This window comes from Oncorhynchus gorbuscha, unplaced genomic scaffold (genome assembly GCF_021184085.1).
Source record: "Oncorhynchus gorbuscha isolate QuinsamMale2020 ecotype Even-year unplaced genomic scaffold, OgorEven_v1.0 Un_scaffold_2825, whole genome shotgun sequence".
NCBI lineage: Eukaryota > Metazoa > Chordata > Actinopteri > Salmoniformes > Salmonidae > Oncorhynchus > Oncorhynchus gorbuscha.
In genome coordinates, this window is record NW_025747228.1 from 1 (window position 1) to 64,428 (window position 64,428).

At 45.6% G+C, this 64,428-nt stretch overlaps 1 protein-coding gene across 1 annotated transcript; it reads left to right on the forward strand.

Moving 5' to 3' along the window:
* Nucleotides 1-11: 11 nt before the first annotated feature.
* On the forward strand, nucleotides 12-31,740 carry LOC124026774 (disks large homolog 4-like). The gene is made up of 9 exons (XM_046339517.1): nucleotides 12-21; nucleotides 15,426-15,528; nucleotides 15,615-15,791; nucleotides 16,753-16,838; nucleotides 27,388-27,489; nucleotides 29,147-29,319; nucleotides 29,499-29,611; nucleotides 31,191-31,282; nucleotides 31,436-31,740. Exons 2-9 carry the CDS (start codon nucleotides 15,470-15,472, stop codon nucleotides 31,540-31,542), a joined length of 909 nt encoding a protein of 302 aa, XP_046195473.1. The 5' UTR covers nucleotides 12-21; nucleotides 15,426-15,469; the 3' UTR covers nucleotides 31,543-31,740.
* Nucleotides 31,741-64,428: the final 32,688 nt, after the last annotated feature.

The window sequence follows — 64,428 nt, forward strand, 5'->3', positions numbered from 1 at the left end:
CAGACCACTACAGACCTGAGGGTAATAATATCCACTACAGACCACTACAGACCTGAGGGTAAGAATATCACAGACCACTACAGACCTGAGACAGACCTGAGGGTAATAATATCACAGACCACTACAGACCACTACAGACCACTACAGACCTGAGGGTAATAATATCACAGACCACTACAGACCACTACAGACCTGAGGGTAATAATATCACAGACCACTACAGACCTGAGGGTAATAATATCACAGACCACTACAGACCTGAGGGTAATAATATCACAGACCACTACAGACCACTACAGACCACTACAGACCTGAGGGTAATAATATCACAGACCACTACAGACCTGAGGGTAATAATATTACAGACCACTGCAGACCACTACAGACCTGAGGGTAATAATATCACAGACCACTACAGACCACTACAGACCACTACAGACCTGAGGGTAATAATATCACAGACCACTACAGACCACTACAGACCTGAGGGTAAGAATATAATAATAAATAATAATAATAATATAGACTACTATAGACTAATAAGGACTAACTACATACTAGGATAGACTACTACATTCTACTATAAACTACTATAGACTACTATAGACTACTACAGACTACTATAGACTACTGTAGACTACTGTAGACTACTATAGACTAATAAGGACTAACTGCATACTAGGATAGACTACTACATTATACTGTAAACTACTAACTCCAGACTAACTACAGACTACCATAGACTATTATAGACGACTTTATATTACTACAGATTCACGGCAAACTACTATAGACTACTATAGACTACTATAGACTACTACAGACTACTATAGACTACTACAGACTACTATAGACAACTACAGATTACTATAGGCTAACCCCAGACTAACTACAGACTACTATAGACAACTACAGATTACTATAGACTAACCCCAGACTAACTACAGACTACTACAGACAACTACAGATTACTATAGACTAACCCCAGACTAACTACAGACTACTACAGACTACTATAGACTACTATAGACTACTACAGACTAACTACAGATTACTATAGACTAACCACAGACTAACTACAGACTACTATAGACTACTACAGATTCACGGCAGGCTACTATATAGACTACTATAGACTACTATAGACTACTATAGACTACTACAGACTACTATTGACAACTACAGATTACTATAGACTAACCACAGACTAACTACAGACTACTATAGACTACTACAGATTACTATAGACAACTACAGACTAACTACAGACTAGGATAGACTACTACATTCTACTATACACTACTATAGACTACTACAGACTACTATAGACTACTGTAGACTACTGTAGACTACTATAGACTAATAAGGACTAACTACGTACTAGGATAGACTACTACATTTTACTATAAACTACTATAGACTACTAGACTACTATAGACTAATGAGGACTAACTGCATACTAGGTTAGACTACTACATTCTACTATAAACTACTATAGACTACTATAGACTAATAATGACCAACTGCATACTAGGATAGACTACTACATACTACTATAAACTACTATAGACTACTATAGACTAATAATGACCAACTGCATACTAGGATAGACTACTACATACTACTATAGACTACTATAGACTAATAATGACTAACTGCATACTAGGATAGACTACTACATTCTACTATAAACTACTAACTCCAGACTAACTACAGACTACCATAGACTATTATAGACGACTTTATATTACTACAGATTCACGGCAAACTACTATAGACTACTATAGACTACTATAGACTACTACAGACTACTATAGACAACTACAGATTACTATAGGCTAACCCCAGACTAACTACAGACTACAATAGACTACTACAGATTACTATAGACAACTACAGACTAACTACAGACTACTATAGACTACTACAGATTACTATAGACTAACCACAGATTACTATAGACTACGACTACTACAGATTACTATAGACTAACCACAGATTACTATAGACTACTACAGATTATTATAGACTAACCACAGACTAACTACAGACTACTATAGACTACTACAGATTCACGGCAGACTACTATAGACTACTACAGACTACTATAGACAACTACAGATTACTGTAGACTACTACAGACTACTATAGACTACTACAGACTACTATAGACAACTACAGACTACTATAGACAACTACAGATTACTGTAGACTACTACAGACTACTATAGACTACTACAGACTACTATAGACAACTACAGACTACTATAGACAACTACAGATTACTGTAGACTACTACAGACTACTATAGACTACTACAGACTACTATAGACAACTACAGACTACTATAGACTACTACAGATTCACGGCAGGCTACTATAGACTACTACAGACTACTATAGACAACTACAGATTACTGTAGACTACTACAGACTACTATAGACTACTACAGACTACTATAGACTACTACAGACTACTATAGACTACTACAGATTCACGGCAGGCTACTATAGACTACTACAGACTACTATAGACAACTACAGATTACTGTAGACTACTACAGACTACTATAGACTACTACAGACTACTATAGACAACTACAGACTACTATAGACTACTACAGATTCACGGCAGGCTACTACAGACTACTATAGACTACTACAGACTACTATAGACAACTATAGACTACTATAGACTACTATAGACTACTACAGACTACTATAGACAACTACAGACTACTATAGACAACTACAGACTACTATAGACAACTACAGACTACTACAGACTACTATAGACTACTACAGACTACTATAGACAACTACAGATTACTGTAGACTACTACAGACTACTATAGACTACTACAGACTACTATAGACAACTACAGACTACTATAGACTACTACAGATTCACGGCAGGCTACTACAGACTACTATAGACTACTACAGACTACTATAGACAACTACAGACTACTACAGACTACTATAGACAACTACAGACTACTATAGACTACTACAGACTACTATAGACAACTACAGACTACTACAGACTACTATAGACAACTACAGACTACTATAGACTACTACAGACTACTATAGACAACTACAGACTACTATAGACTACTACAGACTACTATAGACTACTACAGACTACTATAGACAACTACAGACTACTATAGACAACTACAGACTACTACAGACTACTATAGACAACTACAGACTACTATAGACAACTACAGACTACTATAGACAACTACAGACTACTACAGACTACTATAGACTACTACAGACTACTATAGACAACTACAGATTACTGTAGACTACTACAGACTACTATAGACTACTACAGACTACTATAGACAACTACAGACTACTATAGACTACTACAGATTCACGGCAGGCTACTACAGACTACTATAGACTACTACAGACTACTATAGACAACTACAGACTACTACAGACTACTATAGACAACTACAGACTACTATAGACTACTACAGACTACTATAGACAACTACAGACTACTATAGACTACTACAGACTACTATAGACTACTACAGACTACTATAGACAACTACAGACTACTATAGACAACTACAGACTACTACAGACTACTATAGACAACTACAGACTACTATAGACTACTACAGACTACTATAGACTACTACAGACTACTATAGACTACTACAGACTACTATAGACAACTACAGACTACTACAGACTACTATAGACAACTACAGACTACTATAGACTACTACAGACTACTATAGACAACTACAGACTACTATAGACAACTACAGACTACTATAGACTACTACAGACTACTATAGACTACTACAGACTACTATAGACAACTACAGACTACTACAGACTACTATAGACAACTACAGACTACTATAGACTACTACAGACTACTATAGACTACTACAGACTACTATAGACAACTACAGACTACTATAGACTACTACAGACTACTATAGACTACTACAGACTACTATAGACTACTACAGACTACTATAGACTACTACAGACTACTATAGACTACTATAGACAACTACAGACTACTATAGACTACTATAGACTACTATAGACTACTATAGACTACTATAGACTACTACAGACTACTATAGACTACTACAGACTACTATAGACTACTATAGACTACTACAGACTACTATAGACTACTACAGACTACTATAGACTACTATAGACTACTACAGACTACTATAGACTACTACAGACTACTATAGTGTCATGTTTGTCATTTATTGTCATGTCTTGTCCCTGTGCTCCCCATGCTATTCGTTTCCCTCTGCTGGTCTTGTTTGGTTCTATCCTTCTCTCTCCCCCTCCCTCTCTCACTCTCTCGCTCTCTCTTCTCTCTGTCGTTCCGTTCCTGCTCCCAGCTGTTCCTATTCCCCTAATCATCATTTAGTCTTCCCACACCTGTTCCCGATCCTTTCCCCTGATTAGACTCCCTATTTATTCCTTTGTGATCCGTTCCTGTTCCGTCGGTTCCTCGTATTGTATTCACCATGTTGTGATTGCGTTTCGCCCTGTCCTGTCGTGTTTTTGCCGTGATTGTGTATCACCCTGTCCTGTCGTGTTTTGTGCCTTCATCAGACGCTGCGTGTGAGCAGGTGTCTCAGTCGACTACGGCCTGCGCCTACCCGAAGCGACCTGCAGTCTGTGGCCGCTTCTCCAGTTGTTTTCCCCTCTACAAATCTAGAGGATGTCAGTTATTCCGTTTTGAACATTATTAAACTCTGTTTCTGTTAAGTCGCTTTTGGGTCCTCTTTTACCTGCATGACAGAAGGAACCGACCAAGGAATGGACCCAGCGACTTCAGACGCTCGTTACACTGCCGTCGAGTTCCAAGGAGCCATGCTCGGCAGACACGAGCAGGAATTGTCTGCTGCTCGCCATGCCGTGGAGAACCTGGCCGCTCAGGTTTCCGACCTCTCTGGACAGTTCCAGAGTCTACGTCTCGTGCCACCTGTTACTCCCTGGCCTGCCGAGCCTCCAGAACCCAGGGTTAATAACCCACCTTGCTACTCCGGGCAGCCCACTGAGTGCCGCTCCTTTCTCACGCAGTGTGAGATTGTGTTCTCTCTCCAACCCCACACATACTCTAGAGAGAGCTCGGGTTGCTTACGTCATTTCACTCCTTACTGGCCGGGCTCGAGAATGGGGCACAGCTATCTGGGAGGCAAGGGCTGATTGCTCTAACAGATTCCAGAACTTTAAAGAGGAGATGATTCGGGTTTTTGACCGTTCAGTTTTTGGTGAGGAGGCTTCTAGGGCCCTGGCTTCCTTATGCCAAGGTGAACGGTCCATAACGGATTATTCCATTGAGTTTCGCACTCTTGCTGCCTCTAGTGAGTGGAACGAGCCGGCGCTGCTCGCTCGTTTTCTGGAGGGACTCCACGCAGCGGTTAAGGATGAGATTCTCTCCCGGGAGGTTCCTTCAGATGTGGACTCTTTGATTGCTCTCGCCATCCGCATAGAACGACGGGTAGATCTTCGTCACCGGGCTCGTGGAAGAGAGCTCGCATCAACGGTGTTTCCCTGCTCCGCATCGCAACCATCTCCCTCCTCTGGCTTTGAGACTGAGCCCATGCAGCTGGGAGGGATTCGCATCTCGAATAAGGAGAGGGAACAGAGGATCACCAACCGCCTGTGCCTCTATTGCGGAGTTGCTGGACATTTTGTTATTTCATGTCCAGTAAGAGGCCAGAGCCCATCAGTAAGCGGAGGGCTACTGGTGAGCGCTACTACTCAGGTCCCTTCATCTAGATCTTGTACTACTATGTCGGTCCATCTACGCTGGACCGGTTCGGGTGCTACATGCAGTGCTTTGATTGACTCTGGGGCTGAGGGTTGTTTCATGGACGAAGCATGGGCTCGGAAACATAACATTCCTTTCAGACCGTTAGACAGGCCTACGCCCATGTTTGCCTTAGATGGTAGTCATCTTCCCAGTATCAAATTTGAGACACTACCTTTAACTCTCACAGTATCTGGTAACCACAGTGAGACTATGTCTTTTTTGATTTTCCGTTCACCGTTTACACCTGTTGTTTTGGGTCACCCCTGGCTTGTATGTCATAATCCTTCTATTAATTGGTCTAGTAATTCTATCCTATCCTGGAACGTTTCTTGTCATGTGAAGTGTTTAATGTCTGCCATCCCTCCCATTTCTTCTGTCCCTACTTCTCAGGAGGAACCTGGCGATTTGACAGGAGTGCCGGAGGAATATCATGATCTGCGCACGGTCTTCAGTCGGTCCCGAGCCAACTCCCTTCCTCCTCACCGGTCGTATGATTGTAGTATTGATCTCCTTCCGGGGACCACTCCTCCTCGAGGTAGACTATACTCTCTGTCGGCTCCCGAACGTAAGGCTCTCGAGGATTATTTGTCTGTGTCTCTTGGCGCCGGTACCATAGTGCCTTCTTCCTCTCCGGCCGGGCGGGGTTCTTTTGTTAAGAAGAAGGACGGTACTCTGCGCCCCTGCGTGGATTATCGAGGGCTGAATGACATAACGGTTAAGAATCGTTATCCGCTTCCCCTTATGTCATCAGCCTTCGAGATTCTGCAGGGAGCCAGGTGCTTTACTAAGTTGGACCTTCGTAACGCTTACCATCTCGTGCGCATCAGAGAGGGGGACGAGTGGAAAACGGCGTTTAATACTCCGTTAGGGCATTTTGAGTACCGGGTTCTGCCGTTCGGTCTCGCCAATGCGCCAGCTGTTTTTCAGGCATTAGTTAATGATGTTCTGAGAGACATGCTGAACATTTTTGTTTTTGTCTATCTTGACGATATCCTGATTTTTTCTCCGTCACTCGAGATTCATGTTCAGCACGTTCGACGTGTTCTACAGCGCCTTTTAGAGAATTGTCTCTACGTAAAGGCTGAGAAGTGCTCTTTTCATGTCTCCTCCGTTACTTTTCTCGGTTCCGTTATTTCCGCTGAAGGCATTCAGATGGATTCCGCTAAGGTCCAAGCTGTCAGTGATTGGCCCGTTCCAAGGTCACGTGTCGAGTTGCAGCGCTTTTTAGGTTTCGCTAATTTCTATCGGCGTTTCATTCGTAATTTCGGTCAAGTTGCTGCCCCTCTCACAGCTCTTACTTCTGTCAAGACGTGTTTTAAGTGGTCCGGTTCCGCCCAGGGAGCTTTTGATCTTCTAAAGGAACGTTTTACGTCCGCTCCTATCCTCGTTACTCCTGACGTCACTAGACAATTCATTGTCGAGGTTGGCGCTTCAGAGGTAGGCGTGGGAGCCATTCTATCCCAGCGCTTCCAGTCTGACGATAAGGTTCATCCTTGCGCTTATTTTTCTCATCGCCTGTCGCCATCTGAGCGCAACTATGATGTGGGTAACCGTGAACTGCTCGCCATCCGCTTAGCCCTAGGCGAATGGCGACAGTGGTTGGAGGGGGCGACCGTTCCTTTTGTCGTTTGGACAGACCATAAGAACCTTGAGTACATCCGTTCTGCCAAACGACTTAATGCCCGTCAAGCTCGTTGGGCGTTGTTTTTCGCTCGTTTCGAGTTTGTGATTTCTTACCGTCCGGGTAGCAAGAACACCAAGCCTGATGCCTTATCCCGTCTGTTTAGTTCTTCTGTGGCTTCTACTGATCCCGAGGGGATTCTTCCTTATGGGCGTGTTGTCGGGTTAACAGTCTGGGGAATTGAAAGACAGGTTAAGCAAGCACTCACGCACACTGCGTCGCCGCGCTTGTCCTAGTAACCTCCTTTTCGTTCCTGTTTCCACTCGTCTGGCTGTTCTTCAGTGGGCTCACTCTGCCAAGTTAGCGGGTCATCCCGGTGTTCGAGGCACTCTTGCGTCTATTCGCCAGCGCTTTTGGTGGCCGACTCAGGAGCGTGACACGCGCCGTTTCGTGGCTGCCTGTTCGGACTGCGCGCAGACTAAGTCGGGTAACTCCCCTCCTGCCGGTCGTCTCAGACCGCTCCCCATTCCTTCTCGACCATGGTCTCACATTGCCTTAGACTTCATTACCGGTCTGCCTTTGTCTGCGGGGAAGACTGTGATTCTGACGGTTGTCGATAGGTTCTCTAAGGCGGCACATTTCATTCCCCTCGCTAAACTTCCTTCCGCTAAGGAGACGGCACAAATCATTATTGAGAATGTATTCAGAATTCATGGCCTCCCGTTAGACGCCGTTTCAGACAGAGGTCCGCAATTCACGTCACAGTTTTGGAGGGAGTTCTGTCGTTTGATTGGTGCGTCCGTCAGTCTCTCTTCCGGGTTTCATCCCCAGTCTAACGGTCAAGCAGAGAGGGCCAATCAGACGATTGGTCGCATACTACGCAGCCTTTCTTTCAGAAACCCTGCGTCTTGGGCAGAACAGCTCCCCTGGGCAGAATACGCTCACAATTCGCTTCCTTCGTCTGCTACCGGGTTATCTCCGTTTCAGAGTAGTCTGGGTTACCAGCCTCCTCTGTTCTCATCCCAGCTTGCCGAGTCCAGCGTTCCCTCCGCTCAAGCGTTTGTCCAACGTTGTGAGCGCACCTGGAGGAGGGTGAGGTCTGCACTTTGCCGTTACAGGGCACAGACGGTGAGAGCCGCCAATAAACGCAGGATTAAGAGTCCAAGGTATTGTTGCGGCCAGAGAGTGTGGCTTTCCACTCGCAACCTTCCTCTTACGACAGCTTCTCGTAAGTTGACTCCGCGGTTCATTGGTCCGTTCCGTGTCTCCCAGGTCGTCAATCCTGTCGCTGTGCGACTGCTTCTTCCGCGACATCTTCGTCGCGTCCATCCTGTCTTCCATGTCTCCTGTGTTAAGCCCTTTCTTCGCACCCCCGTTCGTCTTCCCTCCCCCTCCCGTCCTTGTCGAGAGCGCACCTATTTACAAGGTACATAAAATTATGGACATGCGTTCTCGGGGACGGGGTCACCAATACCTAGTGGATTGGGAGGGTTACGGTCCTGAGGAGAGGAGTTGGGTTCCGTCTCGGGACGTGCTGGACCGTTCGCTCATCGATGATTTCCTCCGTTGCCGCCAGGATTCCTCCTCGAGTGCGCCAGGAGGCGCTCGGTGAGTGGGGGTACTGTCATGTTTGTCATTTATTGTCATGTCTTGTCCCTGTGCTCCCCATGCTATTCGTTTCCCTCTGCTGGTCTTGTTTGGTTCTATCCTTCTCTCTCCCCCTCCCTCTCTCACTCTCTCGCTCTCTCTTCTCTCTGTCGTTCCGTTCCTGCTCCCAGCTGTTCCTATTCCCCTAATCATCATTTAGTCTTCCCACACCTGTTCCCGATCCTTTCCCCTGATTAGACTCCCTATTTATTCCTTTGTGATCCGTTCCTGTTCCGTCGGTTCCTCGTATTGTATTCACCATGTTGTGATTGCGTTTCGCCCTGTCCTGTCGTGTTTTTTGCCGTGATTGTGTATCACCCTGTCCTGTCGTGTTTTGTGCCTTCATCAGACGCTGCGTGTGAGCAGGTGTCTCAGTCGACTACGGCCTGCGCCTACCCGAAGCGACCTGCAGTCTGTGGCCGCTTCTCCAGTTGTTTTCCCCTCTACAAATCTAGAGGATGTCAGTTATTCCGTTTTGAACATTATTAAACTCTGTTTCTGTTAAGTCGCTTTTGGGTCCTCTTTTACCTGCATGACATATAGACTACTATAGACTACTATAGACTACTATAGACTACTACAGACTACTATAGACTACTACAGACTACTATAGACTACTATAGACTACTACAGACTACTATAGACTACTATAGACTACTACAGACTACTATAGACTACTACAGACTACTACAGACTACTACAGACTACTACAGACTACTATAGACTACTATAGACTACTATAGACAACTACAGACTACTATAGACAACTACAGACTACTATAGACAACTACAGACTACTACAGACTACTATAGACTACTACAGACTACTACAGACTACTACAGACTACTACAGACTACTACAGACTACTATAGACTACTATAGACTACTACAGACTACTATAGACTACTACAGACTACTATAGACTACTACAGACTACTATAGACTACTACAGACTACTATAGACTACTACAGACTACTATAGACTACTACAGACTACTATAGACTACTACAGACTACTATAGACTACTACAGACTACTACAGACTACTATAGACTACTACAGACTACTATAGACAACTACAGACTACTATAGACAACTACAGACTACTACAGACTACTATAGACAACTACAGACTACTATAGACAACTACAGACTACTATAGACTACTACAGACTACTATAGACAACTACAGACTACTATAGACTACTACAGACTACTACAGACTACTATAGACTACTACAGACTACTATAGACTACTACAGACTACTATAGACAACTACAGACTACTATAGACAACTACAGACTACTATAGACTACTATAGACTACTACAGACTACTATAGACTACTACAGACTACTATAGACAACTACAGACTACTACAGACTACTACAGACTACTATAGACTACTACAGACTACTATAGACTACTACAGACTACTATAGACTACTATAGACTACTACAGACTACTATAGACTACTACAGACTACTATAGACAACTACAGACTACTACAGACTACTACAGACTACTATAGACAACTACAGACTACTATAGACAACTACAGACTACTATAGACTACTATAGACTACTACAGACTACTATAGACTACTACAGACTACTATAGACAACTACAGACTACTACAGACTACTACAGACTACTATAGACTACTACAGACTACTATAGACTACTACAGACTACTATAGACTACTATAGACTACTACAGACTACTATAGACAACTACAGACTACTATAGACTACTACAGACTACTATAGACTACTACAGACTACTATAGACAACTACAGACTACTACAGACTACTACAGACTACTATAGACTACTACAGACTACTATAGACTACTACAGACTACTATAGACTACTATAGACTACTACAGACTACTACAGACTACTATAGACTACTACAGACTACTATAGACTACTATAGACAACTACAGACTACTATAGACTACTATAGACTACTACAGACTACTACAGACTACTATAGACTACTATAGACTACTACAGACTACTATAGACAACTACAGACTACTATAGACTACTACAGACTACTATAGACTACTATAGACTACTATAGACTACTACAGACTACTATAGACTACTACAGACTACTATAGACAACTACAGACTACTATAGACAACTACAGACTACTACAGACTACTATAGACTACTACAGACTACTATAGACAACTACAGACTACTATAGACAACTACAGACTACTACAGACTACTATAGACAACTACAGACTACTATAGACAACTACAGACTACTACAGACTACTATAGACAACTATAGACAACTACAGACTACTACAGACTACTATAGACTACTACAGACTACTATAGACAACTACAGACTACTATAGACAACTACAGACTACTACAGACTACTATAGACTACTACAGACTACTACAGACTACTATAGACTACTACAGACTACTATAGACTACTACAGACTACTATAGACTACTATAGACTACTACAGACTACTACAGACTACTATAGACTACTACAGACTACTATAGACTACTACAGACTACTATAGACTACTACAGACTACTACAGACTACTATAGACTACTATAGACTACTATAGACTACTACAGACTACTATAGACCACTACAGACTACTATAGACTACTACAGACTACTATAGACTACTATAGACTACTATAGACTACTACAGACTACTATAGACTACTATAGACTACTATAGACTACTATAGACTACTATAGACTACTACAGACTACTATAGACTACTATAGACAACTACAGACTACTATAGACTACTATAGACTACTACAGACTACTATAGACTACTATAGACTACTACAGACTACTATAGACTACTATAGACAACTACAGACTACTATAGACTACTATAGACTACTACAGACTACTACAGACTACTATAGACTACTATAGACTACTACAGACTACTATAGACTACTATAGACTACTACAGACTACTATAGACTACTATAGACTACTATAGACTACTATAGACTACTATAGACTACTATAGACTACTACAGACTACTATAGACTACTATAGACTACTACAGACTACTACAGACTACTATAGACTACTATAGACTACTACAGACTACTATAGACTACTATAGACTACTATAGACTACTATAGACTACTATAGACTACTACAGACTACTATAGACTACTATAGACTACTACAGACTACTACAGACTACTACAGACTACTATAGACTACTATAGACTACTACAGACTACTACAGACTACTATAGACTACTACAGACTACTACAGACTACTATAGACAACTACAGACTACTATAGACTACTACAGACTACTACAGACTACTACAGACTACTATAGACTACTACAGACTACTATAGACTACTACAGACTACTATAGACTACTACAGACTACTATAGACTACTACAGACTACTATAGACTACTACAGACTACTATAGACTACTACAGACTACTATAGACTACTACAGACTACTATAGACTACTACAGACTACTATAGACTACTACAGACTACTATAGACTACTATAGACTACTATAGACCATTCCAAATCAAATCAAATTGTTCTGGTCACATACAGCAGATGTTAATGTGAGTGTAGTGAAATGCTTGTGCTTCTAGTTCCGACAGTGCAGTAATATCTAACAAGTGATCTAACAATTCCACAACAAATACCTTATACACACAAATCTAAGTAAAGGGGTGGAATAAGAATATATACATATAAATATATGGATGAACGATGACCGAGCGGCATAGGCAAGATGCAATAGGTGGTATAAAATACAGTATACACAAATGAGATGAGTAATGCAAGACTACTGTAGAAAACTATACACAAACTGTACACTACGTAAGACTACTACAGACGACTATATAATCTCTACTGACAAATATAGACTACTATAGACTAACTGTAGTCTATATACTATAGACAAACTGTAGACTACGTAAGACTACTACAGACGACTATATAATCTCTACTGACAAATATAGACTACTATAGACTAACTGTAGTCTACGTCAGACTACTATAGACAAACTGTAGACTACATCAGACTACTATAGAGTAACTTTAGACTACTATAGACTACTATAGACAAACTTTAGACTACTATAGACTAACTTTAGACTACTATAGACAAATATAGACAAACTTTAGTCTATGTCAGACTACCATAGACTACGTCAGACTACTGTAGACTACTGTAGACTAGTCAGACTACTGTAGACTACTGTAGACAAAGTCAGACTATTATAGACTACTGTAGGCTACTATAGACTACTATAGACCAACTGTATACTACTATAGACTACTGTAGTCTGTCAGACTACTGTAGACTACTGTAGACTAATTACAGACTAATATAGCCTAACTGTAGACTACGTCAGACTACTATAGACTACGATAGACTAATTACAAACTCCTATAGACTAACTGTAGACTAAATACAGACTACTATAGACTAACTACAAACTGCTATAGACTAATTACAGACTACTGTAGGCTATTTACAGACTACTATATACTAAATATATACTACTGTAGACTATTTACAGACTACTGTAGACTATTTACAGACTACTGTAGACTATTTACAGACTACTGTAGACTATTTACAGACTAATATAGACTATTTACAGACTACTGTAGACTATTTACAGACTACTATATACTAAATATATACTACTGTAGACTATTTACAGACTACTATAGACGATTTACAGACTACTGTAGACTATTTACAGACTACTATATACTAAATATATACTACTGTAGACTATTTACAGACTACTGTAGACGATTTACAGACTACTGTAGACTATTTACAGACTACTATATACTAAATATATACTACTGTAGACTATTTACAGACTACTATATACTAAATATAGACTACTGTAGACTATTTACAGACTACTGTAGACTATTTACAGACTACTATATACTAAATATATACTACTGTAGACTATTTACAGACTACTGTAGACTATTTACAGACTACTGTAGACTATTTACAGACTACTATAGACTACTGTGGACTAACTACTATCCAGAAGGTAACACTACTACAGCCTGATACAATTGTATCTTATTTCAACCTACAGCCTGATAGAATTGTATCTTATTTCAACCTACAGCCTGATACAATTATATCTTATTTCAACCTGCAGCCTGATACAATTATATCTTATTTCAACCTTCAGCCTGATACAATTGTGTGTCGTGATTGCGTTTGGTGTGTTAGGACAGAATCAATTTGCGCACGATGGTATTACAGGGATATGGCTCTGAATATATACAGCAACACCTCCCCCATAAGCATTCCCGTCTCTTCTATAGATGTTATATCCTTGTATTGTTACTGCTGTATCATCAAATGAATAATCTAAGTGAGTCTCAGAAATGGCTAATATATAAATGTTATCAAATCAAATCAAATTTTATTTGTCACATACACATGGTTAGCAGATGTTAATGCGAGAGTAGCGAAATGCTTGTGCTTCTAGTTCCGACAGTGAGGTAATAACCAGTTATCTGATATCAGCAAGTTATTTTTTTATTTATCCGTTATTTTACCAGGTAAGTTGACTGAGAACACTTTCTCATTTGCAGCACCGACCTGGGGAATAGTTACAGGAGGGGGATGAATGAGCCAAACTGGGTATTATTAGGTGACCGTGATGGTATGAGGGCCAGATTGGGAATTTGGCCAGGACACCGGGGTTAACACCCCGACTCTTACGATAAGTGCCATGGGATCTTTAATGACCTCAGAGAGTCAGGACACCCGTTTAACGCCCCAACCGAAAGACAGCACCCTACACAGGGCAGTGTCCCCAATCACTGCCCTGGGGCATTGGGATATTATTTAGACCAGAGAAAGAGTGCCTCCTACTGGCCCTGCAGCACCTCTTCCAGCAGCATCTGGTCTCCCATCCAGGGACCAACCAGGACCAACCTAGTCATTGATTTCATGAACCTTATTTGTAAGGCTACATATATTAATATGGTCTATGTTCAGCCCCTTCCTGCTTATCAGAGAGACATAAATATGGAACAGAACAAATAAAGCAAGAGAAAAATATACATTCAGCAGTCCGTTCATCAATTTGTGTGTGTGTGTGTGTGTGTGTGTGTGTGTGTGTGTGTGTGTGTGTGTGTGTGTGTGTGTGTGTGTGTGTGTGTGTGTGTGTGTGTGTGTGTGTGTGTGTGTGTGTGTGTGTGTGTGTGTGTGTGTGTGTGTGTGTGTGTGTGTGTGTGTGTGTGTGTGTGTGTGTGTGTGTGTGTGTGTAGAATACAGCAGGTTTGAGGCTAAGATCCACGACCTGAGAGAACAGATGATGAACAGTAGCATGAGCTCTGGGACCCTCCGAGCCAACAGGACCTTCTATGTCAGGTAAAGTAGTGTCATGATAATGTAGCCCTATGTCATGCTAATGTCTCCCTGACATACTAATGTAGCTCTATGTCCTCTCTATGCAGGGCCCTGTTTGACTATGATAAAACAGCAGACTGTGGGCTGTTGAGCCAGGCATTGGGCTTTAACTTCGGGGAGGTGCTCCATGTGACTGACTGTAGTGATGAAGAATGGTGGACTGCTAGGAGACTGGGACAACAGGGACAACTGGAGGAACTAGGGTATATACCCAGCAAACACAGGTAGGTAACACACCTAACGCGGGTAACGCACCTGACGCTGAGGGGGACCAGACCTAACGCTGAGGGGGACCAGACCTAACACTGAGGAGACCTAACACTGAGGGGGACCAGACCTAACACTGAGGAGACCTAACACTAAGGGGGACCAGACCTAACGCTGAGGGGGACCACACCTAACGCTGAGGGGGACCACACCTAACACTGAGGGGGAGACCTAACACTGAGGGGGGAGACCTAACGCTGAGGGGGACCACACCTAACACTAGGGGACCACACCTAACACTGTAGGGGACCACACCTAACACTGAGGGGGAGACCTAACGCTGAGGGGGACCACACCTAACGCTGAGGGGGACCTAACACTGAGGGGGACCACACCTACCACTGAGGGGGACCAGACCTAACGCTGAGGGGGGAGACCTAACGCTGAGGGGGACCACACCTAACACTGAGGGGGACCAGACCTAACGCTGAGGGGGGAGACCTAACGCTGAGGGGGACCACACCTAACACTGAGGGGGAGACCTAACGCTGAGGGGGACCACACCTAACACTGAGGGGGGACTCCTAACACTGAGGGGGACCACACCTAACACTGAGGGGACCACACCTAACGCTGAGGGGGACCAGACCTAACACTGAGGGGGACCACACCTAACACTGAGGGGACCACACCTAACGCTGAGGGGGACCAGACCTAACACTGAGGGGGACCACACCTAACACTGAGGGGGACCACACCTAACACTGAGGGGGACCACGCCTAACTCTGAGGAGGACCACACCTAACACTGAGGGGGACCACACCTAACACTGAGGGGGACAAGACCTAACACTGAGGGGGACCACACCTAACACCTAAGTTAATACAGTTAACCCCCTCCTGTGTGTTTCTGTGAGTGGTCTCTAATGACGCAGTATGTAGTGCCATGTTAATGTAGCCCTATGTCTCTCTATGCAGGGTGGAGAGGAAGGAGTGGTCTCGTATGAAGAATAAGGACCGCAGCAGCTTTGTTCAGAGCTATGAAACTGTTACACAGATAGAAGGTAGGTCTGACCTGTGACCTCAGATTATTTTATTTCTCTGAAATGGTGGTAGTTTCAGCCAGTAGAACTGAAGTGGAGGGTGTGTATCCCACTCCGGCCACAAGATGGCGGTCTGACACAACCAGTGATGCTATAACTCTGAGCTATTCAATTGGGGGTATGCGGCCCCCTAGGGATCCTCTGAGGTACTGTAGGAAGTCTCTGCTCCCCTGGGGATCCACTGAGGTACTGTAGGGAGTCTCTGCCCCCTAGGGATCCACTGAGGTACTGTAGGGAGTCTCTGCCCCCTAGGGATCCACTGAGGTACTGTAGGGAGTCTCTGCCCCCTAGGGATCCACTGAGGTACTGTAGGGAGTCTCTGCCCCCCTAGGGATCCTCTGTGGTACTGTAGGATGTCTCTGTCCCCCTAGGGATCCTCTGAGGTACTGTAGGAAGTCTCTGTCCCCCTAGGGATCCTCTGAGGTACTGTAGGAAGTCTCTGCCCCCCTAGGGATCCTCTGAGGTACTGTAGGAAGTCTCTGCCCCCTAGGGATCCACTGAGGTACTGCATGTGAAAATATACATATTTAATTCTTTTAAGTGAAAAACACATTTGTATTTACTTAAATGTTTGAATGAATATCACTAGCAACAACAGGAAATAGAAACACAACATGCAACAATGTTAATGAGTTGACAAAGTTCCATTTCTTATAAAGAAATCAGTGAATTGAAGTAAATAAATTAGGCCATAATCCACGCATTTCACATGACTGGGAATACAGATATGCATCTGTTGGCCACAGATACACAGATGGGGTGGCAGGTAGCCTAGTGGTTAGAGCGTTGGGCCAGTAACCAGCAGGTAGCCTAGTGGTTAGAGTGTTGGGCTAGTAACCAGCAGGTAGCCTAGTGGTTAGAGTGTTGGGCCAGTAACCAGCAGGTAGCCTAGTGGTTAGAGTGTTGGGCTAGTAACCAGCAGGTAGTCTAGTGGTTAGAGTGTTGGGCTAGTAACCAGCAGGTAGTCTAGTGGTTAGAGTGTTGGGCTAGTAACCAGCAGGTAGCCAAGTGGTTAGAGTGTTGGGCCAGTAACCAGCAGGTAGCCTAGTGGTTAGAGTGTTGGGCCAGTAACCAGCAGGTAGCCTAGTGGTTAGAGTGTTGGGCTAGTAACCAGCAGGTAGCCTAGTGGTTAGAGTGTTGGGCCAGTAACCAGCAGGTAGCCTAGTGGTTAGAGTGTTGGGCTAGTAACCAGCAGGTAGCCTAGTGGTTAGAGTGTTGGGCCAGTAACCAGCAGGTAGCCTAGTGGTTAGAGTGTTGGGCCAGTAACCAGCAGGTAGCCTAGTGGTTAGAACGTTGGGCTAGTAACCAGCAGGTAGCCTAGTGGTTAGAACGTTGGGCCAGTAACCAGCAGGTAGGCTAGTGGTTAGAACGTTGGGCCAGTAACCAGCAGGTAGCCTAGTGTTTAGAACGTTGGGACAGTAACCAGCAGGTAGCCTAGTGGTTAGAGTGTTGGGCTAGTAACCAACAGGTAGCCTAGTGGTTAGAGTGTTGGGCTAGTAACCGGCAGGTAGCCTAGTGGTTAGAGTGTTGGGCTAGTAACCGGCAGGTAGCCTAGTGGTTAGTGTTGGGCTAGTAACCGGCAGGTAGCCTAGTGGTTAGAGTGTTGGGCTAGTAACCGGCAGGTAGCCTACATTCGTTTTCCAAGATGGCGTAGCAGTAAGTCGTCCTGTCGTCCTGTCCCCTGTATATATCGCGTCTTTTTCGTTTTTTTACATATTTTTCTTCGCATACCTCTTTAAAAACATTTTGCTAAATCTAAGCTTCCAAATACTCTCCTGCAACCCGCATCACCCAATGTAGCTATTTTTCCTAAAGTATTTATATTTACTTCGGAACCGAAACCGCTCAACTGAAGCTAGCCAGCTAATCCACCAGCTATGCTAGCGGTCTTCAGCTAACCGGTCATCAGCTAACCTTTAGCCCGGAAAGCTCTCACCAGTTCGAACAACGCGACTCTAACCAGAGCATAACGGACCTATTTATTTTTCATCCCCGGATTCCCACCGCAAACGGAGCATTTTTCAGCTGGATCTTCACAACTAGCTATCTAGCTAAACTGCAACCCCGGATGATTACCCCTGGCTAGCGTTTCCACCCACTTAGCTTGAAGCTAGCCCGGCCAGAGCACCTGTAGCACACCCCTGCTACCCTGTCTAGCTCGGGCCTACGAACTGTTAGCTTGTTAGCACAGGCCTGCTAACCGTCTGTATCGCCGCGTCCCAAACACTCTCTGGACCCATATTTACTTTCTATCTCTTTTTGATTTTAAATTGTTTATACCTTCCGGAAACCTGCCTCACCCATTGTGATACGGAATCGCTATTATTTTAAATTTTTTAGAACACACTCAAGAACCTCCAGACGCTAACCAGCTAACTAGCTACAAACTATTTAGTCATTGTTCGTTTTTTTTTTACCTGGATAACACTCGCCAGTCCAGCTTCCCTGCCCATCCACCGCTGCCCCCTGGACACTGATCTCTTGGCTACATAGCTGATGCACGCTGGACTGTCCATTAATCACGGTACTCCATTCTGCTTGTTTGTTTTATCTGTCGGCCCCGTTGCCTAGTCAACGCCATTTTACCTGCTGTTTGTTGTGCTAGCTGATTAGCTGTTGTCTCACCTACTGTTTTAGCTAGCTTTCCCAATTCAACACCTGTGATTACTGTATGCCTCGCTGTATGTCTCTCTCAAATGTCAATATGCCTTGTATACTGTTGTTCAGGTTAGTGATCATTGTTTTAGTTCACAATGGAGCCCCTAGTTCCACTCTTCATACCCCTGTTACCTCCTTTGTCCCACCTCCCACACATGCAGTGACCTCACCCATTACAACCAGCATGTCCAGAGATACAACCTCTCTCATCATCACCCAGTGCCTGGGCTTACCTCCGCTGTACCCGCACCCCACCATACCCCTGTCTGCGCATTATGCCCTGAATATATTCTACCATGCCCAGAAACCTGCTCCTCTAATTCTCTGTCCCCAATGCTCTAGGCGACCAGTTTTGATAGCCTTCAGCCGCACCCTCATACATTACATTTGACATTTAAGTCATTTAGCAGACGCTCTTATCCAGAGCGACTTACAAATTGGTGCATTCACCTTATGACATCCAGTGGAACAGTCACTTTACAATAGTGCATCTAAAACTTAAGGGGGGGTGAGAGGGATTACTTATCCTATCCTAGGTATTCCTTAAAGAGGTGGGGTTTCAGGTGTCTCCGGAAGGTGGTGATTGACTCCGCTGTCCTGGCGTCGTGAGGGAGTTTGTTCCACCATTGGGGGGCCAGGGCAGCGAACAGTTTTGACTGGGCTGAGCGGGAGCTGTACTTCCTCAGTGGTAGGGAGGCGAGCAGGCCAGAGGTGGATGAACGCAGTGCCCTTGTTTGGGTGTAGGGCCTGATCAGAGCCTGGAGGTACTGAGGTGCCGTTCCCCTCACAGCTCCGTAGGCAAGCACCATGGTCTTGTAGCGGATGCGAGCTTCAACTGGAAGCCAGTGGAGAGAACGGAGGAGCGGGGTGACGTGAGAGAACTTGGGAAGGTTGAACACCAGACGGGCTGCGGCGTTCTGGATGAGTTGAAGGGTTTAATGGCACAGGCAGGGAGCCCAGCCAACAGCGAGTTGCAGTAATCCAGACGGGAGATGACAAGTGCCTGGATTAGGACCTGCGCCGCTTCCTGTGTGAGGCAGGGTCGTACTCTGCGGATGTTGTAGAGCATGAACCTACAGGAACGGGCCACCGCCTTGATGTTGGTTGAGAACGACAGGGTGTTGTCCAGGATCACGCCAAGGTTCTTGGCGCTCTGGGAGGAGGACACAATGGAGTTGTCAACCGTGATGGCGAGATCATGGAACGGGCAGTCCTTGCCCGGGAGGAAGAGCAGCTCCGTCTTGCCGAGGTTCAGCTTGAGGTGGTGATCCGTCATCCACACTGATATGTCTGCCAGACATGCAGAGATGCGATTCGCCACCTGGTCATCAGAAGGGGGAAAGGAGAAGATTAATTGTGTGTCGTCTGTATAGCAATGATAAGAGAGACCATGTGAGGTTATGACAGAGCCAAGTGACTTGGTGTATAGCGAGAATAGGAGAGGGCCAAGAACAGAGCCCTGGGGGACACCAGTGGTGAGAGCGCGTGGTGAGGAGACAGATTCTCTCCACGCCACCTGGTAGGAGCGACCTGTCAGGTAGGACGCAATCCAAGCGTGGGCCGCGCCGGAGATGCCCAACTCGGAGAGGGTGGAGAGGAGGATCTGATGGTTCACAGTATCGAAGGCAGCCGATAGATCTAGAAGGATGAGAGCAGAGGAGAGAGAGTTAGCTTTAGCAGTGCGGAGCGCCTCCGTGATACAGAGGAGAGCAGTCTCAGTTGAATGACTAGTCTTGAAACCTGACTGATTTGGATCAAGAAGGTCATTCAGAGAGAGATAGCGGGAGAGCTGGCCAAGGACGGCACGTTCAAGAGTTTTGGAGAGAAAAGAAAGAAGGGATACTGGTCTGTAATTGTTGACATCGGAGGGATCGAGTGTAGGTTTTTTCAGAAGGGGTGCAACTCTCGCTCTCTTGAAGACGGAAGGGACGTAGCCAGCGGTCAGGGATGAGTTGATGAGCGAGGTGAGGTAAGGGAGAAGGTCTCCGGAAATGGTCTGGAGAAGAGAGGAGGGGATAGGGTCAAGCGGGCAGGTTGTTGGGCGGCCGGCCGTCACAAGACGCGAGATTTCATCTGGAGAGAGAGGGAGAAAGAGGTCAGAGCACAGGGTAGGGCAGTGTGAGCAGAACCAGCGGTGTCGTTTGACTTAGCAAACGAGGATCGGATGTCATCGACCTTCTTTTTCAAAATGGTTGACGAAGTCATCTGCAGAGAGGGAGGAGGGGGGGGAGGGGGAGGAGGATTCAGGAGGGAGGAGAAGGTGGCAAAGAGCTTCCTAGGGTTAGAGGCAGATGCTTGGAATTTAGCGTGGTAGAAAGTGGCTTTAGCAGCAGAGACAGAGGAGGAAAATGTAGAGAGGAGGGAGTGAAAGGATGCCAGGTCCGCAGGGAGGCGAGTTTTCCTCCATTTCCGCTCGGCTGCCCGGAGCCCTGTTCTGTGAGCTCGCAATGAGTCATCGAGCCACGGAGCGGGAGGGGAGGACCGAGCCGGCCTGGAGGATAGGGGACATAGAGAGTCAAGGGATGCAGAGAGGGAGGAGAGGAGGGTTGAGGAGGCAGAATCAGGAGATAGGTGGGAGAAGGTTTGAGCGGAGGGAAGAGATGATAGGATGGAAGAGGAGAGAGTAGCGGGGGAGAGAGAGCGAAGGTTGGGACGGCGCGATACCATCTGAGTAGGGGCAGTGTGGGAGGTGTTGGATGAGAGTGAGAGGGAAAAGGATACAAGGTAGTGGTCGGAGACTTGGAGGGGAGTTGCAATGAGGTTAGTGGAAGAACAGCATCTAGTAAAGATGAGGTCGAGCGTATTGCCTGCCTTGTGAGTAGGGGGGGAAGGTGAGAGGGTGAGGTCAAAAGAGGAGAGGAGTGGAAAGAAGGAGGCAGAGAGGAAAGAGTCAAAGGTAGACGTGGGGAGGTTAAAGTCGCTCATACTACTCCTTCTCTGCTCCGCGGGTGATGTGGAGGTAAACCCAGGCCCTGCATGTCCCCAGGCACCCTCATTTGTTGACTTCTGTGATCGAAAAAGCCTTGGTTTCATGCATGTCAACATCAGAAGCCTCCTCCTTGAGTTTGTTTTACTCACTGCTTTAGCACACTCTGCTAACCCTGATGTCCTTGCCGTGTCTGAATCCTGGCTCAGGAAGGCCACCAAAAATTCAGAGATTTCCATACCCAACTATAACATCTTCCGTCAAGATAGAACTGCCAAAGGGGGAGGAGTTGCAGTCTACTGCAGAGATAGCCTGCAAAGTAATGTCATACTTTCCAGGTCCATACCCAAACAGTTCGAACTACTAATTTTGAAAATTACTCTCTCCAGCAATAAGTCTCTCACTGTTGCCGCCTGCTACCGACCCCCCTCAGCTCCCAGCTGTGCCCTGGCCCCCATTTGTGAATTGATCGCCCCCCATCTAGCTTCAGAGTTTGTTCTGTTAGGTGACCTAAACTGGGATATGCTTAACACCCCGGCAGTCCTACAATCAAAGCTAGATGCCCTCAATCTCACACAAATCATCAAGGAACCCACCAGGTACAACCCTAACTCCGTAAACAAGGGTACCCTCATAGACGTCATCCTGACCAACTGGCCCTCCAAATACACCTCCCTGTCTTCAACCAGGATCTCAGAGATCACTGCCTCATTGCCTGTATCCGCCACGGAGCCGCAGTCACACGACCACCCCTCATTACTGTCAAACGCTCCCTAAAACACTTCTGTGAGCAAGCCTTTTTTAATCGACCTGGCCCGGGGATCATGGAAGGACATTGACCTCATCCCGTCAGTTGAGGATGCCTGGTCATTCTTTAAAAGTAACTTCCTCACCATTTTAGATAAGCATGCTCCATTCAAAAAATGCAGAACCAAGAACAGATACAGCCCTTGGTTCACTCCAGACCTGACTGCCCTCGACCAGCACAAAAACATCCTGTGGCGGACTTCAATAGCATCGAATAGTCCCCGCGATATGCAACTGTTCAGGGAAGTCAGGAACCAATACACGCAGTCAGTCAGGAAAGCTAAGGCCAGCTACTTCAGGCAGAAGTTTGCATCCTGTAGCTCCAACTCCAAAAAGTTCTGGGACACTGTGAAGTCCATGGAGAACAAGAGCACCTCCTCCCAGCTGCCCACTGCACTGAGGCTAGGTAACACGGTCACCACCGATAAATCCATGATTATCGAAAACTTCAATAAGCATTTCTCAACGGCTGGCCATGCCTTCCGCCTGGCTACTCCAACCTCGGCCAACAGCTCCCCCCCCCCCCCCCCCCGCCCCCGCAGCTCCTCGCCCAAGCCTCTCCAGGTTCTCCTTTACCCAAATCCAGATAGCAGATGTTCTGAAAGAGCTGCAAAACCTGGACCCGTACAAATCAGCTGGGCTTGACAATCTGGACCCTTTATTTCTGAAACTATCCGCCGCCATTGTCGCAATCCCTATTACCAGTCTTTTCAACCTCTCTTTCACATCGTCTGAGATCCCCAAGAATTGGAAAGCTGCCGCAGTCATCCCCCTCTTCAAAGGGGGAGACACCCTGGACCCAAACTGTTAGAGACCTATATCCATCCTGCCCTGCCTATCTAAGGTCTTCGAAAGCCAAGTCAACAAACAGGTCACTGACCATCTCGAATCCCACCGTACCTTCTCCGCTGTGCAATCTGGTTTCCGAGCCGGTCATGGCTGCACCTCAGCCACACTCAAGGTACTAAACGATATCATAACCGCCATCGATAAAAGACAGTACTGTGCAGCCGTCTTCATCGACCTTGCCAAGGCCTTCGACTCTGTCAATCACCATATTCTTATCGGCAGACTCAGTAGCCTCGGTTTTTCGGATGACTGCCTTGCCTGGTTCACCAATTACTTTGCAGACAGAGTTCAGTGTGTCAAATCGGAGGGCATGCTGTCCGGTCCTCTGGCAGTCTCTATTGGGGTGCCACAGGGTTCAATTCTCGGGCTGACTCTTTTCTCTGTATATATCAATGATGTTGCTCTTGCTGCGGGCGATTCCCTGATCCACCTCTACGCAGATGACACCATTCTATATACTTTCGGCCCGTCATTGGACACTGTGCTATCTAACCTCCAAAGGAGCTTCAATGCCATACAACACTCCTTCCGTGGCCTCCAACTGCTCTTAAACGCTAGTAAAACCAAATGCATGCTTTTCAACCGATCGCTGCCTGCACCCGCATGCCCGACTAGCATCACCACCCTGGATGGTTCCGACCTTGAATATGTGGACACCTATAAGTACCTAGGTGTCTGGCAAGACTGCAAACTCTCCTTCCAGACCAATATCAAACATCTCCAATCGAAAATCAAATCAAGAGTCGGCTTTCTATTCCGCAACAAAGCCTCCTTCACTCACGCTGCCAAGCTTACCCTAGTAAAACTGACTATCCTACCGATCCTCGACTTCGGCGATGTCATCTACAAAATTGCTTCCAACACTCTACTCAGCAAACTGGATGCTGTTTATCACAGTGACATCCGTTTTGTCACTAAAGCACCTTATACCACCCACCACTGCGACTTGTATGCTCTAGTCGGCTGGCCCTCGCTACATATTCGTCGCCAGACCCACTGGCTCCAGGTCATCTACAAGGCCATGCTAGGTAAAGCTCCGCCTTATCTCAGTTCACTGGTCACGATGGCAACACCCATCCGTAGCACGCGCTCCAGCAGGTGTATCTCATTGATCATCCCTAAAGCCAACACCTCATTCGGCCGCCTTTCGTTCCAGTACTCCGCTGCCTGTGACTGGAACAAATTGCAAAAATCACTGAAGTTGGAGACTTTTATCTCCCTCACCAACTTCAAACATCAGCTATCTGAGCAGCTAACCGATCGCTGCTGCTGTACATAGTTTATTGGTAAATCGCCCACCCATTTTCACCTACATCATTCCCATACTGTTTTTATACTGTTTTTATTTATTTACTTTTCTGCTCTTTTGCACACCAATATCTCTACCTGTACATGACCATCTGATCATTTATCACTCCAGGCTAATCTGCAATATTGTAATTATTTGCCTACCTCCTCATGCCTTTTGCACACATTGTATATAGACTTTTTTCTACCGTGTTATTGACTTGTTAATTGTTTACTCCATGTGTAACTCTGTGTTGTCTGTTCACACTGCTATGCTTTATCTTGGCCAGGTCGCAGTTGCAAATGAGAACTTGTTCTCAACTAGCCTACCTGGTTAAATAAAATAAAAAATAAAAAAAAGAGGTTAGAGTGTTGGGACAATAACCAGCAGGTAGCCTAGTGGTTAGAGTATTGGGCCAATAACCAGCAGGTAGCCTAGTGGTTAGAGTATTGGGCCAATAACCAGCAGGTAGCCTAGTGGTTAGAGTGTTTGGCCAATAACCAGCAGGTAGCCTAGTGGTTAGAGTGTTGGGCCAATAACCAGCAGGTAGCCTAGTGGTTAGAGTGTTGGGCCAATAACCAGCAGGTAGCCTAGTGGTTAGAGTGTTGGGCCAATAACCAGCAGGTAGCCTAGTGGTTAGAGTGTTGGGCCAGTAACCAGCAGGTAGCCTAGTGGTTAGAGTGTTGGGACAATAACCAGCAGGTAGCCTAGTGGTTAGAGTGTTGGGCCAATAACCAGCAGGTAGCCTAGTGGTTAGAGTATTGGGCCAATAACCAGCAGGTAGCCTAGTGGTTAGAGTGTTGGGCCAATAACCAGCAGGTAGCCTAGTGGTTAGAGTATTGGGCCAATAACCAGCAGGTAGCCTTGTGGTTAGAGTGTTGGGCCAATAACCAGCAGGTAGCCTGGGGGAAGTCCCTGGGGGTAAGGTCCTGGGTCCCTGGGGGAAGTCCCTGGGAGGAAGGCCCTGGGTCCCTGGGAGGAAGGCCCTGGGTCCCTGGGAGGAAGGCCCTGGGAGGAAGTCCCTGGGTCCCTGGGAGGAAGGCCCTGGGTCCCTGGGAGGAAGGCCCTGGGAGGAAGTCCCTGGGAGGAAGGCCCTGGGAGGAAGTCCCTGGGAGGAAGTCCCTGGGAGGAAGGCCCTGGGAGGAAGTCCCTGTGTCCCTGGGAGGAAGGCCCTGGGAGGAAGGCCCTGGGAGGAAGTTCCTGGGAGGAAGGCCCTGGGTCCCTGGGAGGAAGTCCCTGGGAGGAAGTCCCTGGGAGGAAGTCCCTGGGAGGAAGGCCCTGGGGGAAGTCCCTGGGAGGAAGTCCCTGGGAGGAAGTCCCTGGGAGGAAGGCCCTGGGAGGAAGTCCCTGGGAGGAAGGCCCTGGGAGGAAGGCCCTGGGGGAAGTCCCTAGGTTTGCCTGGGAGGAAGTCCCTAGGTTTGCCTGGGAGGAAGGTCCCTAGGTTTGCCTGGGAGGAAGTCCCTAGGTTTGCCTGGGAGGAAGTCCCTGGGTTTGCCTGGGAGGAAGTCCCTGGGTTTGCCTGGGAGGAAGTCCCTGGGTTTGCCTGGGAGGAAGTCCCTAGGTTTGCCTGGGAGGAAGTCCCTGGGTTTGCCTGGGAGTAAGGCCCTGGGTCCCTGATTAAGAAAATCTATAACTGTATTTTTCTCTCTCTCTCCAGTCCACTATGTGAGGCCTATCATTATACTGGTCCTACTAAAGACAGAGTGACCTCTAACCTCCCTCTCTCTGTCTCTCTCTCTCTCTCTCTCTCTCTCTCTCTCTCTCTCTCTCTCTCTCTCTCTCTCTCTCCAGTCCACTATGTGAGGCCTATCATTATACTGGTCCTACTAAAGACAGAGTGACCTCTAACCTCTCTCTCTCTGTCTCTCTCTCTCTTTCCAGTCCACTATGTGAGGCAAATCATTATACTGGGTCCTACTAAAGAGAGAGTGACCTCTAACCTCTCTCTCTCTGTCTCTCTCTCTCTCTCTCTCTCTCTCCAGTCCACTATGTGAGGCCTATCATTATATTGGGTCCTACTAAAGACAGAGTGAATGATGATCTTCTCTCTGAGTTTCCTGACAAGTTTGGTTCCTGTGTTCCACGTGAGTATTACTATCAAATATAGGTACTACTACAGGTACTATATACACATAGGCACTACTATAGGTACTACTATAGGTACTACTATAGGTACTACTATAGGTACTACTATAGGTACTACTATAGACCCATTATATACACATAGGTACTACTATAGGTACTACTATAGGTACTATATACATGTAGGTACTACTATAGGTACTACTATAGGTACTACTATAGGTACTATATACATGTAGGTACTACTGTAGGTACTACTATAGGTACTACTATAGGTACTATATACATGTAGGTACTACTATAGGTACTACTATAGGTACTACTATAGGTACTATATACATGTAGGTACTACTATAGGTACTACTATAGGTACTATATACATGTAGGTACTACTATAGGTACTATATACATGTAGGTACTACTATAGGTACTATATACATGTAGGTACTACTATAGACCCATTATAGACAAATAGGTACTACTATAGGTACTACTATAGACCCATTATAGACAAATAGGTACTAGTATAGGTACTATATACATGTAGGTACTACTATAGGTACAACTATTGACCCATTATATATTTATAGGTTCTACTATAAACTACTATAATACAGATGAAAACTCTCTTGGTAGATAGTGTGGTCTACAGCTTATTGTAAGCTACTCTACCTCAGACGGGCAATACCTCTAGACTTCTTTAATATTAGACATCGTGCACCAGCTGTTATTGACAAAAAGACACACACCCCACCCCTCGTCTTACCAGAGGTAGTGTCTCTGTTCTGCCGGTGCAGGGAAAATCCCACCAGCTCTATATTGTCCGTATCTTCGTTCAGCCACGTCTCGGTGAAACATAAGATGTTACAGTTTTTAATGTCCCGTTGGTAATCTTAATAGTAGATCATCTTATAGTTTGTGTCCCAAATAAACAATCAACAATATACTATTTACAATTAAACTATGCTTCAAAACATTATCTGAAATAGTGTCCTAACACAGAACATGTGTCCGTCCGTGTGTGTGTGTGTAACATAAACGTGTGTGTGTGTAACATAAACGTGTGTGTGTGTAACATAAACGTGTGTGTGTGTGTGTGTGTGTGTGTGTGTGTGTGTGTGTGTGTGTGTGTGTGTGTGTGTGTGTGTGTGTGTGTGTGTGTGTGTGTGTGTGTGTGTGTGTGTGTGTGTGTGTGTGTGTGTGTGTGTGTGTGTAACATAAACGTGTGTGTGTGTGTGTGTGTGTGTAACATAAACGTGTGTGTGTGTAACATAAACGTGTGTGTGTGTGTGTGTGTGTAACATAAACGTGTGTGTGTGTGTGTGTAACATAAACGTGTGTGTGTGTGTAACATAAACGTGTGTGTGTGTAACATAAACGTGTGTGTGTGTGTGTGTAACATAAACGTGTGTGTGTGTGTGTGTAACATAAACGTGTGTGTGTGTGTGTGTGTGTGTGTGTGTGTGTGTGTGTGTAACATAAACGTGTGTGTGTGTGTAACATAAACGTGTGTGTGTGTGTGTGTGTGTGTGTGTGTGTGTGTGTGTGTGTGTGTGTGTGTGTGTGTGTGTGTGTGTGTGTGTGTGTGTGTGTGTGTGTGTGTGTGTGTGTGTGTGTGTGTGTGTGTGTGTGTGTGTGTGTGTGTGTGTGTGTGTGTAGACACGACACGGCCCCAGAGGGAGTATGAGGTGGATGGGCGGGACTACCACTTTGTGTCGTCAAGGGAACAGATGGAGAAGGACATCCAATCACATCACTTCATAGAGGCGGGTCAATACAACAGTCACCTGTATGGAACCAGCGTTCAGAGTGTCCGCATGGTCGCAGAGCAGGTAAGGGGAGGGAGGGAGGGAGTGTGTGTGTGTGTGTGTGTGCGTGCGTGCGTGCGTGCGTGCGTGCGTGTGAGAGACCTTTCAACTATTGGGTCCTTTAATGTGTAAAGTATTTTATTGTGTATGTTCTGCACTGTACAGAATATATTGATTAACCAGGTGTGTGTTTGTGTGCGCAGATGGGGAAACACTGTATCTTAGATGTATCAGCTAATGCAGTGAGGAGACTACAGGCAGCTCAGCTTCATCCTATTGCTGTCTTCATCAGACCAAGATCACTGGAAAATATACTGTAAGTAGGAGGGAGTGGGTTCTCTTCATCAGACCAAGATCACTGGAAAATATACTGTAAGTAGGAGGGAGTGGGTTCTCTTCATCAGACCAAGATCACTGGAAAACATACTGTTAATAGGAGGGAGTGGGTTCTCTTCATCAGACCAAGATCACTGGAAAATATACTGTAAGGAGGAGGGAGTGGGTTCTCTTCATCAGACCAAGATAACTGGAAAATATACTGTAAGGAGGAGGGAGTGGGTTCTCTTCACCAGACCAAGATCACTGGAAAATATACTGTAAGGAGGAGGGAGTGGGTTCTCTTCATCAGACCAAGATCACTGGAAAATATACTGTAAGGAGGAGGGAGTGGGTTCTCTTCATCAGACCAAGATCACTAGAAAATATACTGTAAGTAGGAGGGAGTGGGTTCTCTTCATCAGACCAAGATCACTGGAAAATATACTGTAAGTAGGTGGGAGTGGGTTCTCTTCCTCAGACCAAGATCACTGGAGAATATACTGTAAGGAGGAGGGAGTGGGTTGTCTTCCTCAGACCAAGATCACTGGAGAATATACTGTAAGTAGGAGGGAGTGGGTTGTCTTCCTCAGACCAAGATCACTGGAGAATATACTGTAAGTAGGAGGGAGTGGGTTGTCTTCCTCAGACCAAGATCACTGGACAATATACTGTAAGTAGGAGGGAGTGGGTTCTCTTCATCAGACCAAGATCACTGGAAAATATACTGTAAGTAGGAGGGAGTGGGTTCTCTTCCTCAGACCAAGATCACTGGAAAATATACTGTAAGTAGGAGGGAGTGGGTTCTCTTCATCAGACCAAGATCACTGGAAAATATACTGTAAGTAGGAGGGAGTGGGTTCTCTTCCTCAGACCAAGATCACTGGAAAATATACTGTAAGTAGGAGGGAGTGGGTTCTCTTCATCAGACCAAGATCACTGGAAAATATACTGTAAGTAGGAGGGAGTGGGTTCTCTTCCTCAGACCAAGATCACTGGAAAATATACTGTAAGTAGGAGGGAGTGGGTTCTCTTCATCAGACCAAGATCACTGGAAAATATACTGTAAGTAGGAGGGAGTGGGTTCTCTTCATCAGACCAAGATCACTGGAAAATATACTGTAAGTAGGAGGGAGTGGGTTGTCTTCCTCAGACCAAGATCACTGGACAATATACTGTAAGTAGGAGGGAGTGGGTTCTCTTCATCAGACCAAGATCACTGGAAAATATACTGTAAGGAGGAGGGAGTGGGTTCTCTTCCTCAGACCAAGATCACTGGAAAATAATCTGTTAATCTAATAGTGCCTGTGTGTGTGGTAAATTGTTGAGCAGATTCAGGGGTTATCTTTTTTAGATTTAGCTTAGATTAATTTCATTCCTTCCTGTCAGGCATTATGCAGTTACAGTCTGGACACTCAAGGTCTCCATGGAAACAACAGTTCTGATTCATTAGTAAAATACTTCAAGTTGAATCACTCTTCCTTTCTTTCTGTTGAAGTTAAACGATCTACATTCTAACGTGACTCATCAGTCCGTTACAGTGACCTGAACATGAGTGTTGAAATATCTGTGTGTTACAGTGACCTGAACAAGCGTCTGACAGAGGACCAGGCCAGGAAGGCTCTGGACAGAGCTGTCAAACTCGAACAAGACTTTATAGAATGCTTCTCAGGTAACACACACACACACACACACACACACGTTAATGTTACACACACACACATTAATGCGCACTCTCTCTCTCTCTCTCTCTCTCTCTCTCTCTCTCTCTCTCTCTCTCTCTCTCGTTCTAACCCTGTCTCTGTCTCTGACCCTCTGTGTGTAGCTATTGTGGAAGGGGAGAGTTTTGAAGAGGTTTATCACATGGTGAAGACTGTGATCGAAGAGCAGAGTGGACCCTACATATGGATACAATCAAGAGAAAGACTATAAAAGAGAGGAGCAGAGGAGAGGAGAGGAGCCTATATATGGACACCATCTTGGGAAACACTATAGAGGAGATTAGAGGAGAGTTGAGGAGATGAGAAGAGAGGAGAGGAGAGAGGAGGAGAGAAGAGAGAGAGTTGAGGAGATTAGGAGAGAAGAGTTGAGAGGAGAGTTGAGTTGAGGAGAGAAGAGGAAAAGAGAGAGGAGAAGAGAATAGAAGAGAGTTGAGATAAGAGAGAGGAGGAGAGAAGAGAGGAGAGTTGAGATAAGAGAGAGGAGGAGAGAGGAGAGGAGAGTTGAGATAAGAGAGGGGAGGAGAGAGGAGGAGAGAAGAGAGGAGAGTTGAGATAAGAGGAAAAGAGAGAGGAGGAGAGAAGAGAAGAGAGTTGAGATAAGAGAGAGGAGGAGAGAAGAGAGGAGAGTTGAGATAAGAGAGAGGAGGAGAGAAGAGAGGAGAGTTGAGATAAGAGAGAGGAGGAGAGAAGAGAGGAGAGTTGAGATAAGAGAGAGGAGGAGAGAAGAGAGGAGAGTTGAGATAAGAGGAAAAGAGAGAGGAGAGAAGAGAGGAGAGCAACCAGAAGGAGAGAGAGGGACAGAAGGAGAGAGAGGGACAGAAGGAGAGAGAGGGACAGAAGGAGAGAGAGGGACAGAAGGAGAGAGAGGGACAGAAGGAGAGATGGAGAGACACTGTAAGACTCACCACAGAACCAAAAGAGAGAGAGACACAGACCCTTTCTCTCCATCCCCTCTCTCCTCCCTCCATAATTTCTCTCTCTCTCTCCGGATCTGTAAAGAATTGTTCTCTAACGGAATGGGACTCTGAAAGTGAAGAGAGACGAGGTGAAAGAGGAGACGAGACTGGAGTGACTGCAGCAGGAAGAGAGGTGGAGGCTGTCTGAACCATGGAGGGAGAAAAGAGAGAAAGACATCATAAAAATATATGTAAAAAAAAGATTCACGTTTTCTATATTATATGGAGAGAAGTATTATACAGACTGGTATCTCTGTAGTACTACATTACAGACTGGTATCTCTGTAGTACTACATTACAGACTGGTATCTCTGTAGTACTACATTACAGACTGGTATCTCTGTAGTACTACATTACAGACTGGTATGTCTACAGTACTACATTACAGACTGGTATCTCTGTAGTACTACATTACAGACTGGTATCTCTGTAGTACTACATTACAGACTGGTATCTCTGTAGTACTACATTACAGACTGGTATCTCTGTAGTACTACATTACAGACTGGTATGTCTGTAGTACTACATTACAGACTGGTATGTCTACAGTACTACATTACAGACTGGTATCTCTGTAGTACTACATTACAGACTGGTATCTCTGTAGTACTACATTACAGACTGGTATCTCTGCAGTACTATTATACAGACTGGTATCTCTGTAGTACTATTTACAGACTGGTATCTCTGCAGTACTATTTACAGACTGGTATCTCTATAGTACTATTTACAGACTGGTATCTCTGCAGTACTATTTACAGACTGGTATCTCTGCAGTACTACATTACAGACTGGTATCTCTGCAGTACTACATTACAGACTGGTATCTCTGTAGTATTACATTACAGACTGGTATCTCTGTAGTACTACATTACAGACTGGTATCTCTGTAGTACTATTTACAGACTGGTATCTCTGTAGTACTACATTACAGACTGGTATCTCTGTAGTACTACATTACAGACTGGTATCTCTGCAGTACTACATTACAGACTGGTATCTCTGTAGTACTACATTACAGACTGGTATCTCTGTAGTACTACATTACAGACTGGTATCCCTGTAGTACTACATTACAGACTGGTATCTCTGTAGTACTACATTACAGACTGGTATCTCTGCAGTACTATTATACAGACTGGTATCTCTGTAGTACTACATTACAGACTGGTATCTCTGCAGTACTATTTACAGACTGGTATCTCTGCAGTACTACATTACAGACTGGTATCTCTGTAGTACTACATTACAGACTGGTATCTCTGCAGTACTATTTACAGACTGGTATCTCTGCAGTACTATTATACAGACTGGTATCTCTGCAGTACTACATTACAGACTGGTATCTCTGTATTACTACATTACAGACTGGTATCTCTGCAGGACGACAGGCAGGTATCTCTGTAGTACTACATTACAGACTGGTATCTCTGCAGGACGACAGGCAGGTATCTCTGTAGTACTACATTACAGACTGGTATCTCTGTAGTACTACATTACAGACTGGTATCTCTGCAGTACTATTTACAGACTGGTATCTCTGTAGTACTACATTACAGACTGGTATCTCTGTAGTACTACATTACAGACTGGTATCTCTGTAGTACTATTTACAGACTGGTATCTCTGCAGTACTACATTACAGACTGGTATCCCTGCAGTACTACATTACAGACTGGTATCTCTGTAGTACTACATTACAGACTGGTATCTCTGTAGTACTACATTACAGACTGGTATCTCTGCAGTACAACATTACAGACTGGTATCTCTGTAGTACTACATTACAGACTGGTATCTCTGTAGTACTATTTACAGACTGGTATCTCTGCAGTACTACATTACAGACTGGTATCCCTGCAGTACTACATTACAGACTGGTATCTCTGTAGTACTACATTACAGACTGGTATCTCTGTAGTACTACATTACAGACTGGTATCTCTGCAGTACAACATTACAGACTGGTATCTCTGTAGTACTACATTACAGACTGGTATCTCTGTAGTACTACATTACAGACTGGTATCTCTGTAGTACTATTTACAGACTGGTATCTCTGTAGTACTACATTACAGACTGGTATCTCTGCAGTACTACATTACAGACTGGTATCTCTGTAGTACTACATTACAGACTGGTATCTCTGTAGTACTACATTACAGTCTGGTATCTCTGTAGTACTACATTACAGACTGGTATCTCTGCAGTACTATTTACAGACTGGTATCTCTGTAGCACTACATTACAGACTGGTATCTCTATAGTACTATTTACAGACTGGTATCTCTGCAGTACTACATTACAGACTGGTATCTCTGCAGTACTACATTACAGACCGGTATCTCTGCAGGACTACAGGCTGGTATCTCTGTAGTACTACATTACAGACTGGTATCTCTGTAGTACTACATTACAGACTGGTATCTCTGTAGTACTACATTACAGACTGGTATCTCTGTAGTACTACATTACAGACTGGTATCTCTATAGTACTACATTACAGACTGGTATCTCTGTAGTACTACATTACAGACTGGTATCTCTGCAGTACTACATTACAGACTGGTATCTCTGTAGTACTATTATACAGACTGGTATCTCTGTAGTACTATTTACAGACTGGTATCTCTGCAGTACTACATTACAGACTGGTATCTCTGCAGTACTATTATACGTACTGGTGTCGCTGTAGTACTACATTACAGACTGGTATCTCTGTAGTACTACATTACAGACTGGTATCTCTGCAGTACTACATTACAGACTGGTATCTCTGTAGTACTACATTACAGACTGGTATCTCTGTAGTACTACATTACAGACTGGTATCTCTGTAGTACTACATTACAGACTGGTATCTCTGTAGTACTACATTACAGACTGGTATCTCTGTAGTACTACATTACAGACTGGTATCTCTGCAGTACTATTTACAGACTGGTATCTCTGCAGTACTATTTACAGACTGGTATCTCTGTAGTACTACAGGCTGGTATCTCTGTAGTACTTTTTACAGACTGGTATCTCTGTAGTACTACATTACAGACTGGTATCTCTGCAGTACTTTTTACAGACTGGTATCTCTGTAGTACTACATTACAGACTGGTATCTCTGTAGTACTACATTACAGACTGGTATCTCTGCAGTACTTTTTACAGACTGGTATCTCTGTAGTACTTTTTACAGACTGGTATCTCTGTAGTACTACATTACAGACTGGTATCTCTGCAGTACTTTTTACAGACTGGTATCTCTGTAGTACTACATTACAGACTGGTATCTCTGCAGTACTATTTACAGACTGGTATCTCTGTAGTACTACATTACAGACTGGTATGTCTACAGTACTATTTACAGTCTGGTATCTCTGTAGTACTTTTTACAGACTGGTATCTCTGCAGTACTATTTACAGACTGGTATCTCTGCAGTACTTTTTACAGACTGGTATCTCTGCAGTACTATTTACAGACTGGTATCTCTGCAGTACTATTTACAGACTGGTATCTCTGTAGTACTTTTTACAGACTGGTATCTCTGCAGTACTATTTACAGACTGGTATCTCTGCAGTACTATTTACAGACTGGTATCTCTGCAGTACTATTTACAGACTGGTATCTCTGTAGTACTACATTACAGACTGGTATCTCTATAGTACTACATTACAGACTGGTATCTCTGCAGTACTATTTACAGACTGGTATCTCTGCATCCTAAATGGCACCCTATTCCCTAGGGAGTGAGAGGTTAGAGAGAGAGCTAGAGAGGTTTTACACTACTACACTGCAGACTGGTAGGGAGTGCACTACTTTTTGAAACTGCAGTCGAGTGTCAGTATATCAGACTATTTGAGACAGACTAGTACATTTATATTTCTATCAAACTAGAAATTACACTCATAGACCTTTTGTGATATAACGTGTGTGTGTGTGTGTGTGTGTGTGTGTGTGTGTGTGTGTGTGTGTGTGTGTGTGTGTGTGTGTGTGTGTGTGTGTGTGTGTGTGTGTGTGTGTGTGTGTGTGTGTGTGTGTGTGTGTGTGTGTGTGTGTGTGTGTGTGTGTGTGTGAGAGAGAGAGAATTAAGGAACAGAGAATGTGTATAGTTGTGCATTGACTTATTTATTCTATGTAGGTTGTTTTGTACATAGAGACATATCTGACTGTAATCAATCTATGGGGCTCAAATCACCTATTCAGGGCAAACACCTACCACTGGACTACACTACCCACAACCCCCTGCTTTCTGTCAGGACTTGGGACCACACTACCCAGAACCCCCTGCTGTCTGTCAGGACTACACTACCCTCAAGCCCCTGCTGTCTGTCAGGACTATGGACTGTACTACCCACAACCCTCTGTTGTTAAGACTGGACTACACTACCAATAACCTGCTGTCTGTCAGGACTACACTACCCACAACCCCTTGCTGTGTATCAGGGCTGGACTCTACTACCCAGAGCCCCCTGCTGTCTGTCTGTCTGGACTGGACGCTAACCAGAGTTCCTCTATCCTGGAAGTCAACGGTGATACTGTCGGGTCGTCATGGCTACGGGTGTCCTGGGTGTGGTCGTCATGGTTACAGACTTGGTCCAGTGGGTTTAGGACATATCAGGATCTAAGAAAGGTCTGTCCATATCACACACACGTTTTTGTAGAGATGGAATGACAGTCTAGTATTATTGGGGATAAGAAAGTTAACATCCCAAATGGCACCCCGTTCCCTTTATAGTGCACTACTTTAGACCAGGTCCCCATAGGGCTCAGTGCACTACGTAGGGAATAGGGTGCCATGTAGGACGTTTCCTCAGAGACCCCGTTTACCACTATATTTAATAATAATAATAATAATAATAATAATAATGTATTATCCTGTAACAGAGAGAAGTAATGAACTGTTTATTTCAGTAAATCAAATTGCTTGTTGTAAATAAGCTTTAAATTATTGAAATAAATTCTATAGAAAAGCCAGTGTTGGGTTCGTGTCTGATTGGTATTTTGGTATTTTTGGTATTTTATTAGGATCCCCATTAGCTGTTACATAGTACATGACATAGTACAGACCATCAATAGACAAGAACAGCTCAACTACATACATATTTTTTTTAAAGGCATATCCTACATATCAATACATCAACACAAACTATCTAGGTCCAATAGGGGAGAGGCGTTGTGCCGTGAGGTGTTGCTTTATCTGTTTTTTGAAACCAGGTTTGTTGTTTATTTGAGCAATATGAGATGGAAGGAAGTTCCATGCAATAAGGGCTCTATATAATACTGTATGCTTCCTTGAATGTGTTCTTTATTTGGGGACTGTGAAAAGACCCCTGGTGGCATGTCGGGGGGCATGTCAATAATCAAGATCAGACGAAACTAGAGCCTGCAGAATTGGCTTTTTGGAGTGTGGTGTCAAAAAGCAGAGCATCTCTATATTACAGACAGACCTCTCCCCATCAATACATCAATACAACCATTGAATCTATATGTTTTGACATGAAAGTTTACAATCTAAGGTAACACCAAGTAATTTAGTCTCCTCAACTTGTTCAACAGTCACACCGTTCATTACCAGATTCAGAAGGAGTTATTTGTACCAAATACAATGCTTAGTTTTAGAGATGTTCAGGACCAGTTTATTACTGGCCACCCATTCCAAAACAGACTGCAACTCTTTGTTAAGGGTTTCAGTGACTTCATTAGCTGTGGTTGCTGATGCGTATATGGTTGAATCATCAGCATACATGGGCACACATGCTGTGTTTAATGCCAGTGGCAGGTCATCGGTAACAATAGAAAAGAGTAGAGGGCCTAGAGAGCTGCCCTGCGGTACACCACACTTTACATGTTTGACATTAGAGAAGCTTCCATTAAAGAAAACCCTTTGAGTTCTATTAGATAAATAGCTCGGAAAACACGATATGGCAGAGGTTGAAAAGCCATAACACATACGTTTTCTCAACAACTGGTTATGGACATCAAAGGCTGCACTGAAATCTAACAGTTCAGCTCCCAAACTTCTTATTATCAATTTCTTTCAACCAATCATCAGTCATTTGTGTCAGTGCAGTACATGTTGAGTGTACCTAACTGCCTGTGTATATTTGTTCCTAACTTCCTTGAAAAGTTGCATATCACGGGGGCTATTCGATGCTAATGCAGTACGCCACAGGATGTTTTTGTGCTGATCAAGGGCAGACAGGTCTGGAGTGAACCAAGGGCTATATCTGTTCCTGGTTCTACATTTTTTGAATGGGGCATGCTTATTTAAGATGGTGAGGAAGGCACTTTTAAAGAATAGCCAGGCATCATCTACTGACGGGATAAGGTCAATGTCATTCCAGGATTCCCTCCTTCTTTTCTTAGTAGGATCCACGAGTATTTGGACAAAACACTTGAAGCTATCTTCTTGTTGTAACAACTGCTTGTAGGTCTCTTTTTGTTCATTTTAAAAGATGCTTCACGTGTGATAGAGAGACACCACTGTTTTCAACGGTACTCTCGCCAACTTTGGTCTTTGTCATGGTAGCTAGCAACGTAGGTTACTCCACGGGGAAGATTGAAAACAACAAACAGCAAGGATCTAGACAGCCACAAACCCAGGACAAACCCAGCCACAATGGCTAACCGCGTCGCGGGCTGTGTTCAAGAGAACCCTGCTAGCTTGATATGCAGTTATTTAGCAGCTAGGCTAGCTGCGACGCCAAATAGTTCCTCAGACCTGGCTTTGGTCGGTAGGATCACTGGAAAGATACAAGCAGTCCCAGCAACTGATGCCAACTGTGTCACGGGATCCAAACTAAGAAGCTAGCTGGCTACCAAGATCCTTCCAATACACTTTCAAACAACAAACTTTTCAAACAAACAAAACCGAGCTCTTCCTTGTTCAGCGTTTAACAGGAAGTGACGTGAGCGATGCTAAACAGGAGAACTTTCCTTTTCAATCCAAATGGTGTCTGTAATAGTGATGGTCCAGAACCTACAGGACAGTAGATCTGCAGTAATAGTGATGGTCCAGAACCTACAGGACAGTAGATCTGCAGTAATAGTGATGGTCCAGAACCTACAGGACAGTAGATCTGCAGTAATAGTGATGGTCCAGAACCTACAGGACAGTAGATCTGCAGTAATAGTGATGGTCCAGAACCTACAGGACAGTAGTTCTGCAGTAATAGTGATGGTCCAGAACCTACAGGACAGTAGATCTGCAGTAGTGATGGTCCAGAACCTACAGGACAGTAGATCTGCAGTAATAGATGGTCCAGAACCTACAGGACAGTAGATCTGCAGTAATAGTGATGGTCCAGAACCTACAGGACAGTAGATCTGCAGTAATAGTGATGGTCTGGACAGTAGATCTGCAGTAATAGTGATGGTCCAGAACCTACAGGACAGTAGATCTGCAGTAATAGTGATGGTCCAGAACCTACAGGACAGTAGATCTGCAGTAATAGTGATGGTCCAGAACCTACAGGACAGTAGATCTGCAGGAAGAGGGATGGTCCAGAACCTACAGGACAGTAGATCTGCAGTAATAGTGATGGTCCTGAACCTACAGGACAGTAGATCTGCAGTAATAGTGATGGTCCAGAACCTACAGGACAGTAGATCTGCAGTAATAGTGATGGTCCAGGACCTACAGGACAGTAGATCTGCAGTAATAGTGATGGTCCAGAACCTACAGGACAGTAGATCTGCAGGAAGAGGGATGGTCCAGAACCTACAGGACAGTAGATCTGCAGGAAGAGGGATGGTCCAGAACCTACAGGACAGTAGATCTGCAGGAAGAGGGATGGTCCAGAACCTACAGGACAGTAGATCTCCAGGAAGAGGGATGGTCCAGAACCTACAGGACAGTAGATCTGCAGTAATAGTGATGGTCCAGAACCTAGAGGACAGTAGATCTGCAGTAATAGTGATGGTCCAGAACCTACAGGACAGTAGATCTGCAGGAAAAGGGTTGGACTGAAAACCTACAGGACAGTAGATCTCCAGGAAGAGGGTTGGACTGTAAACCTACAGGACAGTAGATCTGCAGGAAGAGGGTTGGACTGAAAACCTACAGGACAGTAGATCTGCAGGAAGAGGGTTGGACTGAAAACCTACAGGACAGTAGATCTGCAGGAAGAGGGTTGGACTGAAAACCTACAGGACAGTAGATCTGCAGGAAGAGGGTTGGACTGAAAACCTACAGGACAGTAGATCTCCAGGAAGAGGGTTGGACTGTAAAACCTACAGGACAGTAGATCTCCAGGAAGAGGGTTGGGCTGTAAAACCGACAGGACAGTAGATCTGCAGGAAGAGGGTTGGACTGTAAACCTACAGGACAGTAGATCTCCAGGAAGAGGGTTGGGCTGTAAAACCTACAGGACAGTAGATCTCCAGGAAGAGGGTTGGGCTGTAAACCTACAGGACAGTAGATCTGCAGGAAGAGGGATGGTCCAGAACCTACAGGACAGTAGATCTCCAGGAAGAAGGCTGGACTGTAAACCTACAGGACAGTAGATCTCCAGGAAGAGGGTTGGGCTATAAGACCTACAGGACAGTAGATCTCCAAGAAGAGGGTTGGGCTGTAAACCTACAGGACAGTAGATCTGCAGGAAGAGGGTTGGACTGAAAACCTACAGGACAGTAGATCTCCAGGAAGAGGGTTGGGCTGTAAAACCTACAGGACAGTAGATCTCCAGGAAGAGGGTTGGGCTGTAAAACCTACAGGACAGTAGATCTCCAGGAAGAGGGTTGGGCTGTAAAACCTACAGGACAGTAGATCTCCAGGAAGAGGGTTGGACTGTAAACCTACAGGACAGTAGATCTCCAGGAAGAGGGTTGGACTGAAAACCTACAGGACAGTAGATCTCCAGGAAGAGGGTTGGACTGTAAAACCTACAGGACAGTAGATCTCCAGGAAGAGGGTTGGACTGTAAACCTACAGGAGAGTAGATCTCCAGGAAGAGGGTTGGGCTGTAAACCTACAGGACAGTAGATCTGCAGGAAGAGGGATGGTCCAGAACCTACAGGACAGTAGATCTCCAGGAAGAGGGTTGGACTGTAAACCTACAGGACAGTAGATCTCCAGGAAGAGGGTTGGGCTATAAGACCTACAGGACAGTAGATCTCCAAGAAGAGGGTTGGGCTGTAAACCTACAGGACAGTAGATCTGCAGGAAGAGGGTTGGACTGAACCTACAGGACAGTAGATCTCCAGGAAGAGGGTTGGGCTGTAAAACCTACAGGACAGTAGATCTCCAGGAAGAGGGTTGGACTGTAAACCTACAGGAGAGTAGATCTCCAGGAAGAGGGTTGGGCTGTAAAACCTACAGGACAGTAGATCTCCAGGAAGAGGGTTGGACTGAAAACCTACAGGACAGTAGATCTCCAGGAAGAGGGTTGGACTGTAAACCTACAGGACAGTAGATCTCCAGGAAGAGGGTTGGGCTATAAGACCTACAGGACAGTAGATCTCCAAGAAGAGGGTTGGGCTGTAAACCTACAGGACAGTAGATCTGCAGGAAGAGGGTTGGACTGAACCTACAGGACAGTAGATCTCCAGGAAGAGGGTTGGGCTGTAAAACCTACAGGACAGTAGATCTCCAGGAAGAGGGTTGGACTGTAAACCTACAGGAGAGTAGATCTCCAGGAAGAGGGTTGGGCTGTAAACCTACAGGACAGTAGATCTGCAGGAAGAGGGATGGTCCAGAACCTACAGGACAGTAGATCTCCAGGAAGAGGGTTGGACTGTAAACCTACAGGACAGTAGATCTCCAGGAAGAGGGTTGGGCTATAAGACCTACAGGACAGTAGATCTCCAAGAAGAGGGTTGGGCTGTAAACCTACAGGACAGTAGATCTGCAGGAAGAGGGTTGGACTGAACCTACAGGACAGTAGATCTCCAGGAAGAGGGTTGGGCTGTAAAACCTACAGGACAGTAGATCTCCAGGAAGAGGGTTGGGCTGTAAAACCTACAGGACAGTAGATCTCCAGGAAGAGGGTTGGGCTGTAAAACCTACAGGACAGTAGATCTCCAGGAAGAGGGTTGGACTGTAAACCTACAGGACAGTAGATCTCCAGGAAGAGGGTTGGACTGAAAACCTACAGGACAGTAGATCTCCAAGAAGAGGGTTGGACTGTAAACCTACAGGACAGTAGATCTCCAGGAAGAGGGTTGGACTGTAAAACCTACAGGACAGTAGATCTCCAGGAAGAGGGTTGGACTGTAAACCTACAGGACAGTAGATCTCCAGGAAGAGGTTTGAGCAGCTCTAACCCAATACAATGCTGTCAGCTAATTCCTTGATGTGTAGTAATGTTGGAGGGTTTCAGCCTCAAGAGGGAGCTCTGACACAACCAGTGATGCAATAACTGAACTATCCCCTCTCTCTGTCTCTGTCTCTCTCTCTGTCTCTCTCTCTCTCTCTCTCTCTACTGTCTCTGTCTCTCTCTCTGTGTCTCTGTCTCTCTCTCTCTCTCTCTGTGTCTGTCTCTGTCTCTGTCTCTCTCTCTGTGTCTCTCTCTCTCTCTCTCTCTCGCTCTCTCTCTCTCTCTCTCTCTCTCTCTCTCTCTCTCTCTCTCTCTCTCTCTCTCTCTCTCTCTCTCTGTGTCTCTCTCTGTCTCTGTCTCTATCTCTCTCTCTCTCTGTGTCTGTCTCTGTCTCTGTCTCTCTCTCTCTCTCTCTCTCTCTGTGTCTGTCTCTGTCTCTCTCTGTGTGTCTCTCTCTCTCTGTGTCTCTCTCTCTGTCTCTCTCTCTGTCTCTCTCTGTCTCTCTCTCTCTCTCTCTCTCTCTCTCTCTCTCTCTCTCTCTCTCTCTCTCTCTCTCTCTCTCTATCTCTCTCTCTCAGTCTCTCTCTCTGTCTCTGTCTGTCTTTGTCTCTCTATCTCTCTCTCTCAATTCAATTTCAATTCAATTCCAGGGTCTTTATTATCATATGAAATATGTTTACATATGTGAAATAAATAAACAAAAGTGAAATAAATAATACAAATGAACAGTAGAAGTTCTAAAATAATAAAGACATTTCAAATGTCATATTATGTCTGTATACAGTGTTGTAACGATGTACAAATAGTTAAAATACAAATGGGAAAATAAATCAACATAAATATGGGTTGTATTTACAACGGTGTTTGTTCTTCACTGGTTGCCCTTCTCTTGTGACTGTGCACAGCAGCAAGATCAAATATACTGTTTATGTTTTCCAAAGTTTACACCAAAACAAAGGTCTGTCCAGGAAGTTGTCTATGATTGAATTTGTTGTTCCCTAATTGTTGTTTGGTAGGTTTCTCCACTTCCCTTCCATATCAATAATCTCCTTTGGCTTTGATGCCTCATGATTGAGTATTGCTCTGTTTAAGTAGACTGTGATTTTGCTGTGGTCTGATAGGGGTGTCAGTGGACTGACTGAACGCTCTGAGAGACTCTGGGTTGAGGTCAGTGATAAAGTAGTCTACAGTACTACTGCCAAGAGATGAGCTATAGGTGTACCTACCATAGGAGTCCCCTGGAAGACTACCGTTGACTATGTACATACCCAGCGTGCGACAGGAGTTGTGACCTGTTTTTGTTGGTTATGTTGCCATAGTTGTCTAGGGGGGCATATGGGGGAGGGGATGCTGTCACCTCCAGGTAGGTGTTTGTCCCCCTGTGTTCTGAGGGTGTCAGGTTCTTGTCCGGTTCTGCCATTTAGGTCGCCACAGACTAGTACATGTCCCTGGGCCTGGAAATGATTGATTTCCCCCTCCAGAATGGAGAAGCTATCATTATTAAGGTATGGTGATTCTAGTGGGGGGGGGGGTATAGGTAGCACACAGGAGGACATTTTTCTCTGTTGAGATCATTTCCTTTTGAATTTCAAGCCAAATGTAAAATGTTCCTGTTTTGATTAATGTAATAGAGTGAGTTAGGTCTGCTCTATACCAAATTAGCAAACCCCCTGAGTCCCTTCCCTGTTTCACTCCTGGTAGTGTGGTGGATGGGACAACCAGCTCTCTTCTAATCTAGAGGGCAACCAGTAGGTCCATCTCCTCTATACCACCCACCTGGTAGTGTGGTGGATGGGACTACCAGCTCTCTGTAACCTAGAAGGCAACCAGTGGGTCTGTCTCCTCTATACCACCCACCTGGTAGTGTGGTGGATGTGCTCTCTGTAACCTAGAGGACAACCACTACCAGCTCTCTGTAACCTAGAGGACCCAGTGGGTCCATCTCCTCTATACCACCCACCTGGTAGTGTGGTGGATGGGACTACCAGCTCTCTGTAACCTAGAGGGCAACCAGTGGGTCCATCTCCTCTATACCACCCACCTGGTAGTGTGGTGGATGGGACTACCAGCTCTCTGTAACCTAGAGGACAACCAGTGGTTCCGTCTCCTCTATACCACCCACCTGGTAGTGTGGTGGATGGGACTACCAGCTCTCTGTAACCTAGAGGACAACCAGTGGTTCTGTCTCCTCCTCTATACCAGGTTTCTTGTAGGATGACATTGTCTGTATTACCGATTTCTTTGAAGTCCAGATTCCTGCTCTTTAGGCCAAAGGCAGATGACCTCAGGCCTTGGATATTCCAGGATGAGATGGTGAAGGCTTTGTGTTCCATAAAGTGTCCAATGTTGTTGGTCGTGTGGTTTGGCCTCAGACCAGTAAGTGTGAGCAGAGCCTGCTGAGCATCTGGTAAATTCCATTGGCTTGGGCGAGTGTAAGAGTGGAGGTTGGGCCTGTTTGCCTGCTCACAGATTGGGCGTATGTGTGACTTCTATGTTGAGGCCCTCTTTGCGGGAGTGGGGGGCATGGGGTGGGCAGGAGGGGCATAGGTCTGATCTGAGGGGGCCTAAATGGGGTGTGGGCATGGTTGACTTGGGAGGGGTGTTGATTGGTTGGGGTGGGGTGTGTGGATGTGGCTGGTGGTGCTGTGGGCTGGATGTAGGTCCTCTCAGCGTGGGTCCTTTATGTGCAGGTCGGGGGGGGTGAGTGTCTCACTGGTCTGGGAGGGATGAGTATCTCGCTGGTCCGGCGGGGTGAGTGTTTCGCTGGTCTGGGAGGGGTGAGTGTCTCGTTGGTCTGGGAGGGGTGAGTGTTTTTTAATTTTTATTTATTTCACCTTTATTTAACCAGGTAGGCTAGTTGAGAACAAGTTCTCATTTGCAACTGCGACCTGGCCAAGATAAAGCAAAGCAGTGTGAACAGACAACACAGAGTTACACAATTTAAATGTAAGAGCTTTATTGGAATGGGAAGCATTGTTTACATTGCCAAAGCAAGTGAAATATATAATAAACAAAAGTGAAATAACAATAAAAACATTACACTCACAAAAAAAAGAATAAAGACATTAAAAATGTCATATTATCTACAAATAAATATAGGTTGTGTTTACAATGGTGTTTGTTCTTCACTGGTTGCCCTTTTCTCGTGGCAACAGGTCACATATCTTGCTGCTGTGATTAAACACGGTGGTATTTCACCCAGTAGATATGGGAGTTTATCAAAATTGGATTTGTTTTCAAATTCCTTATGGGTCTGTGTAATCTGAGGGAAATATCTGTCTCTCTCTTTCTGTCTTTCTCCATCTCTATCTCTCTCCCCATCTCTCTCTGTCATTGTCTGTCTCTCTCTCCATCTCTCTCTGTCTCTCTGTCGTTGTCTGTCTCTCTCTCCATCTCTCTCTGTCGTTCTCTGTCTCTCTCCCTATCTCTCTCTGTCGTTGTCTGTCTCTCTCCCCATCTCTCTCTGTCTCTCTGTCGTTATCTGTCTCTCTCCCTATCTCTCTCTGTCTCTCTGTCGTTATCTGTCTCTCTCCCTATCTCTCTCTGTCAATGTCTGTCTCTCTCCCTATCTCTCTCTGTCTCTCTGTCGTTGTCTGTCTCTCTCCCTATCTCTCTCTGTCAATGTCTGTCTCTCTCCCTATCTCTCTCTGTCTCTCTGTCGTTATCTGTCTCTCTCCCTATCTCTCTCTGTCAATGTCTGTCTCTCTCCCCATCTCTCTCTGTCATTATCTGTCTCTCTCTCCATCTCTCTGTCTCTCTGTCGTTGTCTGTCTCTCTCCCCATCTCTCTCTGTCTCTCTGTCGTTGTCTGTCTCTCTCCCCATCTCTCTCTGTCTCTCTGTCGTTGTCTGTCTCTCTCCCCATCTCTCTCTGTCGTTGTCTGTCTCTCTCCCCATCTCTCTCTGTCTCTCTGTCGTTGTCTGTCTCTCTCCCCATCTCTCTCTGTCGTTGTCTGTCTCTCTCCCCATCTCTCTCTGTCTCTCTGTCATTATCTGTCTCTCTCCCCATCTCTCTCTGTCGTTGTCTGTCTCTCTCCCCATCTCTCTCTGTCGTTGTCTGTCTCTCTCCCCATCTCTCTCTGTCTCTCTGTCGTTGTCTGTCTCTCTCCCCATCTCTCTCTGTCGTTGTCTGTCTCTCTCCCCATCTCTCTCTGTCTCTCTGTCGTTGTCTGTCTCTCTCCCCATCTCTCTCTGTCTCTCTGTCGTTGTCTGTCTCTCTCCCCATCTCTCTCTGTCGTTGTCTGTCTCTCTCCCCATCTCTCTCTGTCGTTCTCTGTCTCTCTCTCCATCTCTCTCTGTCGTTGTCTGTCTCTCTCCCCATCTCTCTCTGTCTCTCTGTCGTTGTCTGTCTCTCTCCCCATCTCTCTCTGTCGTTGTCTGTCTCTCTCCCCATCTCTCTCTGTCTCTCTGTCGTTGTCTGTCTCTCTCCCCATCTCTCTCTGTCTCTCTGTCGTTGTCTGTCTCTCTCCCCATCTCTCTCTGTCGTTGTCTGTCTCTCTCCCCATCTCTCTCTGTCGTTCTCTGTCTCTCTCCCCATCTCTCTCTGCCGTTGTCTGTCTCTCTCCCCATCTCTCTCTGTCTCTCTGTCATTATCTGTCTCTCTCCCCATCTCTCTCTGTCTCTCTGTCGTTGTCTGTCTCTCTCCCCATCTCTCTCTGTCGTTGTCTGTCTCTCTCCCCATCTCTCTCTGTGTCTCTGTCGTTGTCTGTCTCTCTCCCCATCTCTCTCTGTCTCTCTGTCATTATCTGTCTCTCTCCCCATCTCTCTCTGTCTCTCTGTCATTATCTGTCTCTCTCCCCATCTCTCTCTGTCTCTCTGTCATTATCTGTCTCTCTCCCCATCTCTCTCTGTCGTTGTCTGTCTCTCTCCCCATCTCTCTCTGTCGTTGTCTGTCTCTCTCCCCATCTCTCTCTGTCATTATCTGTCTCTCTCCCCATCTCTCTCTGTCGTTGTCTGTCTCTCTCCCCATCTCTCTCTGTCGTTGTCTGTCTCTCTCCTCATCTCTCTCTGTCTCTCTGTCATTATCTGTCTCTCTCCCCATCTCTCTCTGTCTCTCTGTCGTTGTCTGTCTCTCTCCCCATCTCTCTCTGTCTCTCTGTCATTATCTGTCTCTCTCCCCATCTCTCTCTGTCTCTCTGTCGTTGTCTGTCTCTCTCCCCATCTCTCTCTGTCTCTCTGTCATTATCTGTCTCTCTCCCCATCTCTCTCTGTCTCTCTGTCATTATCTGTCTCTCTCCCCATCTCTCTCTGTCTCTCTGTCATTATCTGTCTCTCTCCCCATCTCTCTCTGTCAATGTCTGTCTCTCTCCCCATCTCTCTCTGTCATTATCTGTCTCTCTCCCCATCTCTCTCTGTCGTTGTCTGTCTCTCTCCCCATCTCTCTCTGTCTCTCTGTCATTATCTGTCTCTCTCCCCATCTCTCTCTGTCGTTGTCTGTCTCTCTCCCCATCTCTCTCTGTTGTTGTCTGTCTCTCTCCCCATCTCTCTCTGTCGTTGTCTGTCTCTCTCCCCGTCTCTCTCTGTCGTTGTCTGTCTCTCTCCCCATCTCTCTCTGTCATTATCTGTCTCTCTCTCCATCTCTCTCTGTCGTTGTCTGTCTCTCTCCCCATCTCTCTCTGTCGTTGTCTGTCTCTCTCCCCATCTCTCTCTGTCATTATCTGTCTCTCTCCCCATCTCTCTCTGTCGTTGTCTGTCTCTCTCCCCATCTCTCTCTGTCGTTGTCTGTCTCTCTCCCCATCTCTCTCTGTCTCTCTGTCATTATCTGTCTCTCTCCCCATCTCTCTCTGTCTCTCTCCCCATCTCTCTCTGTCATTATCTGTCTCTCTCCCCATCTCTCTCTGTCGTTGTCTGTCTCTCTCCCCATCTCTCTCTGTCGTTGTCTGTCTCTCTCCCCATCTCTCTCTGTCTCTCTGTCATTATCTGTCTCTCTCCCCATCTCTCTCTGTCTCTCTGTCGTTGTCTGTCTCTCTCCCCATCTCTCTCTGTCTCTCTGTCATTATCTGTCTCTCTCCCCATCTCTCTCTGTCTCTCTGTCATTATCTGTCTCTCTCCCCATCTCTCTCTGTCTCTCTGTCATTATCTGTCTCTCTCCCCATCTCTCTCTGTCAATGTCTGTCTCTCTCCCCATCTCTCTCTGTCATTATCTGTCTCTCTCCCCATCTCTCTCTGTCGTTGTCTGTCTCTCTCCCCATCTCTCTCTGTCTCTCTGTCATTATCTGTCTCTCTCCCCATCTCTCTCTGTCGTTGTCTGTCTCTCTCCCCATCTCTCTCTGTTGTTGTCTGTCTCTCTCCCCATCTCTCTCTGTCGTTGTCTGTCTCTCTCCCCGTCTCTCTCTGTCGTTGTCTGTCTCTCTCCCCATCTCTCTCTGTCATTATCTGTCTCTCTCTCCATCTCTCTCTGTCGTTGTCTGTCTCTCTCCCCATCTCTCTCTGTCGTTGTCTGTCTCTCTCCCCATCTCTCTCTGTCATTATCTGTCTCTCTCCCCATCTCTCTCTGTCGTTGTCTGTCTCTCTCCCCGAGCAGTTGTCATACCAGGCGGTGATGCAACCAGTCAGAATGCTCTCCGTGGTGCAGCTGTGTAGAACCTTGCAAGAATCCCTCCTTCCAGAGGAATGTGGTGGTTCCTTCCTTCCTCCTGACCGTGTGCTCTGTAAGGAGCTGTGACATCATCATTCACATCAGAGCCAAGAGATTATCACACACTGTAACTCTCTCTGTCTCGCTCTCTCTCTCTGTCTCTGCCTCTCTCTCTCTGTGTCTCTGCCTCTCTCTCTCTCTGTCTCTCTCTCTCTCTCTCTCTCTGTCTCTCTCTCTGTCTCTCTCTCTTTCTCTCTCTGTCTCTCTCTCTGTCTCTCTCTCTGTCTCTCTCTCTGTCTCTCTCTCTCTCTCTCTCTCTCTGTCTCTCTCTCTCTCTCTCTCTCTCTCTCTCTCTCTCTCTCTCTCTCTCTGTCTCTGTCTCTGTCTCTCCCTCTCTCTCTCTCTGTCTCTCTGTCTCTCTCTCTCTCTCTCTCTCATTTATCAATGATATCATGGTAAAAGCATCGTCTCTCTAAATTGTGTCTAGGAATCTTTTCAGTGTGGGCCTCCCATTTCCCCCTGTCTCCCCCTTCTATCCCTCTCTCTGTCTCTCCCTCCCTCTGTTCTCTCATTTCTTCTTCACAATACAGTAGCAAGAGGCCATTGCCACTGCTGCCAACCAGCCACATACACACACTTCCTGTCCATCCTGCAGAGAGTCCGTTGGGACAGGACCTTTGCATGTGTGTGTGTGCTGGGACATCTCCCCATTGTCCAAGGTCTAGCTGGAGCCAAGCAGGAAGTGGGTTGGCCCATGTGGATCTGTGCCATGGTATGCGTGTGTGTGTGTGTGTGTGTGTGTGTGTGTGTGTGTGTGTGTGTGTGTGTGTGTGTGTGTGTGTGTGTGTGTGTGTGTGTGTGTGTGTGTGTGTGTGTGTGTGTGTGTGTGTGTGTGTGTGTGTGTGTGTGTGTGTGTGTGTGTGTGTGTGTGGGGCGCATTGGTCCACCCTGCTGCTGTTTCCTCTGTGTGTAGAAGCTCTACCTGACCTTGACATTTTACACACACTACATACTCACTCACACACACAAACACACTCTCACTACACACACACTCACTACACACTCACACAAACACACACTCACTACACACTCAAACACACACACACTACATACTCACACACACAAACACACACACTCACACACACCCACACATATGCTGCTGTTACTGTTAATTATCTATCCTGATGCCTAGTCACTAAACATGGCCATATACAGGAAGTAGAAAATAACATGGTTAAATACAGGGGTACCAGGTAATAACATGGTTATATACAGGGGTACCAGGTAATAACATGGATATATACAGGGAGGTAATAACATGGTTATATACAGGGAGGTAATAACATGGTTATATACAGGGAGGTAATAACATGGTTATATACAGGGGTACCAGGTAATAACATGGTTATATACAGGGAGGTAATAACATGGTTATATACAGGGAGGTAATAACATGGTTATATACAGGGGTACCAGGTAATAACATGGTTATATACAGGGAGGTAATAACATGGTTATATACAGGGAGGTAATAACATGGTTATATACAGGGAGGTAATAACATGGTTATATACAGGGGTACCAGGTAATAACATGGTTATATACAGGGAGGTAATAACATGGCTATATACAGGGGTACCAGGTAATAACATGGTTATATACAGGGAGTACCAGGTAATAACATGGTTATATACAGGGAGGTAATAACATGGTTATATACAGAGAGTACCAGGTAATAACATGGTTATATACAGGGGTACCAGGTAATAACATGGTTATATACAGGAAGTACCAGGTAATAACATGGTTATATACAGGGAGGTAATAACATGGTTATATACAGGGAGTACCAGGTAATAACATGGTTATATACAGGGAGGTAATAACATGGTTATATACAGGGAGGTAATAACATGGTTATATACAGGGGTACCAGGTAATAACATGGTTATATACAGGGTGGTAATAACATGGTTATATACAGGGAGGTAATAACATGGTTATATACAGGGAGGTAATAACATGGTTATATACAGGGAGGTAATAACATGGTTATATACAGGGAGGTAATAACATGGTTATATACAGGGAGGTAATAACATGGTTATATACAGGGGTACCAGGTAATAACATGGTTATATACAGGGAGGTATTAACATGGTTATATACAGGGGTACCAGGTAATAACATGGTTATATACAGGGAGGTAATAACATGGCTATATACAGGGGTACCAGGTAATAACATGGTTATATACAGGGAGTACCAGGTAATAACATGGTTATATACAGGGAGTACCAGGTAATAACATGGTTATATACAGGGAGTACCAGGTAATAACATGGTTATATACAGGGAGGTAATAACATGGTTATATACAGGGAGGTAATAACATGGTTATATACAGGGAGGTAATAACATGGCTATATACAGGGAGGTAATAACATGGTTATATACAGGGGTACCAGGTAATAACATGGTTATATACAGGGAGGTAATAACATGGCTATATACAGGGAGGTAATAACATGGTTATATACAGGGGTACCAGGTAATAACATGGTTATATACAGGGAGGTAATAACATGGCTATATACAGGGGTACCAGGTAATAACATGGTTATATACAGGGAGTACCAGGTAATAACATGGTTATATACAGGGAGGTAATAACATGGTTATATACAGGGAGGTAATAACATGGTTATATACAGGGAGGTAATAACATGGCTATATACAGGGAGGTAATAACATGGTTATATACAGGGGTACCAGGTAATAACATGGTTATATACAGGGAGGTAATAACATGGCTATATACAGGGAGGTAATAACATGGTTATATACAGGGGTACCAGGTAATAACATGGTTATATACAGGGAGGTAATAACATGGCTATATACAGGGGTACCAGGTAATAACATTGTTATATACAGGGAGGTAATAACATGGTTATATACAGGGAGGTAATAACATGGTTATATACAGGGGTACCAGGTAATAACATGGTTATATACAGGGAGGTAATAACATGGCTATATACAGGGAGGTAATAACATGGTTATATACAGGGGTACCAGGTAATAACATGGCTATATACAGGGAGGTAATAACATGGTTATATACAGGGGTACCAGGTAATAACATGGTTATATACAGGGAGTACCAGGTAATAACATGGATATATACAGGGAGGTAATACCATGGCTATATACAGGGAGGTAATAACATGGTTATATACAGGGAGGTAGTAACATGGTTATATACAGGGAGGTAATAACATGGTTATATACAGGGGTACCAGGTAATAACATGGTTATATACAGGGGTACCAGGTAATAACATGGTTATATACAGGGGTACCAGGTAATAACATGGTTATATACAGGAAGTACCAGGTAATAACATGGTTATATACAGGGAGGTAATAACATGGTTATATACAGGGAGTACCAGGTAATAACATGGTTATATACAGGGAGGTAATAACATGGTTATATACAGGGAGGTAATAACATGGTTATATACAGGGGTACCAGGTAATAAAATTGTTATATACAGGGAGGTAATAACATGGTTATATACAGGGAGGTAATAACATGGTTATATACAGGGAGGTAATAACATGGTTATATACAGGGAGGTAATAACATGGTTATATACAGGGAGGTAATAACATAGTTATATACAGGGAGGTAATAACATAGTTATATACAGGGGTACCAGGTAATAACATGGTTATATACAGGGAGGTATTAACATGGTTATATACAGGGGTACCAGGTAATAACATGGTTATATACAGGGAGGTAATAACATGGCTATATACAGGGGTACCAGGTAATAACATGGTTATATACAGGGAGTACCAGGTAATAACATGGTTATATACAGGGAGGTAATAACATGTTTATATACAGGGAGGTAATAACATGGTTATATACAGCGGTACCAGGTAATAACATGGCTATATACAGGGAGGTAATAACATGGTTATATACAGGGAGGTATTAACATGGTTATATACAGGGGTACCAGGTAATAACATGGTTATATACAGGGAGGTATTAACATGGTTATATACAGGGAGGTAATAACATGGTTATATACAGGGAGGTATTAACATGGTTATATACAGGGAGGTATTAACATGGTTATATACAGGGAGGTAATAACATGGTTATATACAGGGGTACCAGGTAATAACATGGTTATATACAGGGGTACCAGGTAATAACATGGTTATATACAGGGAGGTAATAACATGGTTATATACAGGGAGGTAATAACATGGTTATATACAGGGAGGTATTAACATGGTTATATACAGGGAGGTAATAACATGGTTATATACAGGGGTACCAGGTAATAACATGGTTATATACAGGGAGGTAATAACATGGTTATATACAGGGGTACCAGGTAATAACATGGTTATATACAGGGAGGTAATAACATGGTTATATACAGGGAGGTAATAACATGGTTATATACAGGGAGGTAGTAACATGGTTATATACAGGGGTACCAGGTAATAACATGGTTATATACAGGGAGGTATTAACATGGTTATATACAGGGGTACCAGGTAATAACATGGTTATATACAGGGAGGTATTAACATGGTTATATACAGGGAGGTAATAACATGGTTATATACAGGGAGGTAATAACATGGTTATATACAGGGAGGTAATAACATGGTTATATACAGGGGTACCAGGTAATAACATGGTTATATACAGGGAGGTAATAACATGGTTATATACAGGGGTACCAGGTAATAACATGGTTATATACAGGGAGGTAATAACATGGTTATATACAGGGAGGTAATAACATGGTAATATACAGGGGTACCAGGTTATAACATGGTTATATACAGGGGTACCAGGTTATAACATGGTTATATACAGGGAGGTAATGACATGGTTATATACAGGGGTACCAGGTAATAACATGGTTATATACAGGGAGTACCAGGTAATAACATGGTTATATACAGGGAGTACCAGGTAATAACATGGTTATATACAGGGGTACCAGGTAATAACATGGTTATATACAGGGAGTACAAGGTAATAACATGGTTATATACAGGGAGTACAAGGTAATAACATGGTTATATACAGGGGTACCAGGTAATAACATGGTTATATACAGGGAGGTATTAACATGGTTATATACAGGGGTACCAGGTTATAACATGGTTATATACAGGGGTACCAGGTAATAACATGGTTATATACAGGGAGGTAATAACATGGTTATATACAGGGGTACCAGGTAATAACATGGTTATATACAGGGGTACCAGGTAATAACATGGTTATATACAGGGAGTACCAGGTAATAACATGGCTATATACAGGGGTACCAGGTAATAACATGGTTATATACAGGGGTACCAGGTAATAACATGGTTATATACAGGGAGGTAATAACATGGTTAAATACAAAGGTACCAGGTAATAACATGGTTATATACAGGGAGGTATTAACATGGTTATATACAGGGGTACCAGGTTATAACATGGTTATATACAGGGGTACCAGGCATTCACAGGTAGTATCACATTTTCACTTCATTTCATTACAGTACAACGGTTTGATTTGTTTGATCGTAGCTAACTACATAGCTAGCTACATAGCCGTCTTTGTATCAAAGATAATTGTGTAGTCTAGAGCGATTTTCTAGGTTAGCTAGCCAGCTATTGTCGTTCTTTTAACGCAACGTAACGTAAACAACACTGCTAGCTAGCCAGCTAGCCCCCGAATAGCAACACTGCAGAAACTATTACACTCAACGGAACGACTTGATTAGTGTAGTGTCAACAACGCACCCACTGCCAGCTGGCCTACTTCAGCAGTACTGTATCATTTTAATCATTTTAGTCAATAAGATTCTTGCTACGTAGCTTAACTTTCTGAACATTCGAGACGTGTAGTCCACTTGTCATTCCAATCTCCTTTGCATTAGCGTAGCCTCTTCTGTAGCCTGTCAACTATGTGTCTGTTTATCCCTGTTCTCTCCTCTCTGCACAGACCATACAAACGCTCCACACCGCGTGGCCGCGGCCACCCTACTCTGGTGGTCCCAGCGCGCACGACCCACGTGGAGTTCCAGGTCTCCGGTAGCCTCTGGAACTGCCAATCTGCGGTCAACAAGGCAGAGTTCATCTCAGCCTATGCCTCCCTCCAGTCCCTCGACTTCTTGGCACTGACGGAAACATGGATCACCACAGACAACACTGCTACTCCTACTGCTCTCTCTTCGTCCGCCCACGTGTTCTCGCACACCCGAGAGCTTCTGGTCAGCGGGGTGGTGGCACCGGGATCCTCATCTCTCCCAAGTGGTCATTCTCTCTTTCTCCCTTACCCATCTGTCTATCGCCTCCTTTGAATTCCATGCTGTCACAGTTACTAGCCCTTTCAAGCTTAACATCCTTATCATTTATCGCCCTCCAGGTTCCCTCGGAGAGTTCATCAATGAGCTTGATGCCTTGATAAGCTCCTTTCCTGAGGACGGCTCACCTCTCACAGTTCTGGGCGACTTTAACCTCCCCACGTCTACCTTTGACTCTTTCCTCTCTGCCTCCTTCTTTCCACTCCTCTCCTCTTTTGACCTCACCCTCTCACCTTCCCCCTACTCACAAGGCAGGCAATACGCTCGACCTCATCTTTACTAGATGCTGTTCTTCCACTAACCTCATTGCAACTCCCTCCAAGTCTCCGACCACTACCTTGTATCCTTTTCCCTCTCGCTCTCATCCAACACCTCCCACACTGCCCCTACTCGGATGGTATCGCGCCGTCCCAACCTTCGCTCTCTCCCCCGCTACTCTCTCCTCTTCCATCCTATCATCTCTTCCCTCCGCTCAAACCTTCTCCCACCTATCTCCTGATTCTGCCTCCTCAACCCTCCTCTCCTCCCTCTCTGCATCCCTTGACTCTCTATGTCCCCTATCCTCCAGGCCGGCTCGGTCCTCCCCTCCCGCTCCGTGGCTCGATGACTCATTGCGAGCTCACAGAACAGGGCTCCGGGCAGCCGAGCGGAAATGGAGGAAAACTCGCCTCCCTGCGGACCTGGCATCCTTTCACTCAGTCCTCTCTACATTTTCCTCCTCTGTCTCTGCTGCTAAAGCCACTTTCTACCACGCTAAATTCCAAGCATCTGCCTCTAACCCTAGGAAGCTCTTTGCCACCTTCACCTCCCTCCTGAATCCTCCTCCCCCCCTCCTCCCTCTCTGCAGATGACTTCGTCAACCATTTTGAAAAGAAGGTCGACGACATCCGATCCTCGTTTGCTAAGTCAAACGACACCGCTGGTTCTGCTCACACTGCCCTACCCTGTGCTCTGACCTCTTTCTCCCCTCTCTCTCCAGATGAAATCTCGCGTCTTGTGACGGCCGGCCGCCCAACAACCTGCCCGCTTGACCCTATCCCCTCCTCTCTTCTCCAGACCATTTCCGGAGACCTTCTCCCTTACCTCACCTCGCTCATCAACTCATCCCTGACCGCTGGCTACGTCCCTTCCGTCTTCAAGAGAGCGAGAGTTGCACCCTTCTGAAAAAACCTACACTCGATCCCTCCGATGTCAACAATTACAGACCAGTATCCCTTCTTTCTTTTCTCTCCAAAACTCTTGAACGTGCCGTCCTTGGCCAGCTCTCCCGCTATCTCTCTCTGAATGACCTTCTTGATCCAAATCAGTCAGGTTTCAAGACTAGTCATTCAACTGAGACTGCTCTCCTCTGTATCACGGAGGCGCTCCGCACTGCTAAAGCTAACTCTCTCTCCTCTGCTCTCATCCTTCTAGATCTGTCGGCGGCCTTCGATACTGTGAACCATCAGATCCTCCTCTCCACCCTCTCCGAGTTGGGCATCTCCGGCGCGGCCCACGCTTGGATTGCGTCCTACCTGACAGGTCGCTCCTACCAGGTGGCGTGGCGAGAATCTGTCTCCTCACCACGCGCTCTCACCACTGGTGTCCCCCAGGGCTCTGTTCTTGGCCCTCTCCTATTCTCGCTATACACCAAGTCACTTGGCTCTGTCATAATGTCATGCAGGTGAAAGAGGACCCAAAAGCGACTTGGCGAAAACAGAGTCTTTAATCCAGTAAAGTAAATACAAACAAAAAACACAACTTTCACTCGAAATGACGAGGACAAACTGGAGACTCGATCTTGAACAGCAGGTGAACAGCAGGTTGCCTCGGGAAGGCACTTGAACCAGACAGACTCAGACACCTGCTCACCACGCAGCATCTGAGGAAAACACGACACGACAGGGCGATACACAAACACAGCACGGTGAATTCTAGACAAGGAACCGACAGGACAGGAACGGAACACAAAGGAAGAAATAGGGACTCTAATCAGGGGAAAGGATCGGGAACAGGTGTGGGAAGACTAAATGATTGATTAGGGGAATAGGAACAGCTGGGAGCAGGAACGGAACGATAGAGAGAAGAGAGAGCGAGAGAGTGAGAGAGGGAGGGGGAGAGAGAGGGATAGAAAGAGGGAAAGAACCTAATAAGACCAGCAGAGGGAAACGAATAGAATGGGAAGCACAGGGACAAGACAAGATAATAAATGACAAAACATGACAGTACCCCCCCACTCACCGAGCGCCTCCTGGCGCACTCGAGGAGGAATCCTGGCGGCAACGGAGGAAATCATCAATGAGTGAACGGTCCAGCACGTCCCGAGACGGGACCCAACTCCTCTCCTCAGGACCGTAACCCTCCCAATCCACTAAGTATTGGTGACCCCGTCCCCGAGAACGCATGTCCATGATCTTATGTACCTTGTAAATAGGTGCGCTCTCGACAAGGACGGGAGGGGGAGGGAAGACGAACGGGGTGCGAAGAAAGGGCTTGACACAGGAGACATGGAAGACAGGATGGACGCGACGAAGATGTCGCGGAAGAAGCAGTCGCACAGCGACAGGATTGACGACCTGGGAGACACGGAACGGACCAATGAACCCCGCGGAGTCAACTTACGAGAAGCTGTCGTAAGAGGAAGGTTGCGAGTGGAAAGCCACACTCTCTGGCCGCAACAATACCTTGGACTCTTAATCCTGCGTTTATTGGCGGCTCTCACAGTCTGTGCCCTGTAACGGCAAAGTGCAGACCTCACCCTCCTCCAGGTGCGCTCACAACGTTGGACAAACGCTTGAGCGGAGGGAACGCTGGACTCGGCAAGCTGGGATGAGAACAGAGGAGGCTGGTAACCCAGACTACTCTGAAACGGAGATAACCCGGTAGCAGACGAAGGAAGCGGGTGAGCGTATTCTGCCCAGGGGAGCTGTTCTGCCCAAGACGCAGGGTTTCTGAAAGAAAGGCTGCGTAGTATGCGACCAATCGTCTGATTGGCCCTCTCTGCTTGACCGTTAGACTGGGGATGAAACCCGGAAGAGAGACTGACGGACGCACCAATCAAACGACAGAACTCCCTCCAAAACTGTGACGTGAATTGCGGGCCTCTGTCTGAAACGGCGTCTAACGGGAGGCCATGAATTCTGAATACATTCTCGATAATGATTTGTGCCGTCTCCTTAGCGGAAGGAAGTTTAGCGAGGGAATGAAATGTGCCGCCTTAGAGAACCTATCGACAACCGTAAGAATCACAGTCTTCCCCGCAGACAAAGGCAGACCGGTAATGAAGTCTAGGGCGATGTGAGACCATGGTCGAGAAGGAATGGGGAGCGGTCTGAGACGACCGGCAGGAGGAGAGTTACCCGACTTAGTCTGCGCGCAGTCCGACAAGCAGCCACGAAGCGGCGCGTGTCACGCTCCTGAGTCGGCCACCAAAAGCGCTGGCGAATAGACGCAAGAGTGCCTCGAACACCGGGATGACCAGCTAACTTGGCAGAGTGAGCCCACTGAAGAACAGCCAGGCAGTGGAAACAGGAACGAAAGGAGGTTACTAGGACAAGCGCGACGCAGTGTGCGTGAGTGCTTGCTTAACCTGTCTTTCAATTCCCCAGACTGTTAACCCGACAACACGCCCATAAGGAAGAATCCCCTCGGGATCAGTAGAAGCCACAGAAGAACTAAACAGACGGGATAAGGCATCAGGCTTGGTGTTCTTGCTACCCGGACGGTAAGAAATCACAAACTCGAAACGAGCGAAAAACAACGCCCAACGAGCTTGACGGGCATTAAGTCGTTTGGCAGAACGGATGTACTCAAGGTTCTTATGGTCTGTCCAAACGACAAAAGGAACGGTCGCCCCCTCCAACCACTGTCGCCATTCGCCTAGGGCTAAGCGGATGGCGAGCAGTTCACGGTTACCCACATCATAGTTGCGCTCAGATGGCGACAGGCGATGAGAAAAATAAGCGCAAGGATGAACCTTATCGTCAGACTGGAAGCGCTGGGATAGAATGGCTCCCACGCCTACCTCTGAAGCGTCAACCTCGACAATGTGTGTCTAGTGACGTCAGGAGTAACGAGGATAGGAGCGGACGTAAAACGTTCTTTTAGAAGATCAAAAGCTCCCTGGGCGGAACCGGACCACTTAAAACACGTCTTGACAGAAGTAAGAGCTGTGAGAGGGGCAGCAACTTGACCGAAATTACGAATGAAACGCCGATAGAAATTAGCGAAACCTAAAAGCGCTGCAACTCGACACGTGACCTTGGAACGGGCCAATCACTGACAGCTTGGACCTTAGCGGAATCCATCTGAATGCCTTCAGCGGAAATAACGGAACCGAGAAAAGTAACGGAGGAGACATGAAAGAGCACTTCTCAGACTTTACGTAGAGACAATTCTCTAAAAGGCGCTGTAGAACACGTCGAACGTGCTGAACATGAATCTCGAGTGACGGAGAAAAAATCAGGATATCGTCAAGATAGACAAAAACAAAGATGTTCAGCATGTCTCTCAGAACATCATTAACTAATGCCTGAAAAACAGCTGGCGCATTGGCGAGACCAAACGGCAGAACCCGGTACTCAAAATGCCCTAACGGAGTGTTAAACGCCGTTTTCCACTCGTCCCCCTCTCTGATGCGCACGAGATGGTAAGCGTTACGAAGGTCCAACTTAGTAAAGCACCTGGCTCCCTGCAGAATCTCGAAGGCTGATGACATAAGGGGAAGCGGATAACGATTCTTAACCGTTATGTCATTCAGCCCTCGATAATCCACGCAGGGCGCAGAGTACCGTCCTTCTTCTTAACAAAAAGAACCCCGCCCCGGCCGGAGAGAAGAAGGCACTATGGTACCGGCGTCAAGAGACACAGACAAATAATCCTCGAGAGCCTTACGTTCGGGAGCCGACAGAGAGTATAGTCTACCCCGAGGAGGAGTGGTCCCCGGAAGGAGATCAATACTACAATCATACGACCGGTGAGGAGGAAGGGAGTTGGCTCGGGACCGACTGAAGACCGTGCGCAGATCATGATATTCCTCCGGCACTCCTGTCAAATCGCCAGGTTCCTCCCTGAGAAGTAGGGACAGAAGAAACGGGAGGGATGGCAGACATTAAACACTTCACATGACAAGAAACGTTCCAGGATAGGATAGAACTACTAGACCAATTAATAGAAGGATTATGACATACTAGCCAGGGATGACCCAAAACAACAGGTGTAAACGGTGAACGAAAAATCAAAAAAGAAATAGTCTCACTGTGGTTACAGATACTGTGAGGGTTAAAGGTAGTGTCTCAAATCTGATACTGGGAAGATGACTACCATCTAAGGCGAACATGGCGTAGGCTTCTCTAACTCTCTGAAAGGAATGTCATGTTTCCGAACCCATGCTTCGTCCATGAAACAACCCTCAGCCCCAGAGTCTATCAAGGCACTACATGTAGCACCCGAACCGGTCCAGCGTAGATGGACCGACAAAGTAGTACAGGATTTTGATGGAGAGACTTGAGTAGTTGCGCTCACCTGTAGCCCTCCGCTTACAGATGAGCTCTGGCTTTTACTGGACATGAATTAACAAAATGTCCAGCAACTCCGCAATAGAGCACAGGCGGTTGGTGATCCTCCGTTCCCTCTCCTTAGTCGAGATGCGAATCCTCCCAGCTGCATGGGCTCAGACTCTGAGCCAGAGGAGGAGATGGTTGCGATGCGGAGCAGGAAACACCGTTGATGCGAGCTCTCTTCCACGAGCCCGGTGACGAAGATCTACCCGTCGTTCTATGCGGATGGCGAGAGCAATCAAAGAGTCCACATCTGAAGGAACCTCCCGGGAGAGAATCTCATCCTTAACCACTGCGTGGAGTCCCTCCAGAAAACGAGCGAGCAGCGCCGGCTCATTCCACTCACTAGAGGCAGCAAGAGTGCGAAACTCAATAGAATAATCCGTTATGGACCGTTCACCTTGGCATAAGGAAGCCAGGGCCCTAGAAGCCTCCCTACCAAAAACTGAACGGTCAAAACCCGAATCATCTCCTCTTTAAAGTTCTGGAACTTGTTAGAGCAATCAGCCCTTGCCTCCCAGATAGCTGTGCCCCATTCTCGAGCCCGGCCAGTAAGGAGTGAAATGACGTAAGCAACCCGAGCTCTCTCTCTAGAGTATGTGTTGGGTTGGAGAGAACACAATCTCACACTGCGTGAGAAAGGAGCGGCACTCAGTGGGCTGCCCGGAGTAGCAAGGTGGGTTATTAACCCTAGGTTCTGGAGGCTCGGCAGGCCAGGAAGTAACAGGTGGCACGAGACGTAGACTCTGGAACTGTCCAGAGAGGTCGGAAACCTGAGCGGCCAGGTTCTCCACGGCATGGCGAGCAGCAGACAATTCCTGCTCGTGTCTGCCGAGCATGGCTCCTTGGATCTCGACGGCAGTGTAACGAGCGTCTGAAGTCGCTGGGTCCATTCCTTGGTCGGTTCCTTCTGTCATGCAGGTGAAAGAGGACCCAAAAGCGACTTGGCGAAAACAGAGTCTTTAATCCAGTAAAGTAAATACAAACAAAAACACAACTTTCACTCGAAATGACGAGGACAAACTGGAGACTCGATCTTGAACAGCAGGTGAACAGCAGGTTGCCTCGGGAAGGCACTTGAACCAGACAGACTCAGACACCTGCTCACCACGCAGCATCTGAGGAAAACACGACACGACAGGGCGATACACAAACACAGCACGGTGAATTCTAGACAAGGAACCGACAGGACAGGAACGGAACACAAAGGAAGAAATAGGGACTCTAATCAGGGGAAAGGATCGGGAACAGGTGTGGGAAGACTAAATGATTGATTAGGGGAATAGGAACAGCTGGGAGCAGGAACGGAACGATAGAGAGAAGAGAGAGCGAGAGAGTGAGAGAGGGAGGGGGAGAGAGAGGGATAGAAAGAGGGAAAGAACCTAATAAGACCAGCAGAGGGAAACGAATAGAATGGGAAGCACAGGGACAAGACAAGATAATAAATGACAAAACATGACACATAACCTCACATGGTCTCTCTTATCATTGCTATGCAGACGACACACATTTAATCTTCTCCTTTCCCCCTTCTGATGACCAGGTGGCGAATCGCATCTCTGCATGTCTGGCAGACATATCAGTGTGGATGACGGATCACCACCTCAAGCTGACCCTCGGCAAGACGGAGCTGCTCTTCCTCCCGGGGAAGGACTGCCCGTTCCATGATCTCGCCATCACGGTTGACAACTCCATTGTGTCCTCCTCCCAGAGCGCCAAGAACCTTGGCGTGATCCTGGACAACACCCTGTCGTTCTCAACCAACATCAAGGCGGTGGCCCGTTCCTGTAGGTTCATGCTCTACAACATCCGCAGAGTACGACCCTGCCTCACACAGGAAGCGGCGCAGGTCCTAATCCAGGCACTTGTCATCTCCCGTCTGGATTACTGCAACTCGCTGTTGGCTGGGCTCCCTGCCTGTGCCATTAAACCCCTTCAACTCATCCAGAACGCCGCAGCCCGTCTGGTGTTCAACCTTCCCAAGTTCTCTCACGTCACCCCGCTCCTCCGTTCTCTCCACTGGCTTCCAGTTGAAGCTCGCATCCGCTACAAGACCATGGTGCTTGCCTACGGAGCTGTGAGGGAACGGCACCTCAGTACCTCCAGGCTCTGATCAGGCCCTACACCCAAACAAGGGCACTGCGTTCATCCACCTCTGGCCTGCTCGCCTCCCTACCACTGAGGAAGTACAGCTCCCGCTCAGCCCAGTCAAAACTGTTCGCTGCCCTGGCCCCCAATGGTGGAACAAACTCCCTCACGACGCCAGGACAGCGGAGTCAATCACCACCTTCCGGAGACACCTGAAACCCCACCTCTTTAAGGAATACCTAGGATAGGATAAGTAATCCCTCTCACCCCCCTTAAGATTTAGATGCACTATTGTAAAGTGACTGTTCCACTGGATGTCATAAGGTGAATGCACCAATTTGTAAGTCGGTCCTCCCCTCCCGCTCTCTGGATAAGAGCGTCTGCTAAATGACTTAAATGTAAAATGTAAATGTAATAACATGGTTATATACAGGGGTACAAGGTAATAACATGGTTATATACAGGGAGGTATTAACAGGGGTACCAGGTTATAAACAGGGGTACCAGGTTATAACATGGTTATATACAGGGGTACCAGGTAATAACATGGTTATATACAGGAGGTACCAGGTAATAACATGGTTATATACAGGGAGGTATTAACATGGTTATATACAGGGGTACCAGGTAATAACATGGTTATATACAGGGAGTACCAGGTAATAACATGGTTATATACAGGGAGGTAATAACATGGTTATATACAGGGGGTACCAGGTAATAACATGGTTATATACAGGGGTACCAGGTAATAACATGGTTATATACAGGGAGGTAATAACATGGTTATATACAGGGGTACCAGGTAATAACATGGTTATATACAGGGAGTACCAGGTAATAACATGGTTATATACAGGGAGGTAATAACATGGTTATATACAGGGGTACCAGGTAATAACATGGTTATATACAGGGAGGTATTAACATGGTTATATACAGGGAGTACCAGGTAATAACATGGTTATATACAGGGAGTACCAGGTTATAACATGGTTATATACAGGGGTACCAGGTAATAACATGGTTATATACAGGGGTACCAGGTAATAACATGGTTATATACAGGGAGGTATTAACATGGTTATATACAGGGGTACCAGGTAATAACATGGTTATATACAGGGAGGTAATAACATGGTTATATACAGGGGTACCAGATAATAACATGGTTATATACAGGGAGGTAATAACATGGTTATATACAGGGGTACCAGGTAATAACATGGTTATATACAGGAAGTACCAGGTAATAACATGGTTATATACAGGGGTACCAGGT

Coding starts and splice junctions, on each gene's coding strand:
- LOC124026774 (XM_046339517.1), top strand. CDS start 15,470: ATGATGAACAGTAGCATGAGCTCTGGGACCCTCCGAGCCAACAGGACC. Junction 29,320..29,498: donor TCCGCATGGTCGCAGAGCAG/GTAAGGGGAGGG, acceptor TTGTGTGCGCAG/ATGGGGAAACACTGTATCTT. Junction 31,283..31,435: donor CTTTATAGAATGCTTCTCAG/GTAACACACACA, acceptor CTCTGTGTGTAG/CTATTGTGGAAGGGGAGAGT.